At 42.1% G+C, this 72,089-nt stretch overlaps 1 protein-coding gene across 1 annotated transcript; it reads left to right on the forward strand.

Moving 5' to 3' along the window:
* The first annotated feature begins 18,351 nt into the window (after positions 1-18,351).
* Positions 18,352-19,419, forward strand: LOC147420551 (uncharacterized). Its single transcript, XM_086505054.1, has one exon. It carries the CDS (start codon positions 18,588-18,590, stop codon positions 19,326-19,328), a length of 741 nt encoding a protein of 246 aa, XP_086361180.1. The 5' UTR covers positions 18,352-18,587; the 3' UTR covers positions 19,329-19,419.
* The last annotated feature ends 52,670 nt before the right edge of the window (positions 19,420-72,089 follow it).

Raw genomic sequence — 72,089 nt, forward strand, 5'->3', positions numbered from 1 at the left:
TGTTTTTATTGACGACATTTCTTATGAGCTACCTCCTAAACGAGGCAATGACGACCATGCAATTGAACTTCTTCCAAGAAGTTCACCGCCTAATAAACCTCCTTATAGAGTTTCTCAAGCTCAACAAGGTGAGATTATGCGGCAAGTGCATGAGTTAGTTGAGAAGGGCATGGTTAGGCCTAGCTCATCTCCATTTTTTTCACCCATGTTATTAGTGCAAAATAAAGACGGCACATATCGTATGTGTGTCGACTATAGAGCACTAAATAGGATCACTATCAAAAATAGGTTTCCCGTTCCATGGGTAGAAGACCTATTTGATAAGCTACAAGGGTCGACCTACTTCAATAGGATTGACCTAAAAAGTGGCTACCATCAAATAAGGATAGTTGATTAAGACATTGTAAAGACCGCATTTTACACTATGTTTGGTCTTTACAAATACATTGTCATGCCTTTTGGCTTGACCAATGCACTAGCCACATTCAACCGCTTGATGGAGAAGCTATTCAGGCTTCACCTAACCTATATTGGAGTGTTATTTGATGATATAGTCATCTACTCTAATTCACTAGATGAACACAAGAAACACCTCCAGGAAATATTTCAAGTCTTATGAGAGAATAAATTTTATATTAACCGAAAGAAAAGTGAGTTTTTCTTACAAGAGATTCAGTATTTAGGTCACATTATCTCTCAAGATGGCATCCAGATGGAACCATCAAAGCTAGAGGTAATAAAAGGATGGCCTAATCCAAGGAATCTTCATGAACTAAGAAGCTTTATAGGTATGTGTGCATACTATAGACGCTTCATAGAAAAGTTCTCACAAATCGCGGGACCATTACATGACCTAACAAACAAAAACGTTAGGTATACATGGTCTGCCAAGGAGACAAATGCTTTCAAATAAATCTTAAATAAAAGCTTATCTCTCAACCTGTGCTTACACTACCAGATCTCTCAAAGCCATTTGAGGTCCAATGTGATGTTTGTGGTGATTGCCTTGGAGCTGTTTTTCTCCAAGAAGGGCACACCATAGCCTATGAAAGTCGAAGGCTCAACCCTGTTGAGCAAGATCTATGCATATATGAAAAGTAACTCCTTGCAGTTCTACATGCCTTAGACTCATGGAAACGCTATTTATTGGGGACTCCTTTCATTCTGCGGATGAATCACCAAAGCCTTAAGTACTTCATGATGTAGACCAAGCTCTCCGACAAACAAATGAGGTGGCCAAATTTCCTTTCGCAATTTCATTTTCATATCGCTCATATTGCTCACATTGTTGGCAAGCATAATCAAGTAGCCGATGCACTCTCAAGACAGCCAAGTGTGAATGCAGTTTCCATAGCAACTCACAATGATCTATCTTCTATGATAGATGAGTACGCTATTGATCCCGATTTTAGAGATGTGATTTCAACCTTTGCACTAGGGAAGAAAGAGGAACCATTTACTTTACAAGATGGTTATCTTCTCTATGGTAATAGACTATGTGCTACTACCTCACTACCCTAAAAGGGATTGAAACATATTTCTATTGGCATGCCATGAAAGCAAACATACAAGAGTATGTTTCTAAATGTGTGGTACGCTAAAAGATCAATTTTGATAGAGGGGAGCAACCTGGATTTCTTCATCCTTTTCCAATCCCTAATTTGCCATGGGAGAGCATATCCATGGATTTTATATTTGGATTTCCCAAGTCTATCCATGGGAATACGGGAATATGGATGATAGTAGACAGGTTTGGCAAACAAGCTCATTTTATACCTGTCAAAAAGACTATCAAAGCACATCAAATTGCAACCCTCTTCATATCAAAAATCTTCAAGTACCATGAAGTTTGCCGATGTCCATAGTGTCTGATAGAGATCCTAGAATGACCACTAATTTCTAGAAGGGTCTCTTTGAGAATTTAGGGACAAGGCTAAACTTCTCTTCGGCCTATCACACGCAAACGGATGGCCAAAGTGAAATAGCTAAGCTAACAATTATTGATCTACTAAAATCCTACGTAACGGAAGTAGATCAAAGGTCTCAATGGGAGAAGTACTTACCCTTGGTGGAGTATGCCTACAATAATATTGTGCATACCTCCACGGGAAAAGCACATTTTGAGATAATTGAGGGAAGATCAAAAAGTCCCCTGCTACTTAAGGTACACGGGAAGATCTTCGTTGCAGAAGAGTATAGTCGAGACCTACAAGAATCTTTCCAAAAGATTAAGGATGCTATATCTATCTCACAGCAAAGGAAAAAGGCTGCTACTGATAAGCATAGAAGAGTCCAAGACTTTAAAGAAAATGACTGGGTCTTGCTTAAATTTCCCAAGGCTCGATTGAGGCACACGACGGACAAGAATCCTACGGGAGACCAAAAGTACTATGCTAAGTTAACAAAAAGGTACTATGGTCCCTTACAGATTCTTAGGCCAATAAATGACATGGCTTATCAACTCAAGTTGCCCAGTCATTGGCTCATACACAATGCTTTTCATGTGAGCCTACTAAAGCCTTACAAAAGAGAGCCGCCTCAAGAACCAACTATTGAAGACCAACCGGAGATTGAGGACCAAGAAGAGGTGTTGCAGCCCAAGTCCATTCTCCGACATGAAGATAAGGTATTGAGAGGCGATAAGGTTATCCGACGGTATCTTATTAAGTTTAAGAACTATCCTTTTGAAGATGCTATATGGATGCAAGGCATACAATTAAAGGATAACCTATGTAATGGAATTTGCCTATTCAATTTGAGAGTAGCGGAATTTAATGAGAGTACTTTCAAGAAATGATTTTGTGAGCATAGCGGGTAGACATAATTGAAGATAGCAACATAATCATAGCAATTAGTTAACTTGGCATAGACAATACTTTTGCAAGAGACAGAATTTAGAGAACGTGACAACAGTTGAGGACCGGATTTATGTGGTGCCGGTCCCCCCTCCAATAGGCATTTGTATTATGATTTCTCCCATAAAGAGAGACTTGTTACAATACATTCTTTGTGTTCCTTGTGACCTAGGTGAAGCAATGAAGATGGAAAGCTTCATGCATCACCATCATAGCATAACCTAAACTTGAAGAAAGCTTTAACTATACCAAGCCTCAGTCCCAAGACCTCAAACACCTTCGAAGGTGGAGAGAGCTAGCAGGGAATGAGGGTAGGGAAGAGGAAGAAGAAACATTTCATACGAGAAAGAGCTAGTTCCTCACTTATCATAACTCTTGTGCTAGCATACATAATAGCATAGTAATGAAGAAGAAATAGATGGCAAGCTCAAGCATTGAAGCATGGCTCTTGGATGGATTTGCACTCCATAGCCAAGAGTGTTGGTGTAGGCTCTCAACCTCTACTTGCTTGGAGAAGGAGAGGGAGCTCTTGCACTTTGCATAGTACACAATGAGAGTGTTTGTGAGTGTGTGTGGGTGAGTATACCCCCTAAGCACCCCCCTAGCTTGCTTGGGTCGACCCCCCCTTGTAGCTCATGCTTGAAGCTCATTGGACCCCTCCAGGCCTAGCCAATCACAAGCAGGAGCCATGACAAGCAACAGGGGTAGCCTTGGGACAAGTGTCCCCCTTTCCCCTTTGAGAGAGAGGACTTGATAAATGCAAAATCAATTAATTAAATATCCTAAATTATCATTGGACCCCTTGGGTGTCCAACCAATAGGCTTCAAGCACACCATGAGGGCAACATGAGGAGGAACTTGACAAGTGTCATTGCTGCCTCTTCAAGCTGGGGCTTCCCTTGTGTGTGTGTGTGTGTGTGTGTGTGTGTGTGTGTGTGTGTGTGTGTGTGTGTGTGTGTGTGTGTGTGTGTGTGTGTGTGTGTGTTCTCTCTCATCCCCCCCCCCCCCCCCCCTTGTAGGCTCGCCCCCCTCCTTGTAGGGATCTTTTTGACTTTGGATGAGCAAGCCCCTTAGTCATCAAGCATGACTAAGCACTTGAAGTAGGGGGTGTTCCCACAAGCATCTCAGGCAAGCTTCTCAAGGCACCTCAAGCACCTTAATCATGCACCAAGTCAAGCACCTCAAGCTTGGAGCCAGTCAAGCACCTCAAGCATCTTAATCAAGCACCTCAAGCATGACAAGCACCTCAAGCACGACAAGCACCTCGAGCTTGGGCCGGGTTCCCACCTCAAGCTCAGCCCTAGTTTACCTAAGGTCAAAGGACTTTTACACACATTATTGGAGGTCTTCAATGAAGCTAACCCTAAGGTCTTATGCTCCATTGGTTAGCCTTGCTCTTGATAGACCATCTCCCATTTGGGCCCCTTTACTATTGGTCCCGTGTTGAGATAGATCTATAAGCACATATCCATATCTTAACACTTGTTTCCGTTTATTCTCCCACATTAAGTGATCAATTTAATATGAGAAAATCATTTGGGTTGGTTAGATATTAGATTTTATGACATTACCTCTCTCTTGAAATCATAGTCGTCCTCGACTATGAGGTAGAAGAGATAAATCCTTAGTCATTAGTCAATTTTACTTAGCGGGTAGAGGATCCCTTTTTTTTACCCTACGACATCTTTCCAAGATGGATGACTAATCCATTTGGTGCTTGGGAGACATAGCTGCCGCAAGCATGTCTGCTCTTTAGTCCATTTCATTCTCCCAAAGTAGAGTGACAAATTCTACTTGGTGTTTGAGGGACGTCGTCATCACAAACATGATTGTAAGCATGCATACTAGTTAAATTTGTGCACAAGTAAAAAGAGGACTAGTCTTATAAGACAAAAACATGAGTCATTTAAAAGAGAGTTCTACATTTGCTTACTCTAATGTAGCATTGTAAGCATTGACAAGGTTCATACTATCCTTAAGTTGTACTCCTTGCATCCATTTAGCATCTTCAAAAGGATAATTTTTGAACTTAATAAGATACCGTCGGATTATCTTACCATGTCGTAGTACCTTGTCTTCATGCCGAAGGACAGCTTCAGGTTGTAGCACCTCTTCTTGGTCTTCAACTTCGGGAGGGTCTTCAATAATTGGTTCAGTTGGTGGATCTCCTTTGTAGGGCTTAAGTAGGCTTACATGAAAGGCATTGTGTATAAGCCAATGGTTGGGCAACTTGAGTTGATAAGCCGTCTCATTGATGGGCTTCAAGATTTGGAAAGGACCATAGTATCTTTTTGCTAGTTTAGCATAATACTTTTGATGGCCCGTAGGATTTTTGCCCGTCGTTTGCCTTAATCGAGCCTTAGGAAACTTGAGTAAGACCCAATCATTTTCTTTGAACATTAAGGCTCTTCTGTGCTTATCAGCAGCAGCTTTTTGCCTTTGTTGAGAGATGGATATAGCCTCCCTAATCTTTTGAAAAGATTCTTGTAGGTCACGGCTATACTCATCGGCGGCGAAGATCTTCCCATGTACTTTGAGTAGCAAGGGACTTTTAGGTCTTCCCTCTATGATCTCGAAAGGTGCTTTCCCCGCAGAAGTATGTACAGTATTATTGTAGGCATACTCTACTAGAGGTAAATACTTTTCCCATTGTGAGCGTTGATCTACTTCGGTAACATAAGTCTTGAGTAGATCGAGTATCGTAAGATTGGCTATCTCACTTTGGCCATCCATTTGTGGGTGATAGGCAGAAGAGAAATTCAATCTTGTTCCTAGATTTTCAAAGAGACCTTTCCAGAAATTACTGGTCATTCTAGGATCTCTATCTGACACGATGGATGTGGGTAATCCATGGTTCTTGAAAATCTGAGATATGAAGAGAGTTGCCATTTGATGTGCCTTAATAGTCTTTTTGACAGGAATAAAATGTGCTTGCTTGCTAAACCTGTTGACTATTGTCCATATTCATGTATTCCCATGGATAGACTTGGGTAATCCAAAGATGAAATCCATGGATATACTCTCCCATGGTGAATTTGGAATAGGCAATGGCTGGAGTAATCCAGGTTGCTTCCCTCTATCATACTTGGTCTTTTGGCATACTACACATTTTGAAACATACTCTTGTATGTCCACTTTCATGGTAGGCCAATAGAAATACGTCTCTACTCCTCGGAGAGTAGGTTGAATACCTCTATGCCCTGCATATGGAGAAGCATGGGATTCATACATAACCTTCTCACGAAGGGAATGGGTAACACATAGCCTATTGCCGTGGAGAAGATAACCATCCTGCAAGGTGAATGGTTCCTCTTTCTTCCCCAAAGCAAGGGCTGACATTATGTCTCTAAAGTCACGGTCAGTAGCATACTCATCTATCATAGAGGATAGATCATTGTGAGTAGCTATAGACACCGCATTAACTTTTGGTCGTCGTGAAAGTGCATCGGCAACTTGATTGTGCTTACCAGCTATGTGAGAAATATGGAAATTAAATTGCAAAAGAAAATTTGCCCACCTCATTTGTTTGTCAAAAAGTTTGGTTTGCGTCATGAAATACTTGAGACTTTGGTGGTCGGTTTGTAGGATAAATGGAGTCCCCAATAGGTAGTGCTTCCATGTATCTAGGGCATGTAAAATAGCTAAAAGCTCTTTCTCATAAATGCCCAAGACTCGTTCATCACTATTGAGCCTTCGGGTCTCATATGCTATGGCATGCCCTTCTTGAAGCAAAACCGCTCCAAGGCAATCACCACAAGCATCACATTGGACCTCAAATGGCTTTGAGAGATCCGGAAGCACAAGGACTGGTTGGGAAGTAAGCGTCTCTTTGAGTTTTTCAAAAGCATTTTGCTCCTTAGCAGTCCATACAAACTTAACGTTCTTCTTTGTTAAGTCGTGTAGTGGTCCTGCTACTTGAGAGAATTTTGCTATGAAGCGTCTATAGTATGCACACATACCAATAAAGCTTCTTAGCTCATGTAGATTCCTTGGGTTAGGCCATGATTTTATTACCTCTAACTTTGATGGATCCATACGAATACCATCGTGAGAGATAATATGACCTAGATATTGAATCTCTTGAAGGAAGAATTCACTTTTCTTTTGGTTGAGAAAAAGTTTGTTCTCCCTCAAGGCTTGAAAAATCACTTGGAGATGTTGCTTATGTTCCTCCAAAGACTTGGAGTAGATGATGATATCATCAAAGAACACTCCAGTGAATTTACGATATGGTCTAAAAATTTTCTCCATGAGACGATTGAAAGTAGCTGGTGCATTAGTTAAGCCAAAAGGCATGACTAGATATTCATAAAGACCAAATGTTGTGCGAAACGCGGTCTTTAGGATATCTTCATCCACTATCCTTATTTGATGATAGCCACTCTTAAAGTCAATCCTACTGAAGTAGGTAGAGCCTTGTAGCTTATCAAAAAGATCTTCTACCCGAGGCACGGGAAATCTGTTTTTGATAGTGATATGGTTTAGTGCTCGATAGTCAACACACATACGGTATGTACCATCTTTCTTTTGCACTAAAAGGACTGGAGAACAAAAGGGAGAGGAACTAGGCCTCACCATCCCTTTGTCTACCAATTCCTGTACTTGCCTCATAATCTCCTCTTATTGAGCTTGTAAGACTCGATAAGGAGGTTTGTTAGGCGGTGAGCTTCCTGGAAGGATCTCAATACGATGGTCATCATCCCCTCGTTTTGGAGGTAGGTCCATAGGGATATCATCGATGAACACATCTTGGAATCCTTTTAGAAAAGGAGACAAGTCTAACTCTTCTTGATTCCTATCATTTTCATTTGATGAAACATTATTAGGTTTTAGAGACTCTTTGACATAAATCATGTACGCAGAAACTGAGCTCTTCATTGATTTATCAAAAGAAAGAGGATTTACAAGTGGAATAGTGCGACCACGCTCACTAGCATCTATATACATGTTCTTTCCCCTGTAGGTGAAGTAAATTCTCCTTTCAGGGAACTTCATGTTGGCAGCCATGCGATCAAACCATGGTACCCCTACGATAACATCCTGATGTTGGAGAGGAGAGATGAAGAAGTCTTCTTTGTTGACATAGCTTTGGACATGAAGCCTCAACTTCTCAATCAAGGGAGTAACGGAGGCTTGTTGTCCCTTGAAAGCTGCATCAGTTGTTACTATATCTCCCATCTCAAAAGCTTGAATGCCCAACTTGGTGGCCAACTCTATTGATATGAAGTTAAGAGTAGAGCCAGGGTCAAACAAGATGAAGGCATCATGCTCTCTTACTTTTCCCCACGCATAGGAAAGTGATGATCCTTTGCAATGAGCATCCTCTTTTAGAGCTTCGATGGTGGAAGCTCTAGGAGTCTCATTGCGAGTATTCTTCTTGGGGCAAGAACGATAGCCATGTCCTTGCTCCCCACACTTGAAACACTTATGGTCCTTGCGAAAAGCTTCAAGCTCTTCAGGAGAGAGTTTGTTTTTACCTTTGTAAACTCCCTTCTCCTTGGACCGATTGTTGTTGTTGTTGTTGTTGCTGTTGGAAGTGCCTTGGGAATTATTTTGAGCATTGGATTTTCCCTTTGCATCATTTTTATCTTTGTTTTCCATGGGCTTGACATTAAGTCTAGCCCCTTGATGGAAATTGATGCGTGAGGCAACCATGGTGTGGTGGATTACTTCGGTAATAGTACCGGGCCATTGAGAGTTGATGTATTCGGCCATCTCTTCAGGTAATCCCGCACAGAATTGTTGTCTTTGCTCGGCAAAGTCTATCTTCTGAAAGACAGTAGCTTTGAGATGTAAATCCCAAAACTTGTCTACATACTTGTTGATAGACTCATGAGAGAGAAGCTTCAAGCCGCGCCATTCGGTAAGAACTTTATCTTTAGTATCGCTTGGAAGAAATTGCTTCATGATGGAAACTCGTAGAGTTTTCCATGTCTTTGGGGCTTCTCCATTGCCACGAAGGCTAGCCCACCATTGACGAGCTCATTTTTGGAAGTGCATAGCTACATGGCGTAGCTTGGAGGACTCTGTGAAGCCCTCGTCCCCAAAGGCCGCATCAAATTGCTGGATGAAGGCCAACACTTTGCCGGTAGCACCAAAGGTGCCATCATAGGTGAGAAAAGAGATACTCCTTCCTGTCTCCTTGAACTTCTTTAGCTTTTGTGACCTTCGCCATGCAGTAAATGATTTGCGATGTCCTCCCCTCTTGTATTCTCTAGGAGAATAGCCATAACTTTCATCGGAAGAGGAGGAAGGTGAAGAAGAAGGAGAAGAGGGTGACCTCTTCCTAGCCCTTTTCTTCATTTGTTTCCTCTCCTGCCTTTCAGAGTGATGAGGAGAAGGACTATAGGTTGCTCTTTTCCTCTTGGGAGGAGTAGGCGATCGTCTAGACCGCCGTCTTCGTGGAGCCACATCTTTAGAAGAACTTAGACTTTCATTGCTTTCTTTCTCTTTGGATTCCTCCTCTCGAATGGGAGAGAGTCTTCTTTTGGGGGTCTCTTCAAGAGGCCTCCTAAGCTCTCTCTCCTCTGAGAGAGGAAGGGAAATTCCATAAGCACGAATTTGATGAGTAACTTCGGCTTGCAAAGCAGGGTTGCCCATAGCTTGCTGCAACCTAGTGACGAGATAATTCACAAACATGGGAGCATCATCATTAGCACCTTCATGTGCAAAATCAAAGCTATCAATGTTCATTTTACTCTCTTGATTATTGTCAGCCATGTTAACAAAATTTATGTTTATACTTAGTGTATACTTTGGCAATTCAAAACCTTAGTTGCCACTCCTCTTAGCCTTTGAAAATCGGCTCTTAAGTATCTACACCCACGGCTCAAAGTGGTTAATTATAGAGAGTAGAGGAGTAGGTCTAACATAGCAGAGTTGCCAAGGGCTAGCTCCTTTCGGACTTCTTATGGCTCAATAATGGTAAAGCCGTAGGCAAGTCTAAAAAGACTCCATTATTAAGTCCAAAGCTCCCGAGGTGTGCACCATCCCCCACATAGTGGGCTTAACAAAACCGATATTAGATCCCAGTTCCACTTACTCTATTATAATTAACAACATCAACCATTTATAGGCTACTTAAGGACCTCTCTTCTTAAGCAAGAAAAGAGAAACCAAATGCTCTGATACCAATGTAATGGAATTTGCCTATTCAATTTGAGAGTAGCGGAATTTAATGAGAGTACTTTCAAGAAATGATTTTGTGAGCATAGCGGGTAGACATAATTGAAGATAGCAACATAATCATAGCAATTAGTTAACTTGGCATAGACAATACTTTTGCAAGAGACAGAATTTAGAGAACATGACAACAGTTGAGGACCGGATTTATGTGGAGCCGGTCCCCCCTCCAATAGGCATTTGTATTATGATTTCTCCCATAAAGAGAGACTTGTTACAATACATTCTTTGTGTTCCTTGTGACCTAGGTGAAGCAATGAAGATGGAAAGCTTCATGCATCACCATCATAGCATAACCTAAACTTGAAGAAAGCTTTAACTATACCAAGCCTCAGTCCCAAGACCTCAAACACCTTCGAAGGTGGAGAGAGCTAGCAGGGAATGAGGGTAGGGAAGAGGAAGAAGAAACATTTCATACGAAAAAGAGCTAGTTCCTCACTTATCATAACTCTTGTGCTAGCATACATAATAGCATAGTAATGAAGAAGAAATAGATGGAAAGATCAAGCATTGAAGCATGGCTCTTGGATGGATTTGCACTCCATAGCCAAGAGTGTTGGTGTAGGCTCTCAACCTCTACTTGCTTGGAGAAGGAGAGGGAGCTCTTGCACTTTGCATAGTACACAATGAGAGTGTTTGTGAGTGTGTGTGGGTGAGTATACCCCCTAAGCACCCCCCTAGCTTTCTTGGGTCGACCCCCCCTTGTAGCTCATGCTTGAAGCTCATTGGACCCCTCCAGGCCTAGCCAATCACAAGCAGGAGCCATGACAAGCAACAGGGGTAGCCTTGGGACAAGTGTCCCCCTTTCCCCTTTGAGAGAGAGGACTTGATAAATGCAAAATCAATTAATTAAATATCCTAAATTATCATTGGACCCCTTGGGTGGCCAACCAATAGGCTTCAGGCACACCATGAGGGCAACATGAGGAGGAACTTGACAAGTGTCCTTGCTGCTTCTTCAAGCTGGGGCTTCCCTTGTGTGTGTGTGTGTGTGTGTGTGTGTGTGTGTGTGTGTGTGTGTGTGTGTGTGTGTGTGTGTGTGTTCTCTCTCATCCCCCCCCCCCTTGTAGGCTCGCCCCCCTCCTTGTAGGGATCTTTTTGACTTTGGATGAGCAAGCCCCTTAGTCATCAAGCATGACTAAGCACTTGAAGTAGGGGGTGTTCCCACAAGCATCTCAGGCAAGCTTCTCAAGGCACCTCAAGCACCTTAATCATGCACCAAGTCAAGCACCTCAAGCATGGAGCCAGTCAAGCACCTCAAGCATCTTAATCAAGCACCTCAAGCAGGACAAGCACCTCAAGCACGACAAGCACCTCGAGCTTGGGCCAGGTTCCCACCTCAAGCTCAGCCCTAGCTTACTTAAGGTCAAAGGACTTTTACACACATTATTGGAGGTCTTCAATGAAGCTAACCCTAAGGTCTTATGCTCCATTGGTTAGCCTTGCTCTTGATAGACCATCTCCCATTTGGGCCCGTTTACTATTGGTCCCGTGTTGAGATAGATCTATAAGCACATATCTATATCTTAACACTTGTTCCCGTTTATTCTCCCACATTAAGTGATCAATTTAATATGAGAAAATCATTTGGGTTGGTTAGATATTAGATTTTATGACAACCTAAACCTTGTCCATGCTTCCCTAGAGTAAGCAAATGTAAAAATGTTTAAAATGAACAAAGTTTTTTGTCTTAAAAGACTTTATTTTTCTTTATTGTGCCCAAATGTTAAGTAGTATGCATGCTTAGAATCAAGTTCTTGGAGACGACGTCTTCCAAACACCAAGTAGAGCTTGTCACTCTACTATGGAAGATTGATAGGACTAATGCGCAGACATGCTTACGGCGGCAGCTTAGGCTCTCAAGCGCCAAATGGATTAGTCATCCATTCTGGAACGATGTCATAGGGTAACATAGGGATCCTCTACCCGCTAGAAAAATGACTAATCAATAGGATTTATCTTCTCTACCCCATATTCGAGGACGACTATGATTTCAAGAGAGAGGTAATGTCATAATAACTAATATCTAATTCTCCTAAATGATGTTCTCATGTTAAACTGATCATTTAATATGGGAAAGTACCAGGGGAGAAAAAGCTAGAATATTGGTTAAGTTGGCAGACCGGCCACAGTAGGGATCCAAAGGGAGGGCCATCTGCAAGAGCAATGTGCATCAATGGGCTTCAAAGCCCCTAAGGTTCAGCCCATTAAGACTTACAAAATGCTAAGGTTCCAAAATTCAATAAAAAGTCCAATGGTCAAACCTTAAGGAAATTGGATGCCTTTGGAAGACCTAAAAGTGTTTGCAAATCCCTAGATGGGAGGGGGCGAACCCTTTTAGTAGGGGGTGAGAGAGAAACACACACACACACACACACTCTCTCTCTCTCTCTCTCTCAAGCTTCCTTTACACAAAGGGAATAGGGGACACATGTCAGTTCCCTAGCCCAGCTGCCCCCAAGGAGCATTCAAATCCTATTGGATGGCCATAGAGGTAGACCAATGAGAATTAGGCTAGAATAAATTTAGTTTAATTCATTTTAAAACACTTGATAAAAGAACCAATAGGAATTAAGCTCTCTAGAAGACTATTGGACACTCTCCCAAGGGGTCCAATGAGCATTCAACAACCCAATGGCTTGCTTGATTCCTATTGGCCAGAAGACAAAGGGGTCCAATAAGAGTTTATTTGCATCAATTAAATACCTAAAGCTCTCACAAAAGGGGAAAGGGGGACACATGTCAAAAGGCTATCACTTATGCTTCTTAATTATCATTGGCTAAGCTTTGCAGGGTCCAATGGGGTGCCAGCATGAGTAAAATGCAAGAGGGGTCGACCGAGAGAGAGAGAGGGAGCCGATTTTAGGAAGGCATTATCACACACACACTCACACAATTTCATGTGTGAATCAAAGAAGACTCTCTCTCTCTCCTTCTCAAGCTTCAATGGAAAGTTCATCATCTACTCCAAGCTTGTGAGAAGGGAGGCCACAACTCTTGGCTTTGTGATGCAAATCCAACCAAGAGCCAAGCTCCAATGAATGCTCATCTCCTCTACCATGCTAATTACTAAGCTATGCTAAGTTTTTATGAGTGATTATGTGATGAGATATACTTATTTCTTGTAAGACTACTCCTTCTTCCTCTCAATCTACTCTCATACCCCGCTAGATCTCACCACCTTCAAAGGTGTGTGAGGTCTTGGGTATGAGACCGTGAGGGAATTGATGTTGTGTTTTATAAGTGTGTGCATGGTGCTTAAAGCTTCCATCTTCATTGCACCAGCAAGTTATTGAAGGAACACAAAGTATTGTATTGTAAAATGTCTCCCTTGATGGGGGAAACCTATAATACAAAGCCTTTTGGAGGGGGACCGGCTCCATGAAAATCCAGTCCTCAACTGTTGCCAATAGCTTAATTTCTCTCTCTTTTGAAGTATTGTTCATGCCTATCTAACTAGGTGTTATGATTTTTTTGCACTCTCTATCCAAGCATGCTTGTTATGCTCATTAGGAATCTATTCTAATGAAATGCTCACTATGTTTATGTTATTTTCCGCTACACACAAGTTACTAGGCCATTAAATGTTACATACTTGATTTCAAATACATCAAGAAATGAGCACTCTTGAAAAATCCTAACTTATTATCTCCTAAGTTGCTTCCAAAATCTCCAACTTGAAATATGTAACATTTAATGGCCTAGTTACTTGTGTGTAGCGGAAAATAACATGAACATAGTGAGCATTTCATTAGAATAGATTCCTAATGAGCATAGCAAGAGTGCTTGGATGGAGAGAGCAACAAAAATCATAACACGTAGTTAGATAGGCATGAAAAATACTTCAAAAGAGAGAGAAATTAAGCTATTGACAACAGTTGAGGACCGGATTTACATGGAGCCGGTCCCCCCTCCAAAAGGCTTTGTATTATAGGTTTCCCCCATCAAGGGAGACATTTTACAATACAATTCTTTGTGTTCCTTCAATAACTAGCTAGTGCAATGAAGATGGAAGCTTCAAGCACTATGCAAACACTTATAAAACACAACATCAATTCCCTCACGGTCTCATACCCAAAACCTCACACACCTTCGAAGATGGTGAGAGCTACCGGGGTATGAGAGTAAATTAAGAGGAAGAAGGAGTAGTCTTACAAGAAATAAGTATATCTCCTCACATAATCACTCATAAAAGCTTAGCATAGCTTAGTAATTAGCATGGTAGAGGAGATGAGCATGCATTGAAACATGTGTCCCCCTTTCCCCTTTTGTGAGAGCTTTAGGTAATTAAATAATTCAACTAAACTCTCATTGGACCCCTTTGTCTTCTGGCCAATAGGAATCAGGCAAGCCATGGGGCTGTCGAATGCTTATTGGACCCCTTGGGAGACTGGCCAATAGTCTTCTAGAGAGCTTAATTCTTATTGGTTCTTTTATCAAGTGTTTTTAAATGAATTAAATTAGATTTACTCTAGTATAATTCTCATTTGTCCATCTCTATGGCCATCCAATAGTATTTGAGTGCACCTTGTGGGCAATTGGCCTAGGGAGCTGAAATGTGTCTCCTATTCCCTTTGTGTAAAGGGAGCTTGTGAGTGTGTGTGTGTTTATCTCTCATCCCCTACTTACAGGGCTCGCCCCCTCCTATGTAGGAGTCTTGAAGACTTTTTGGCACACTCACAAAGCATCCAATTTTACTAAGCTTGACCATAGGACACAACCTTTGAATTTTGCAACCTTGCATTTTTGAAGTCTTAATGGGCTGAACCTTAGGGTCTTTAAAGCCCATTGTTGCACATTTCTCTTTTGCAGATGGCCCCCCCCTTTGGATCCCTATTTTCCTCCTTTGAATCCCTAATGTGTCCGATCTGCCAGATTAACCAATATTCTAACTTTTTCTCCCCTGGTACTTCCCCATATTAAATGATCAGTTTAACATGATAAAATCATTTAGGAGAATTAGATATTAGTTATTATGAAAAAATCACCTCAAGTTGTAGTGCTCTACCCTTCAAAATCTACACAATACACTGGATGGCTATGAGTTTACAACTACTCTGTTAGTCCAAAGGGGTTTTAAATTGATCAAATAATCGTACTTTTTGCACAAAATCTATGTTGTCTTACAAACCTTTAAATGATATCCAAATTCAATTTTGAGAAGAGCTCTGTACTCCTTATGATTATATCTATCTGTGGTATCACTATGGGTTCATTCTGCTACAAAGAATCGCAATCCATGTTTGAAGAGCTCCAGACTTCAAAATTGACCTACCTATAGATGTAGGTATGCATAGGCTATCCCCAAAATCTTTTTGGATTTGGAAGAGAAAAAATAAAATTTTCACTAATTATTGGTCTACTTAGCACTTTTTTTTACTGAAATTGATCTCTCTTGGTTTTGGGAATTGATTTCTACCCTTTTTACCCTCTAATGATGATATACATATACAACCGAGAAAAAACCATCAAAATTTGCAAAAAAATCTCAAATATGCACCCTACCCAAGAGCAAGGGAGGCCTTGGAATCGTCAACTTGAAGACCCTGCCTGACAAGATGGCTGTTAAACTCATAATTTCTATGCTCCAATCGCCGGATGAGGAGTGGTCAATCCTTCTATTCAGAAACTCGAAGAAATTCAAGCTATCTGACAATAGAATCTGGAGCAACCTCCCCCTACCCACTATCTTTTTCAGCAGGAAGAATGTCACTGCTTTCGGTGCAGATCTCGTCAGATCACTATGCCAAGCATGGAATCGTCACAGGAGCTCTCTCAAACCCAATGACCTTTCTAAACATTTTTTCTCCATCCCCTCTGTTGACTCTATTTAATGGCCCTCTCTTTAGCTCCCCCTTGTTCCTACCCATCAACTGAAGTGTGCGTTGAGCTTACACAAAAAAGGTATCCGTGTTTGGAATCATCTCTGGGATTATAATAATCAGGATTGGTTGTCAGATCTAGACATATCTCTACAGTTCATGACCCGTCCTTGGGAATTGACTCTTCTTAAAGCAATGATGAATATCTTTCCAGAAGATCTGAAATGGGCCCTCCAAGCTTCGCCCTCCTTAAACCGTCATGCGCTTACGTCTGGGATGGTGGCTTCAAAATGGAAAACCCTCAGTGGGATCCCTCGAAACTTAACCCCCCATTGCATGCTACACTAAATAACAGGTTGAAGGTATCTCTATCCAAGAAGCAATGGGAATTCAAGTTTACTAACGTTTGGTCAAAATATATAGAACCCAAGAAGTCTATACTCCTGTGGCTAATATTACACAAGGCCTTGTGGATAGGGAAAAGGATGGTGCAAGATAATCTAGGGGATGGGAGATGTGTTTGATGTCACCAACACATAGAGGATATCTTCCACCTCTTTCTTAATTGTCCCTCTAACCAGCATGTTCTCGCCCCCTTAGTTAAATTTTTGGGCTTCACCCCTTCTTGGAAGCAACTTTTACTTGGGGACTATGATGACCATCTAACTGTTTTTTGGAACAAAGCTAGGGTTGGGTTTCTATGGATCTCTTGGCCACAACGAAATTTCTTGATGTTTGAGGGTCCCTATCAGACACCTAGTTTGAGAACTTTTTTTTGTGACATTAATTTGCAGGAATTTAAGATAGATGAGGATCTAGTCACCCTTTATAGAACTAAGAAATCTATTCTGAAGGATTCTGAGCGCCATTTCAAGAGGATGCTTGCTGGTTAGCTGCCTTCCTCATCTACCTTGGATAAGATACTCACTAGGGACCAGTGGGAGAGAAGCAAAGCCATCGAGCTACGCCATCTCGAGAGTCAAATTTAAGAAGGAAACTTGTTCTTTACTCAACTGCAAAATGAGATCGACTCTCTCCCCCAAGTTGCACAATGAGCTTGACACTGTATTCTACCCTGCTTTTGTTATCCCTAGACGAGGTAGCCGCCTCTTGATTTCAGGAGCTTTGCCTTGCTAGATGATTTATTGTTTTTTGTTATCCCGAGGCTAGTGTCGCTACCTCCTGATGTAATTCTTGATCTTTTTGGCTTTCTAAAAGAAGCCTTAGTGTTGTGTTGAGTTAGGGAGACTTTTATTGTTTTCAATGATGATTGAGACATACATTAAATGTGATTTCAGTTATGAAATAGTAAAATAGTCATTTTTATTATTTCACCTTTCTTTTCACATATGACATGTATTGACTTTTCTTGCATTCTATTGTTTTAGAATGTTAAAGTGAAGCTTCACCTTGCATATTTCTAGTAAATTCCACACACACATTCTTCTCTCTCACACACATACACATTCACACACACACACACTTCTTTTTATTTCACATTTCATTTCATAGCCTCACATGGCTTGACTTTTCTTTTAAATTAATTCCATTAAATATCCAGCAAAGTCCTTTTTATTAAGCGTTGGTCGAGTTTCCTCTTCACAGAGAAGCAAACTGGAAATACTAGCAAAAACTTAAAATTTGCATGATTGTTGAACTATTTTTTCACATATTCCATCGGTTTTCTTTCCTTTACCGTGGTTTGCAACCGACTAATCTTGAATTTCAATTGGCTCAAGGCTATGTTGAAGCATCCCTTTTTTGAACACTAAATCTCCAGTTGAACTCGACTTTCTTATTGTTTTAAAAAGCCACTGTGACTCTTTCACTTGTTTAATATGATTTTCTAGCATTAATTTCCTCACATTTATGGTTTTTTTTTTTGAAAGAAATGAAAAGACGCATAAAACTGAAAAGTCAAAGACTTTTGTGCCCATACAAAAAGTGGTGATGGAGTGCACATGCTTCTCTTTTGTTTGTGGTCTGCAGAAGGCCATAGGAAAGTGGCTAGAGAATTAGTGCGCTTTTTGGACCCTTAATTAAGAATCACGGATTGTTACTTTAACGTTTTCTTCTCCGAAGAAGAGAGTGTTTTTGCACTATGTAAGTCGTGATTATATATTTATTTATTTATTTATTTATTTATTTATTTTTAGGAATACCTTATATTAGTATATCAGGTAAGGTTTGCGTATGGATAGGAAAATGTGTTTTCCATGTTCTGTCTCTCGGGATTGTTCCTGAGGCGATAAAAATCAAAATCTCTTCTTCTTCTTCTCTCCCATGTGTTATCATGTGCGCGCTCTCTCTCTCCCCTCTCTCTCTCTCACACACACACACGGTTGAGGTCCAAGTGGTAACGAAGACAAAAGAGGTGCGTGTCTTGAGAGAAAGCAACCCAATTGCGTCGTGAGGAAATGGTGGAGCAAGATATGGAGGGTGGAGGTAGAAAAGCTTACATCAGAGCCCCAGTCACCACCCCCTTCAAAGAATCTCTCTCTCTCCTCGCTTTAAAAGGCCTATTCTACAGTGTGACGATAAGAAGCTGAGGTTATCCACTAATCAGAGAGAGAGAGAGAGAGAGAGAGAGAGAGAGTGTGTGTGTGTGTGTGTGTGTGTGTGAGAGAGAGAGAGAGAGAGAGAGAGCGAAACCGCATGCACCAATTGCTGACAGAGAAAATCTTGGGTGTGAGTACCTTTTTCCCCAACCATTTTTTCGTTAGCAAGCATGCACTTCCTCCCCTCCCTCCACATCCTGCTCACCTGCTCCTTCGTTCTTGTGCTCGCATACCTTCTCTCTACAATCGCCTCCTTCTTAGCTTCCTCTTTTATTCATGGCCCCTCTGCTAAAGCCAGCAGACAAAGAAGACAAATTTCGCACAACAAAAGGCCCCCAGCCACGACGCTTACCGAGCCCGACCGGTCTGACGTCGATGCGGCATTCATGGATCGATTGCTGGAGGAGGATGAGAAAGATGTCGATGATGCATTCGTAGATGCAGGGATGCCAGCACCGACCGTGTTTCCACACACACCAGGGTCAGACCTTGCAAGTAGCATTTTCGGAGATGGACCAATGGAGATAAAGAGAGATGAGTACTCAATGGATGATGGAATTGCAGAGGAAGACATGCAAGAGAGTGAGAAATTGAAGCAAAAAGGCGGAGCGACGCCTCGCAGCAGGAGGCACGACGATGAAGAGGGCAAGACACGTAATGGAGAGCTTGGTGAAGCAGATGATGGTAAAGGAAGGGATCCACATGGGGATGATGCAGAATACAAGGATAGTGAAAATGAGCAGAGGTGGGATAAGACAGAAGGAGAAACCAGTAAGTTCAGCGATGCACAGGGGATGAGCTCGCCGCAGCAGCGCCTGCCGCCCAGTTGGTCTGACCTAGAAAAATTGGTGAACATGAACTCCAAGAAGAACTTGCTTGCTTCTGCACAGCCCACCTTGAGCGAGGATTAATCCACTAGCAATTTCACAACTTCTTGTAAATATATATTTACTTTGGATTATTACCTCTCTAGAGGTTTTTGAGTTCAAAACCTGTTGGATAGATCAATTTTGTCTTAAGCTCTCTCGTTGTGTGTGTGCTTTTATTTTTCTCCTCTTTTTTTTTTTTGGGGGTGTTTCTTTTGGCGTTAGGGACGACGGCGGGGGCGGAGGTTGTTCTCACTCCACCTAAAAGTGGAGAAATAGTGGCATTTGGGCTATAAGTTGAAATTGAGGACCAAGTTTTAAGTTCACATGTATGCATATCACTTCAGAACATGCTCGCACTTCACAAGCAACAGATTTAGTATCATTGACCACATTCTGATTATAGAGGACCCATACACAAGAAGTTCCCTGTCCCCAATCGTACCGAGCTAAGTATGTGGTGCCTCCCGAGCAGAAACTCATGATGTTATGCAGCAGAAACTCCATTTTCCTGCATGAGGAAATTTCTATATTTTCTTGTAATAGGCTTATGGTCCTCTGTAACATTGTAACAGTTTGTTTTTTTCTAATATAGCTCCAAAGCACTTATGGTCTTTTCTTTTTAAGAAAACATGGCCACACACAAGTCCTACTTATCAAGTCTTTGTGTCACATGGTCTCATCATCTTCCTTGGTTGTTGCCTTGCCTTGCATGTTGTAATATTAACCCAATAAGCTTGTGTGCTACTTGTGCTTTTGTACGACTTGATGCAAGTCATTAATCTGACTTGCATTGCTATAAGAACTAAAATCATGTCAAAATATTTCACTGGTAGTAATAAGGGAATGTCAATGGTTGCAGTAATAAGGGAATGTCAATGGCTTGCACTAAATTCCCATATTTACTTCTATATATGGGAACATTCTTTGCTTCTTATATCCTTTTGCCAGTAGTACTCCTTTTGGTGTAGTTTTCCTACCGTATAGGATACATATGTTCTGACTTCTTATAATGTTCTACATGCATTATGCAACAAGCTTGGATGTCAATGTCAATGTCAATGGCTTGCACTAAATTCCCCTATTCACTTCTATATATGGGAACATTCTTTGCTTCCTATATCCTTTTGCCAGTACTTGTCCTTTTGTTGTAGCTTTCCTACCGTATATGATATATATGTTCTGACTTCTTATAATGTTTTACATGCATTATGCAACAAGCTTGGACACTCTATTGCATCGTGCATGCTCTCTATGGTCTTCAACTTCTTGTCTTTTGCAATCTTCTCTTGTTGCAAGCATTTGTTGAAAACATGTACTCACAGAGACAAAACATAAAGGAAAGCGTTCTTCAAGAGATACCATACATGAGCATACGTCAGACGCAAGCTTCCTTATGAGTGTTTTATTTATGCATTTACACTAGCAGTCTCCAAAGTAAGGGCCCTTTACATAAAAGGTTGTCTATGAAGGCCAACTTCTCCTCACATAGGAAAAAAGGTCTTCTTTTATTAGCCTCCTCTCATCCACTTTGGACAATGTAAGCATATTTGCATTCTTGTCTAACTATAAATAGTTAAAAAGCATAGTACTTTTCGCATACTGCCTAAAAATCAATTAAAAGAACTAGTCACATATAAATATAAGTTTTTGATCATGACGTCCTAATTATCAAGGAAGTATCAAAATCACATGCTTTCTATAAACTACCAAAAGTATACTTGTTTCTAATGCTTTTGTGAACCAATTGCCTTCGTTGATTTCTTATTGCCTTTTATGTCAAAGATTCGACATAAAGGCAATAACACATGAGGGAAGGCACTTTAAAGATCCCCATAATTGATAGCTTTATCTCCTCGTTGAGATTTTACGGCCCTCCTACATTTGCATTACTTACCTCTTACTATCTCACCTCGATTTGAGAGTCTCTTAGATCAAGCTCATAACGTAAGTTAAGAAGCCAAATTGTGCATTGATACCAACACTAGGTTTTGTGCGTGAGGTCACCACTCACATATTCATCAAAGAAATATTGATCCAAGAAAGTTTCTTGGTCAGTGCTTTTTGGGAATCCGTCGAGCATATTCCCCAAAGATGTTATGTCTCCTCTCCTCTCTCTCTCTCTCTCTCACACACACACACACACACACACACATAATTACAAAATCATTAGTACTTAAGAACTCAACTAACTAGAGTGAGAATTCCATGAACTTAAATAGAGGGCCTAAAAGTAAGTGTGAGGGAGAAGCTAGAAAATATGGATTACCTAGATTTGCCAACAACCCCCCCCCCCCCCCCCCCCCCCCCCCCCTTTCCCCATGCTCCCTAAAACCAAAACCTATAACAAAAAAAGAGGAAAAAAAAAAACAGCAAATGTCATGGTTTTGGACTATTTGTGCTTCTCTACCAAATTTGATGAAACATGTTGTAAGAACCAATAGGAATCAGCATAATTATCTATGAAAATTCTTATACATAGCAAATGTCCTCTTGCATATTTTCTATAGCACCATCTACTAAATGATCTACTTGTCACCACGATCTTTGCATCATCATCATCATCGTATCTTTTTTTTTTTCAAAACTCATCATTGTGAGTAAATTATATTAGTACTAGTATGGCCGGCCGCCTTCGGCGGCCTCTCTCTCTCTCTCTCTCTCTCTCTCTCTCTCTCTCTCTCTCTCTCTCTCTCTCCCCTACCTAGCAAGTCCCAACCAATGTAGTGGCAAGCATGATGTTTTTTTTTCAACAACCCTTGACTAACAATATCATTGTGAATTCGTATTAGCAAGTGCAAGTGTACATGATTACATTTGGGCCTTGCTTTCAAGATGCAAGCGTATGTGATTGCATCATAGAAACACCCTCGCTTTGAACACTTGAAAACAGCCGAAAGCTTCTTGGCCCTGTCCAAGTTGGACATATCCCACAATGAGTGCATTCCAATAGACGACACCCATAGATTAAGGTCCTCAAGCACTTTTTGTGCTTCATGAAGTGCACCACATTTGGCATACATGTGGACCAAGGCAGTGCCAGGGTTCAAGATTTTTACACTAAATTTCTCTACATGTTGCAGGTTTTCTTAAGTTCAAATTTAAAATTTAGAGGTAAATACCAAAATTTGTAGGTGGGATTACATTAAACCTGGGTTTTTTTCTAGCTCTGCGAGTCCCACCATCAGTAGAGCTCTGTCTGTATCGATGCAAAATAGCGCATCTAATCTTCTTTTCCCCCCATATTTATTTGTTTGTTGCTTCGTCGATGATGAGTTGTAGGGCGATGCCTCAATTCCTCCTCCTCCTCTTGGCTTTTGAAACTAAGTGTAGGTCGCCCTCGTTCATTAGATTTTTTTCATCAATAGGGGGAAGGGAATCGACAACAGTAGTGGCAGACGCTTGTGTGTGTGTGTGTGTGTGTGTGTGTGTGTGTGTGTGTGTGTGTGTGTGTGTGTGTGTGTGTGTCCCCGCAATGCTGGCTTGTAGAGCTTGCTGGTCACTGCAAGGAGCTTGCGATGTGGGAAGATGGCGGCGGGCCGAGGGATACTATTCCCTTTTGGAGTCAAAAATATTAATAATTGGACCCTAAACCGGATGAAAATCCATGTTTCAACTCTAACAAAAATCCACGTTTCAAAGTACTGCACAAAATTAGAGATAAAACTGAACCTGTCCCAGCTCCGCCCACTGTCAACATCCATGACACCTCATCATACGAGCTCAACGACCATGCCAGTGTTCAACACCCTCTTTTGCACCTGTAAGTAGTCCAAGCACGATCCCCATTTTGGCTCGCAAGTTCCCACACAGTGCTCACCCCCTTATATGACGCTCTCCTCGTTGTGTGACATCTCCAATTGCCCTACGGTGCCTTGTCATCGCCCTGTCTTCCTTCCTCATCTATGAGCATGCCCCCTCCCAGCTCCTTCAAAAGGTGACTGTTTGTCAAAACCTGGAGATCCAACAGACCTACAAAAAACCAAGCTAGCTTTCGGCTCTGAATTGTTCTCTCCCAGCGTGAAATGAGGAGTCCAGTACCATCTGCTCCAAGCATCATCTTCTATGTCAGAAAAATGGTTACGTTTTCCAATGATTTGACGATGTTTTTGTTGATGGCCTCGTAGGGATTGGTCCTCCCTCTTTCAGCGGCCCTTAAAATCTTATACATGCGGGACCCTGGCGACGGCGTCATCACAACGACCATTATGCACAACCACTCTTTGCGGCCATCCTTGGGCATTGACAACCAGCCGGACCATGACACAGAGCAAGAGTTGGACTCATCGACGGCCACGTCTAGTAGACGCTGATTGCAAGAGTCTCCTGTCTTCTCTGACCAATACTTTGCACACATTGGCGATTATCTCGCACAACTAATGGTAGAAGGCAACAGCCGCCACAGGGGGAAATAACATAACCAATCTACCACACTTGGGTGAAAGAAAGGGTTATACCATTTTTCTCTTTTTATTAGCACTGTGACGCCCTCGTTCGGGGCGTCGCGGAAAAGGGGCCGCGCCGGCTCACCTGCGATGCAAACAGGACCTGCAGGCAAGCAAACGTACATACAAGAACGCAACTTGAAAATTGAACGCAAAAGGGACACGAGAGTGAGGGACGCGAACGAATGATCAATATCATAAGAAAGTGCCGAATACAAGGGACGCAAGTAATCACATGAAAACGGGGCTGGCAAGTTGGGGGAAGTGGCACATACTTCCCTTATATACACCCCCGGGTTGAGAGAGCTTGACGCCCACGTCAAGGCGGGGTTTTGAGAGGTGCCGATACGAAAGTTGATGCCGAGGTTTTGGGGCGGATATTTACAAGGGGGGGAGTTAGATGTTTCCCAAAAATGTCTAGCTACTTAGGGTTATTCTAGTTACAAGTGGGATGGAGGACTACTCTATGTGGGTGTCGTTTAGTGGGTTGTCCTCCTCTTCAGTCGGCATGTTGTAGAAGCGCAACACAAGGGGTCTTCCGAGTCGAAGCATGATTTCTTCAGGTACCCAAGTGCATTCCGTCATAGGGCGATTTCGCCATTTGACATAGAATAGTTGGCCCCGTCGCCCAAAACGTGACTTTAGGATGGCCTCCGGCTCATGTGGCGGGCCATCCTTTACATATTCGGGGAGGCTTCTACCATAGGTGTTATCCGGCACAAACCTTTTGAGTAGACTTACATGGAAGGTGTTGTGGATGTTGATGTGTGATGGGAGATCCAGCTTGTAGGTGATGTCGTTGTAGGACTTGAGCACTTTGTATGGCCCATAGTAGCGGTGGTTGAACTTCGGGGAGAGGCCTTGAGGGAGGGTGATATTCTGGGAGCTGACGAGGACTAAGTCACCTTCTTGGAAGAGTTCGGCAGGCCTTCGCTTTTGGTTGGCGTATTTGGCGATGCGTACCTTGCTTTGCTCGAGACTCTTCTTTGCCCTTTGCATGCGGGTTTGCCATTGTTGAAGAAACTCTTCACATTCCAGATCCTGGGCATGCACATCGCCGGTTGCCCGTGCAAGAGGTGTGATGACTTCTTTACCTGTGGAGAGCTCGAAGGGGGTGTAGCCAGTGCTGCTATGGATGGAGTTGTTGTAGTGGAATTCCAGGACGTCCATGTATTCAGACCAGTCCTTCTGATCTTCCTTGACGTAGCTGTGGATGTAGTCTTCAATGCCTTGGTTGACTCTTTCCGTTTGGCCATCGGTTTCTGGGTGGTAGGCGGAGGAGAAGCAGAGCTGGGTTCCTAGCAGCTTGAAGAGCTCGCGCCAGAGGTCGCTGAGGAAGCGGGTGTCGTGATCAGAAACTATGGCTAAGGGGAGGCCGTGGTATTTGAAGACTTTGGCGAAGAAGTGTTTGGCTACTTGGTACGCTGTGACGGGAGGCTTTGCAGGTATGAAGTGAGCTTGCTTGGTGAAGTAGTCGACGACCACCATGATGGTAGTGTGGCCATGGGAGGGGGGGAGGTCGACGATGAAGTCCATACTTACCATGTCCCAAGGCCGGGAGGGTGTTGGCATGGGGTGGAGGAGGCCAGCAGGCTTGACTCGTTGAGCTTTGACCAGTTGACAGGTTGGGCAGGTGCGCACGTAGTCGATTACGTCGTCCTTCATCTTTGGCCACATGTAGTGTTGATGGAGTTTGTCATAAGATCTCTTCTGGCCACCATGTCCAGCTAGCTTGCAGTCATGAGCCTCCCACATGAGGTCTTTCTTTAGCTCTGGATCATTGGGGATGTAGATTTTTCCATGCGCGTAGAAGAGGTTATCTCTGACTTCAAAGAGACCCACTGCCGCTTTCCCAGAGATGTGGTCGTTGAGCATGCGGAGGACAGCAGGATCAGCTTTTTGAGCTTCGAGGATGCGTTGGCGTAGGGTGCTGGTTGCTGTGGAGATAGCCGTGAGGGTGGGCATTCGACTGAGAGCATCTGGCATGACATTTGTAGTACCTGGTTTGTGGATGATGTCGATGTCGTATTCTGCCAGTGTATCTTGCCACCTAGCTTGCTTGGGGGTGATTTTGGGTTGTGTCTGGAAGTACTTGAGGGAGATGTTGTCAGTGTAGACCTTGGTGTGTTTGTCTTGGACATAGTGTCGTCACTTTCGGAGGCAGTGGACGACAGCGAGCATTTCCTTCTCATGGGTGGTCCATCTGGTCTCCACATCTGTGAACTTGTGGGACTCGTAGGCGATGGGTTGATTCTCTTGCATGAGGACACCGCCAATGGCACCATCAGAGGCATCCGTGTGGACTTCAAAGGGTTTGGTGAAGTCGGGTAGTCGGAGGACGGGGGTACTACACATGGCTATCTTCAGGTTTTCGAAGGCTTCTTCTTCTCTGGAGGTCCACTGAAATGGTTTGTGGCCTTTGGTTATCTCTGTAAGTGGGGCCGCAATCTTGCTGAAGTCGCGGATGAAGCGGCGGGTGTACTGACAGAAACCCACAAACTCTCGGACTTCTTTGATGGATGTCGGTGGAGCCCACTTGATGACAGCGTCGACTTTCTTGGGGTCCACCATAATCCCTTCTGACGTGACGATGAAGCCAAGGAACTCGATTTTCTGGACAGCGAACTCACACTTCTCCAGCTTGGCGTAAAGTTGTTGTTCTTAGAGGCGCTGGAGTACTGCGGCGACATGCTTCTTGTGCTCTTCTAAGGTTTTGCTGTAAATGAGCAAATCATCGATGTAAGTGATGAGGTAGTCGTCAATCATGTCGTGGAAACTATCATGGATGATTCTGCAGAAAGTACCCAGACCGCCGGTGAGACCGAACCCCAGGACCATCCATTCCCAGGAGCCGTAGCGTGTGCGGAAGGCCGTCTTCGGGATGTCTTTAGAGGCGATTCGAACTTGGTGATAGCCTGAGCGGAGGTCGATGCACGTGAAGTATTGGGCACCCTGTAGTCTGTCCAGAAGATCTTCCATGAGGGGAACTGGGTACCTGTTCTTGATAGTTATCTTGTTTAGGGCCCGATAATCCACGCATAGTCGCATCGAACCGTCTTTCTTCTTGACGAACAGGACTGGGGCCCCAAAAGAAGAGTTGCTTGGCCGGATGAAACCTTGATCCTCCAATTCCTGGAGTTGCTTCTTGAGCTCTTTTAGCTCGGTGTCGTTCATGCGGTAGGGGGCCTTCGTCGGGGGTGTGCTTCCTGGGATGAGGTCAATTTCATGTTGAATTTGACGGGGAGGGGGTAGGCCGGGGGGAAGTTCTGGAGGCATGACATCCTTGTACTTCTGGAGGATGGGGGTAAGGGAGGGGTCACCCACCTTGGCCTGCTCGATGGTGATGGAGTTGAGCCTTGCTGTGGGCTGTTCCTTTGCCTGCATGATGCAGAGGTGAACCTAAGCTCCTTTCTTGAGGGCCCGCTCTGCTTGCTTCGCACTCATGAGGTTGAGCCTGGGAGAAGATGTCTCTGGGACCTTATTGAGCAGGGTCTTGGCGGTTGATGGGAGGGGAATTGGTGTGAAGATGCGCCTGGCGGGTGAAAGCTTGCTGCGTTGTGAGTCTGGCGCCTTGGACTGTCACTGCTTTGCCTTGATTATTTAGGAGTAATTGGTCCACCTTCATGCCTAGGAGTGCAATGAGGTACTTGTCGTTGAAGGAGAGACCAATGATTGCCTCAAAGTCGTCCATTGGGACCACTATGAAGTCAAGGCGACATGTGAATTCACCCATCTTGATCCGGACTTGACGGGATGCCTTTACATTGCTATCCTTTCCCTGGGCAAACTTGACTGTAGTTTCATTCACGGTGGTGAGGCGTAGGCCCAGGCGAGCGGCGCACTGCGGGGATAGAAAGTTGTGTGTAGCGCCTGAGTCTACCATGATCCACTGTTGCTGGGTCCCAATGGTTGCCTGGACATATAAGTTCTGAATGTCCGTGATGGCTGCTGCCATGCATTGAGGGTGGAGGGATACTGCTCCAATCCGAAGTTGTTGGTCAGCAATAGGGTCATCCGTCTCTTCGCTTCTTCGTTGGGGGGGGGAGGGTGGTTCTTCGATTTGGATGGTGTTGGATCTGCTAGATGATGTTGATGCCGGATTTCTCTTGCGAACACATGCGTAGTTGGGTCCATGGGCGATTCTGCAGTCATTGCACGAGATGCGATCGGGGTGCGACTGGTTATTGTTGCCGTTGTAATTATTGCTGTAAGAATTGCGCGCAAAAAAGGTGCGTGGGACTAAGGCGCCATTTTCGCGGCCTAATCCCGGGTTGCCATTGGGTGGTGGTGGGCGGGGGTCATTGCTTCTGTTATTGGTTATCACTTCTCGGCCTCGCCCCGCGGGTGGGTTAGCCCTGTTGCTGGAGGCCGTGGGGGCAAAATGGTTGGGACGAGGGTTATTGGGAGGAAAACCTGGGGTTGAACTTGTGTCGCGGAGTTTTGCGGCCATATTGCGGCCACTTCCCAGGTGTTGGGATTCTGCTTCTCGACCTCGCGGCGGGCCCAGGGCTTAAGGCCGTACAAGAAGCCATGTAACCTGTCTGCTATGTGCATCAATGGAAGTTGGAGCATGAGTCGCCGGTATTTGACAATGTATTCTGATATGTGGCCGTCCTGGCGTAGATCGCGCCACGAATCTCTGATTTTGTTGCCCTCATTCTCTGGGACAAAGTAGCTGAGCATGTCTCTTTGTAGGTCCTCCCAGTCCTCCCAGAGCTTTGATTGTTGTTCAGTGAGGAACCATACATAGGCGTCGTCGGCCAGAAAGGTTTTGGCCACTTGCACATATCTGCGTCTGCCTATGTTGTTCCACCGCATGTAGTCTTCTACCTCGCTGAACCACTTGTTGAGTTCCAGTGAGGTGCGGTTGTCTTTGTATTTCTCTGGGGGATTGGGTTTGAATTTTCCCAGTCTGTTTCTGTCTTCTAGATGTCTGTCAGGGCTGTAGTAGCGTCTTTCACTTTGATCATCCTGATAATCTTTGTCTTCGGGTCGCGGTCGTCTTTGTGTGTTACGCCGCGTGTTGACATTGCTGGGGCCTGGTCGGTCTTCGTATCGTTGGCCTAGCTGTGTTTGAATCAATTCGCCCAGGTTAGCCGACATCAAGTTGATCTGTTGTTCCACGGAGGCCATGATGCGGGCCTCCAGTCTTCTTTCTATTGTGTCTTGGGCATCTTGTCGTGTTTTCGTTTCCTTCTTCTTCTTCTCCTTCTTATTCAGATCAGGCTCGGTTCTGTATCCGTCATCATATTCTTGATCTCCAGCCATTTCTGTACTTTTGTGGCCGAAGCCAAAAAGAAAAACTCAAAAATATCGAAAACTGAAAAACTGCGAGAAACGGCTTGAAAACGTTGAAAAACTATGAAACAGCGCAAAACGGCTCAAAAACGATGAAAACCGGTCCCAAACGGTGTAACACGGGGCAAAACGAGGTAAAACGTTGAAAAACGATGGGGAACGTGGAGAAACGCGTCAAAACAGGGCAAAACGGGCCAAGAATGCGGAGAACGCGGTGAAAACGGGGCGAAACGCGGGTCAAACGAGGCAAAACGGTGAAAAATTATGGGGAACGTGGAGAAAACGCAAGGAACGGGGCAAAACGGGGCAATCACGCAAGGAACGTGGTGAAACGGGGCAAAACGGGCCGAGAACATGGAGAAAACGTGGAAAAACGAGGCAGACGGGCCGAAAACGTGGTGACAACCACGGGCCATGGGCTGACGTCGGGTCGGCGGGGACTCGAGCCGAAGCTCTGATACCAAGTGTGACGCCCTCGTTCGGGGCGTCGCGGAAAAGGGGCCGCGCCGGCTCACCTGCGATGCTTGCGATGCAAACGGGACCTGTAGGCAAGCAAACGCACATACAAGAACGCAACTTGAAAACTGAACGCAAGAGGGACACGAGAGTGAGGGACGCGAACGAATGATCAATATCATAAGAAAGAGCCGAATACAAGGGACGCAAGTAATCACATGAAAACGGGGCTGGCAAGTTGGGGGAAGTGGCACATACTTCCCTTATAGCACACACACCCGAGAAGAAGAGAGATGGAAAGGTGGAGGCAGCGCTGAAGAGGATGTTGGTGATGAAGCTAGGGATGCTCGGCCTTGGGGTATTTGAAAGTAAGCAGGGCACCACTTAGGGGGCCAACCAAGGTCTTGTGTGTGTGTGTGTGTGTGTGCGCTTGCGCGCGCCTTTAGGAGAGAGAGAGAGGGATGACTAATAGTTGCGGCCTATTCTGAGGAAGACACGTCGAGAATCAAGATGCACACTTATTTTAGTTTGAACATTAAACACTCTCTCTCTCGCGCGCGCGTTGGGCCTTCTAACAGCCTGATAATCCACACAGTTACCGTTGCTTGCAACTCGACGCAAGTCTCACCTCTCTCTAGTCCAATGTTCGAGAAAACTGTGTCTGAGCTTATTATCGTGTCTTTTTCAATTTCTAAAATGCCGGCTAAATTTCTAAAATTTCGTCTTTGCAAATTCAAGGAAAGGAATTTTTTGTGCTTCGAAAAATGATACCGAACACTGCCCGAGTCCCAGCTTCGAGCCGCTGCCTCTTGGACTCTCTGCGCTACTGCCATGCACAGCTTTGTCAACGCCCCTAGCTCGGCTGTTGATCATTGGCACATGAACCTTATAAGCTCCACTGCCAGAAGCCGCGACAACAGAAGGAGAAGTATGAGTAGGCAAAGAGACATAGAGAGAGAGCACGCTTGCTGTTCAAAGGATCAAGGGCCATGAGCAAGGTAGATGTGGTAGACTGCGTAGGAGTTCTACTACGAAAGTTGGGAGGGGAGGGGCTGAGCAGAGCAGATCGGGCTGATTAATGGGGGATTGGGGGCCGCGAGAGGTCGAGGACAGATCAGCTCCATCAGCAGCTTGGTGAGGCTGGCTATGGTTCAGAGACCCACTGCTGTATGATAAGCACAACAAAGTTCGAAATGCTGCTACCGATTGCGGCAAGAGCAAATCTTCTACCACTTTTACTTTTGACCGCTCTAAAAGTTCCTGATCATCTTGGCATGGCATGCACACCCCTGAGTTCGCAATGACAACTTTGTGGAGTCTTTGTGGGAAGAGATGTGCAAGACGGAAAGCTACAAGCCCACCGTAGCTTGTGCGGCCTATGATACTATACGAAGGTACATTCACTATGCGGGATAAAAATGGGTAAGCGGGAACAAGTGAGACCAGGTAGGATTACTAGATCCCTCTTCTTAGGGGAAAGCGATAACTGTCGTACCTGCTTGTCAGGAAAAAGGGGTTATCGCCATGAACCAAGGAAGAACAAGAAAGCAAGAGCATATTCTCAAGTTAAAGATCAAGAGAATCAAGACTAAAGACCACGATTTTGGGTGTGGGTGATTGAAAGATGCCAAGGATTGTTAGCAGCAAGCTAACGGGGAAACCATTTTTCGGAGTTCTCCTTGTAAAAACAATTATTATTTTGATAAATCGGGAATATTGTAACTCCTATTTTCTTGGTAAATCTTGTAATTAATGAGCCAGGGCTACAAGCTTCCAGATTGTATCAGCCAGTCAATTTTCAGTTTTGGTAGAACTCCAGATTATTACTTTTGACCACCCAAAAACCTTGGCTAAGGTATAAAAGCCAATTTTTGTAAGTTTTTTGGATAAGAAATACACAGTGTGAGATAACGGCTCTCACTTCTCTCCTTCTCGCGCTTCCTACTCCCTATCCGGTTGTCACATTGCGAATGCGTTTGTTGCATTGCAACCGCAGGTAAGAGCTCTACGCATTGATGTAAGCCATTAACAGTATTTCGTAGCTTTTGGCATCGTCAACCCGCGGCCTAATTTCATCATAACTAGGAATTTACCCTTTTAAAACAAAAACTAAGCATAGGCGGGGTATAGGGGCATCATTGCTAAGCATTTAGATGCATTCTAGGTCGAAAATGACTACATTAGGAGAAATATGAACCTTGCATGGGCCTTGTAAGGAATCCTAATTTTTAGGGATTAAGGCTAATGGTGTGTAGGGTTAAGGGGACAAGGGCATTCAAGAAGCTAGTTTTGAGTAGGCTTTTCTAGCCTTTTTTTTTAGACACATGTAGGATGTGGACCTAAGAGGTCACCTTCTCTCTCTAGCTTTTTGAAAGTGAAGGGAGTAAAGAGGTGTGGCCACATCATCAAAAACGTGGATCACTAAGAGCCAAAATTTGACTTTTTTTTAAAAAAGTTATTTTTACTTATTTTTGACTTAAAACTCCCCCCCAACATATATCCATATCAAAAAAGTATTTTTTGACATTTTTTTAAACTTACAAGCACTAAAAGTCCAATTTTTCAAAAAAAACTCTCCCAAAAAAAAAAACCTTTCTTCTCTCTTCCTCCTCCCTCCTTTCTCCCTCTCCTCTCCCTCCCTACCCCTTCTCTCCTCCTCCTCCCCTCTCTCCCTCTCTCCCACTATCCCCTTCTCTCCTCCCATGTTCCTCCCTCTCCCTCCCTGCCCCCTTCTCTCCTCCTTCTCCACTCTCTCTCTCTCTCTCCCCCACTACCCCCTTGTCTTCTCCCATGTTCCTCTCTCTCCCTCCCCCCTCTCTCTTTTCATCCTTTGCTTCCTCATGCAACAACTACCATGGTGCTCAAGGACATCACAAATCGTATGCATACATATTTGCTTGTTCGCAACGTTTGCATCGAAGGCCGCACGTGAGGGTGAGCACAGGTCATCCCAGGAACGTCGTAGCATCGGTGAGATGAATGTTGACGATTCTTCAATATCTTGCCAATACCATCACATATTTGAATAAAACACCCCTTTATGCAAGGTAACAATATACTTCTTACTTTTGATTGTGTTCTTCTTAACATAAACTTTGAAGTCTAAGGTGTTGCCTCTACTTGTTTTGTAGTGCTTGGCACAAAGGTTTCTTTTATGCACAAATAGTGAAAGGCTGCAGGTTAGAGAGGCCAAGTGTCACCACTTTTCCTCTAAAACAGTCTTCTTTGTTACATCTTGCAGGTAGGTGCTTCAAATCCATGCTTATTAGGGGTGGTAGTCTCATCCTAATGTATATTTTTATATTGTTTATTCCCAGCTAGATAGAAATACTTGCAAATTTGTACAACATATACTTAACAAGTGTCTTCATTATATAGCTTGCAAATGTTGAATTCATACATGTTTTTGTTACAAGGTGACCTCTTGCTATGCTAGTTGAGTGGCGTTGTTTGCAAGAACGGCTCAAGGAACTGGCATAACATGAAGCTTTTACGGTGGCACAAAGCTCTCCTCAGCGGCAATGTGGCTCCCACTACACCAAAAATCATTATGCTGACATGAAGAGATCCCTAGTAGGACAATGCAAAAACTTTTCATCAACAGCAACACACTCTTTCCTAACATGAGGGCACTCCTACCAAAGATATTTTTATGTGATAGGTCACCCCAGGAGCATACCATGTCATGGAATGGATGTAAGAACTATGACCACACTACTCCTTGTAAAGTGTTCACAGATGTATGTTTATCAAAGTTAATGAGAAGAAATTTGGACTTTTTTGTTTGTTGATGTGTAAGAGCACTCTAGGTCTACCATATTTTAGATTGTTTGATAAGTTAAATAAAAAAAATTTTGTCATTTAAAGTGTAAGTTTGTTTTTGTTTGGTAAGATTGTACATGAGAAGACATAATAAAGTATAAGAGATCTTGACGGAATAAGCCTCGATTAGATTCCTACCATGCACTTGTGACACCAGACCTCTCCTTGAACCTTTTGATTTCTATCATTGTGGAAAGTCTAAGGGTGGTCTATTTTCAAATTTTTAGCAATAACTTTTTTTTAAAAGAAATTTTGGTTATTTTAAAGTTTGTACACAGTTTAGGAGTTCATTCTGATTGTTTTCCTTCAGTTTCAATTTTTGATCGAGGGCACTCCTTGGAAGCCACTTTTGAAGGTGTTAGGGTGAGATTTTGAGAAAGTTTTGTACGTAGGAAATGTAGTCCTTAACATAATAAAAAACATTGGTTCTCTGAGTATTTTCAGATTCCATGGTTTTAATGCCCGTTCGAGCCCGTAGATTAAGAAAAAAGTAAGAAATGTCTGTTTTACATCATTTTTTAAGAAATTGCCAACTTGCACGTTGATTTTTGGAAAATCCGAGTAGCATATGATTTTTTTGCATCACACGATAGTCAAAGAGCGCGACGAAATGAACAAATTTATGTGAGACAAGCCCAGACAGATTCAGAGCCAATTGAACACTAGAAGCTCTTGAAAACAGCCTAAAAGTCCAACACTTAAATTAAAAAAAAAAAAAAAACTTACCACTTGAATTATGACCATGCATAAAAATAAATCCTGTACTTGTCATTTTAGGGCCCCAGGGACCCTCAACATGAGGGGCCACAAGGGCGCGCAAATCAGCCATCCAAAAAATTTTGGATGGCTGATTTGCGCGCCCTTGTGGCCCCTCATGTTGAGGGTCCCTGGGGCCCTAAAATGACAAGTACAGGGTTTTTTTGATGCATAGCCATGAGATAGAATTGGGCAAATTGATGTATTCATAGCAAACTCCCCCCCCTCCCCCCCCCCCCCCCCACAATGGCAAATAGCTAAACATTGTATCATGCCATGCATAAAAATAAATCTTGTACTTGTCATTTTAGGGCCCCAGGGACCCTCAACATGAGGGGCCACAAGGGCGCGCAAATCAGCCATCCAAAATTTTTGGATGGCTGATTTGCGCGCCCTTGTGGCCCCTCATGTTGAGGGTCCCTGGGGCCCTAAAATGACAAGTACAGGCTTTTTTTGATGCATAGCCATGAGATAGAATTGGGCAAATTGATGTATTCATAGCAAACTCCCCCACCCCACAATGGCAAATAGCTAAACATTGTATCATGCCATGCATAAAAATAAATCTTGTACTTGTCATTTTAGGGCCCTATGGACCCTCAACATGAGGGGCCACAAGGGCGCACAAATCAGCCATCCAAAATTTGGCCACAAGGGCGCGCAAATTAGCCATCCAAAAATTTTGATGCATAGCCATGAGATAGACTTGGGCAAATTGATGTATTCATAGCAAACTCCCCCCCCACAATGGCAAATAGCTAAACATTGTATCATGCCATGCATTAAAAAAAGCAACCCCTCCCCCCCCCCCCAAATGGCAGATACCTAAACCTTGTATCATGCTTATCAACCATTTTTTACTTCTTTGTGTCCATCCCCTGTTCTTGGAAATATCTTGGTCCCTATTTGTGCCTGGATGGGCATTCTACGCGCCGTTGTGGTCCCTCTTGTTGAGGGTCTCTGGGGCTTCAAAATGACAAATAGGGGCTTTGTTTTAATGTATGGCCATGAGATAGAGTTGTAGTGTTTGATGTCCGGAGTATTCACTATGTCAAATTTTCCTATAGCATGTCCGTTCACCACAATGGATTGAAAGTAGCCCTTATAGGCCTTACCTACACATGTTTCTGTAACTTTACAAGAATATAAATTCCCTTCTGTTGAACACATGTGCTATGTTACATATACTTTAGTGAACTCGCAAGGTCAAAGGCCTCACAAATTTTGTGCACTCAGAACATTTAGCACTAGAAATCAACCAAACAAGGAGCCAATTTTTACTTCCTTGTGTTCACCTCGTGTTCTTGGAAATGTTTTGGTTAATCCATTTCTTTGGTATTTAAAACCACATGGGACCCCTATTGTTATAGTATCCGACCAAAGGTTTCTTGATTAGCAGTTATATAGGTTCGAGTGATACATATCTTCTATGTTAACAATGCATGTATCTATAATTTATGTTTACACTTTCTCTATCCAAATGAGCTACATAGTAAAAATCAAATCCGCAATTCAACAATTAAGTTCACAAGGTGATAGCTATTGGTATGATTTTTAACAATACCAAATAAATAGCTACCAATAGCGAATGAATAGGGATATTTAAGAAGGTTTGATACCAAAAACTTGTCAACACTACTCAAAAAGGTGGAAACTCAAAGGCTTTATAATATATATGATGAAACAAGAATCAATAATAATTCACCCCTATATATCTACACCTCCATCTCAAGTTGTCATTTCTCTAAGTCAAGCTTGGCATAGGAATAGTATGGAAACAATAACATTTTGGAAAGCAAGAATTTAGCTTTCTCAACTTTTGAAATGTTGCTATTTATATATATTCAACATCCCCAAATGAGGACATCTTGACAAAGGTTATGATCCACTTAATAAGAATAACCATTAGTGATTAAACTGAAATCAAAATATTGCATGAATTTCTTCATGGTGGAATGATTAAGACTTGAAACTTCAAACATCTTACAGACAAATCAGAATATCCAAAAAAATCAACAATATTTCTCAAATCTGTATGAAACTCCAGTAATCTAAATAAAATACTCTCACTCAGTGCGACACCATTTAACAAAAAGAAATATTTATATTGCATTTATAGAGGAATCCAACCTCATAAAAATAATTACAAATGGAGACAATGTTGTTGCTGTTAGGCTTCTCTTACAAGTATTTGTCTTTCTCATCTAGAGATTTATATACACGAGTATTTGTATGTCTATGACACTAGGGAAGATAGTAGTACTATAGGGATGGCTTTTATAAGAGCTCCTAGAGAGTACCTATTGGTTCAAGATTCTACAAAAATCCTACTATTCTTATCAAAATCTTTTAACACGGTAGTGAAAGGTTCCTCACGGAACAAAAATAGGGTGATTTCCATCTCTGCACATGGTTGCTTGCTCATGTCCTCTCAAAACAAGTTGACTCTGTAAATAAACAACAGCTTATGTGAGCACAAAGTTATAAAGTACAAAATGATATCATTCTAATAATCTAATGACAACTACACAAAGAATAAATTATAAGAAAAATCTTTGATGACTCTCCATAGATAACACAACTTACTTACACTGTGAGACTCAATCACATGCTACAAAACTATAGATGGCGCACCAAAGCCATCAACAAAATAGCACCACCCAATGTTATGAGGTGTGAAGCCTAAACATTGAAAGCCATAAAGAGGTTAATTCCCTCCAGCATGATAAACTTAAAGATGGAGATGATCTTCAGCTCTGAATGTAAGCTACAAGGGTAGTTTTCTCACCATTCTATCTTTATGTTGAAGATGAATCCTTGCAATGTCCATGCACTATTCACACCTCCTGTTCTTGTGGTATGCAAGTCATGTGAGTTGATGCTTTTTCCACCTTCGGGAGTAGAGGTTTCCATGTAGTGCGAGTGAATGAAAGTAGAAGGAGGAGAATCTTGTTTCATGCTGTAATGGAGGTGAGAGAAGAGAGAGGAGCTAGCTTAGTGTGGAACTATGTGGTGGGCAAGGGGAAGAAATGGGGAAGAAGCTTGCTTGGTGCTACAATGGAGATGGGAGAAAGCTAGTAGAGAGATAATGTTGGACTATAGGGGGTGCATGTGGTTGTTGCAGCCATGGAGAGCTTGGAAAAGGGTTTGTAGAGAGAGAAAATCACTTTTAGCTATAGAATAGGTTTGGAAAGACTTTGGAGGGTGGAAAATGATGTTTTGAAATTTTTTGAAAAATTTTAATTTTTTAGAATTTTTTAGTGCACGTTTTTGACTTTTGGAGGTCAAAAATACTTTTTTGACCATGAAATAGGTTAGGGGACCTTTTAAGGAGGGAAAACTTGAAATTTGAAATTTTTTGAAATTTTGAAATTTTTAGTGTATTTTTAAATCCGGGCCAAAAAGTGGGGGAAAAAAGGTCAAAGTGGTTCCCCCCCCCCCCCTCCCTTTCCCCTAGCCACCTCCCTTACCTTCTCAGTAGGTAAGAGGCCATTAAGAGGTGTAAAGCTACCTTGTCCCCCTACTTTTTTGAGGGTATAGAGTGTGTCCACCACCCTCTTCCTATTGGCTGGCCTCTAATTAACCTTAATCCCAAAGGGCCCCTAGAGGGTTCATATTTTTCCTAATGAGGTCAAAAATCCACTGCTGTTAATAATCGTGATTTTGGAACTTGATCTAAAGTGGGGTTTGACGCCATAGGCATGTGTGCTTAGGATTTATAAACTTGTCCTAGAAGTTTCGTTATGTTTGAATGTCATTTGATGCTGTAACGGATGTGATTTGCTTGCCGCCCGATGAGCGATTGGCTTTTGGTGATTTCAGTCACTTGAGTGTAGCTTAAGTTAGATGCGAGTTGTTAGTTGTTTTCCAAGAGATTGACAACCTCTTGTAGCCTCTATGCACTAGTCGAGTCAGGTTCGTCCCATGGTTTGACAAATTAATCGTGGTTCTCGCTAATATTGCAATAAGATAGGATGGTGAGGTTAGACATGCGTCCCACATTTGGCACCGTTGCCGGAGATCGAAGAGACCTAAACTAGGAAAAACACGAGCGTCTTGTGTAATGGTCCTTTAACTTCCTCTAGGTTCGCCTAGAGTTCAAAACTCTCGTTTAGAAACCGCATAGCTTAAGATTGTCATCTTTTGCTGTGTAGAGGTAGCTTGGAAGTAATTGTACTTGCTGAGTACCTTTAGGACTATAGGATTGTTTAGATTAGGATTTGGAGAATGATTGGTAGACGAGGCAAGTCTTAAGATCAAGGCTCTCAAAAACATAAAAAAACACAAGAAAACGAGTGTTTGTGGACACTTTCCACAACCCCATTGCATGAGAAACTAAGAGTAGGGTAAGTAGGACCCAAGGTGGATTTCATAGCATTGCTCTTTCTGAAAGAATCAAGTGTGAGTTGTTATATAAGGTTGCAGAATTTTAGGTCTACGGCTAGAAATAGCACGAAAAGACTCGAATTCACTCAATCCAACTGGGGAGTAAGCCTAAGAGTTGTCTGAACCAATGGATAAGCTCAAGGACACTTCGAGGTAAAAATTTCAAGAAGTTGACCAAAACTCAGATTATTTACTTTTTCTTGACTTTTTAGGCCAAACTAAGGTTTGACTTGATTTATAGGCTTAAAAAACATCATAAAAAGATTGTCTTTGAGAAAATTGCAACAAAGTGATCATTTCAAGCCTCAAGTTAATAATCACGATAGTTAACCTTTTGCTCTAAATTCACCAAGACTCATATCATTGACTCATTGCATGTGTACAAACAACTTTTGTAAAGGCCCAAAAGATTTGGATCACTAAACTGGCAAAAAACTGGGTGAAAACTAAAGTTTGTATTGACTTTTTGAATCTTGAGTGTGAATTGAGAAAAATTTATCCAAACTTGTTGAAAATTGATTCATAGGCTTATATTGATGTGATAAACATGTGTATATGCTTAGTTGACCAAAAACTTGCAAAATTTTGGCAAAAGTAAATAATCGCGATTATTTACTTCTGACCTGTTTTTGAACTTTTTTGACCAAGTTGGCATACCACTAGCTTTACCATGTTGTAATAAGCCCACAACGTAAGATTTGGATCACTCAAGTGAAAACTGTGACAAAAATTGCAAAGTTAGTCTGCAGACACATAATTGATGACTATTTGACCAAAAATTATCCAAACTTGATAAAAATTGGCTAGTGACCTTAACATAAGGTGCTTCATAGATCTGTGTCAAAGTTGAGACAAAAATTTGCAAAAAATTATCAGGACTAAATAATCGCAATTATTTACATTTGCTTCAAAACTTGGTGATTTTGCAAATTTGAGTATACCACAAGGTCAAGCACATCAAGTGGACCCCACAAATCAATTTTGGTGAAATTTGGACAACAAAAGTGAGGCTTAAGTCAGATTCTCAAAATCAGAGTGTGCGGACACGGAACAGTGGGTAAACTTGATCAAATTTTGTCCAAACTTGTTGAAACTTGCCCAAGGGCTTTAACAAGTTGTATACTTACCAAACCAATTGAAAAAGTGCAAAAAAGTGACAAAAGTAAATAATCACGATTATTTACTTCTGCCATCCAAAGACTTCAAATTTGACTTTTGGGCTTTTACAGTGTTAGACCAGCATAATATAAGGCCACTGGGAAATTTTGGGTTCAATTGGATCAAAATTGGTACAAATACACTCATTTACAGGTTGCAGATTAGACCTTTGATTTTGCTAACCTGAATCTGAAAGTCAAAATTTTGACTTCCATAGCACGAATTGAACTGAAATACAAAGACCAATCACTAGAGTTCTCAAGAGCTCTATTGACCTTATAGAAAAACAGCTAATTTGATGAATTTTGTACAGGAATTAGGCTGCAGACGAGGAATCAGTGGCTTGACAGAAAGTTGCAATTGAATCAAGTGGAATTTGACGACAAGTCAATCTAAGGTGAGTACTCAAACCAGGGCCTCATAAGTTAATATGAACCTTAGATCCGGTCATTTAATAGGAAATCAAGGCCTATTTGGGGAAAACACCAGTAGAGTATCCACTGAAGAAAGCGTGAATCAAGGCAATTCCTTGCACACAATTCCTGAAGAAGTCTTGGACACTTTTTCAAATTCAACATCCGAAATGTCTTCTTACTCGACTCACTTGAAAACCGGAACGACAATGCGCTATAAGCATATACTCTCTTTTTACAAGACTAATCGTCATGGAGCCCAAGTTTACTAGGACCCTAACAAAGAGTATGCTATTCGCATTGATGACCATGGTATTGAGTTTGAAGAATAAGTTAGGGCCAACAAACAAGGAAAAATGTACATGGATCGAAACGGAACTCAATATGTAAAAGTTGAAAATCCTGATGTGGTAGACAAATGGGGATTAGAAGTAAACACTATAATCCCGGATATGTCAAGAAAAGAAGGACCACCAACTTTGGAATTCGAGTGATTTTGCGCAAAGGGTATTTTTCAATTATATTGTTAAATTCAATATCCATTTGGGAATTGAAGTGGTTCGATCTTCAAACGGGACTAGAGACTACCTTGTTCAAACACTTACGTAGCATGAGAGTTATATATTGAAGCCCAACTTGAACATCGAACACAAGTTCCTAATAGATTTATGACCAATCCACAGCTTTGAGTCAAGGAAAAGATCCAAGAAGGTGATGTTAAAAAAAAATTTGAAAAAAAAAAAAAGAAAATAAAAAAACGCGAGTGAGCGGCCGGCGAAATTTTTCGAAAATAAAAAACGTGACTCTTAAAACGGACGGGTTGGTTTGTATAAAAGGTAGATCGGGATCATTTTCCCAAGCCCAGGCCCAGGCCCAGGCCTCAGTCCTCAGTCTTATGATATATACTAGACTCACTCTTATATATATACCCTACTCCCTCAAGAGAGAATGAGAGCATGTGGGACAAGTCCTCCACTCTCCTCCTTTCTCTTCCCACTTGCACCCTTAGACTTTCTAGTTTGGGCCTAGTTCCCTACTGGAAATTGACAGTTTTAGGGATTCCGAGGGCATAGAGTGACCAAACGGAGGGCTGTAAAGCACGGCACGACCCTCTGACCGATACGCTCGTTTCGAGCCATCACACGGCCCATTCCACGACACGCTCTAAAAATTCTAGCAAAAAAACAAACAAAAAACACGCTAAAAACTAGTCACAAGGCCTCCTAGAGCAGCTTTTTGACACCTTAGGGTATCAAAAGCACATGCACTTACGCTCTGGGCGGGTGCTAGAACACGAGCATATTGAGAGTGCCTCTGTTCATACGGACACCCATTACCCATCCACGATAAGCTCTAGACCCTCAGCGGGGACACAAGGTAGCACCACCCAAGACCCTAAAATAGCCGCTAGTGATTCCTCCTCCAACTCAGAAATCATGGAAGCATACCCTACCCAAAACACTGAGAGAGAAGGCCATGCACCTCCCGAAGCTCCACAGCCTAGTACTAGTATGTTTAGCCGTTTCATGGAAACATTAGGTAGAGCTACTCGCTCGGAACCTGATGCAAATGAAGCACACGAAGGGGGTGGGGAAGTGGAATCTCCTTTCACATCGCACGTGGACCCCACACCCCCAAAGAGTGTCCATGTGGATATCCTACCAACTTCTTACCAAGAAGGCCCTGTTGAGCTGCCTCCTTCAGAAGTTCCCTCTAGAGTACCGTTGGTGGCAAGTAAAACCACGGGGAGCAACATTGCTTCTACCTCACAAGAAACCGTTAACACGTCGACTCTAGAAGGATTGTTCATTAATGATCATTGGACATACGACCTCCACACTGAGGTGTTGACGGATCTACACTCTGGCCAGGCCTACCATGTAGGATGGATAGAGATTGTACAATCCACCTCTAGTGCCACGAGCATCGAAGATCAACAGAAAATGATCTGTAATGTTATCCATGGCATTATTCAATCAGAAAGGCAAAACCGAGGGGTAAATATACTCTCAACTGGCCCCATGAGATTTCTGGATACGAGCAAGGCTCAACAGCCTACTCTATCACAAATGGAGACTCCTCTAATGAGTCCCATGGACCCATCTTACGTCATTTCACCTGGGGTCTCTATGCAATCTGAGCCTCCGAGCGAAAACTGTAGCTTCCCTAACTTGGCTCAACCCTCTATCAAGGAAAACACAGTGCTCACTCCAGGGATAAGCCTGACAGAGAATGTACCGATGACATCTACGGTTAGCGCAGTGCCACTACCTAGTGTCGTAGTACCTAATATGGGGCCTCGACCATATGTGCCTCTAGCCCCTTATGCACACATGGCCCCCACACCTCCAATTGTACCACTTGCTTATGCTCCTCGAGTGCCACTCTCTAGCTCTTATCCGAGTGGACCTATGCCCGGTTATGTTCCATATCCTGCATCATCCACACATATGCCAAGACCGGTACCCGTTCCTCTCCCACATATGATTCCAAGAGTACCTCCACCGGCCCTGCCTCCTCACATAGGTGACTTGGCAGCGTTTGCTCAAACCATAGGTCGATCTATCGCGGAAAATATGCGTCATGCATCTGATAGAGAGCCTAGAAGTAAGGCAGTACAAATTGCCAAACTCACGCAAAAATTCAATGGGGACAAAGATGCTAGGAAACACATTGAAGTGTTTGAACAAGTATGTGATTCCTTAGGGGAACGCAACGAACTACATAAGTGCAATTCCTTAAGCTTGACATTAAGTGGGAAGGCTGGAGATTGGTATAGGACCCTAAGGGTGGATGAGAAAACAATCTACCCTACCCTTCGAAGGTTGTTTCTAAAGGAGTACATACGAGAAGGTGTGCTTTGGGGTGTAGCATCTCAGCTACAGAAGGCCGAACGTAAGGAAGGAGAGTCAGTAAGGGACTTCATTAGTCGTCTAAAGCACTTAAACTCTCGTTGCCCTGTAAATGAGCGCTTCAACAATAACCAACTGCTTGATCGATTCATTCGAGGGTTGAGGAATGAAGGAATCTATAATGGACTAGTGATTAGAGGTATCACAACCTGGGAAGATGTCACTGCCAATGCAATCCAATTAGAGGACAACTTGATGATAGCAGGCATGAGGGTGTCTACTGACACGAGATCCACTAGCTCACAAGCCATTGAGTATGAACCCATGACTGCAAAGCCCATTGCCAATGAGCCAAAGGTATTTGAGACATTCTTGACAGACCTCACCAAGGCAATCCAAGAGTCTCTTAAGGATAATCGACCCCCTCAAAATAGTCACATGTATCCAAGAAGGGAGCAACAATGGTGTTCCATTTGCTTAGGTCCACATAGCACTAGTGAGTGCCCTACGTTTAGAGTAAAATTTAATGGAACTTGCAACGCATGTGGTAGGTATGGTCACCAAGCTAAGGATTGTTTAATGATCAAACGTATGATGGCAAATAGACCACCTGTAGCCTGGACGGATGCGCCTCGAGCTCCTGTATTGATGCCTACTCCACCTGTTGAGCAACTACCGCAACACATGGTCCCTAGATCTCAAAATGTTGTACAAGCTACACCGCTACCACCTCCTGTGCTAGGACCGCAGCCCCCGCATCCAAGAGTCGCCCCTATGAACCAAGTGGGTTGCGAGCCATCAAATGCTTATGCAGATGGTTGTGAGGAGGAAATAGACACTAGTATTGCCTACGGACTTGATACATTGGAAGAGTGTCCTATATACTACATGGAAGATTGTTGGGGACAAGTCAAGCCGGTTTATCAAGCTGCTGCTCTCGCACCCAGAGGTCAAAATATCAACACCCAGGCTAGGAGGCCACCTCTTCAATGCTACGAGTGTGGTGGACCACATCGAGTAGCGGAGTGCCCTATTAGGCTGCAAAAGAATGCTGCACAGATGCAAATGAATCAAGGGAGCACGTCTGCAATGCCAATACTCACATGTAATCGTTGTGGCATAGATCACTTGATTGCCCAATGCCCCTATAACCCAAATGCGCCTAAAATCACACCCCTGAATTTGGTCGAAATTGCTAGTGTGACATCGCCAATACCACCCGTTGCACCCGCTTATGCGATTACACGGTCCATGCTTCAAGGGCCAGGACATATCCTCGAAGAGAGAGATACCGCGTCAGTTATCCAAGCAAAGAAAAAGAAGACACGAAGGAAGAAGTCGCAGAATACGGAAAATTCAAAGCCAAGTTCCAAAACAAACATAGGAACAGGAGATGACCCCGTGTATATGAATGACCTCGAGGATGATTCAGATTCAGTCGAGACAATGGAGACTAGAAACAATACCACAAAGGGAAAGACCGACAAAGAAAACCGTAACATGGAACCAAATGAAAACCGAATAAGAGAAAACCATAAAGAGCCTCTGAAAACACCACAAGTGTTTCCAAATCCAATCCACGACCCCCAAGATAAATCGCAGGGGCAAAAAGGGAAAAATCGTAAAAAGAAGATTGGGACGTATCCAAACCCAGTAGACGAGATTGAGCAGGTGAAACATCTAAGAGGTTTAGTGGAGGAGACTCAAAGGAAACTAGAACCAGAACCCATGCAGGTCAAAATTCATGACACAGTGTTTCCCACGCAAGTTCATCCACCCCACATGAACCATAGACCGTTAGCCATATCTAGTATCATCCAAGAAGGGAGTGAGGACGGGACATCAGAAAGTGAGCATACACCCTTCTTGTTGGAAAGGATGTTTAACGAAGGAATACCTGATCCCATTGAGGAATATGAGATTCCATCCTCACCAGTTCCTAGTCAAGGACCTACACCCTGCAAAACGCCAATGAATGTTGCCAAACTAGTGGACTTCATGTCTTCTGAGGTCCGAACCACGATCATAGCAAAGCTGTATGGAGATCCTGAGTTATTCCTTGCACTTCGAGCATTCCTTAACGGAGAGCTACGAACGGGATTACCGCAGTTTGCGCAACCAAATAGGCCTGACTCGATTATGATTGATGAGGAAAATCATGTGCAATCACTTGACTTAGATGGACACGAGTCTGTGATCGAGGTACCCATTAACGAATTAGGCCAGTATTTTGAAGGCGACGAGTCTAATGCGACCCTACCCATCACTACCAAGGGATTAACTATAAAGGGAATTCTTGATGGTGGTGCGGGAGTTAGCATCGTTACAAAAGATTGTTGGGAATCCATGGGAAAACCCCGCCTCAGTGTTACTAACATTGTGGTAAAGATGGCAAATGGTACCATAGCCAAACCTATGGGGATGCTCAAGGATCTTAAGATCAAAGTTCTAGGACACAAGGTACGACATACGTTCATTGTAATGGATTTCTCTAAACACCTTATGTCATATGAAATGATTTTAGGACGACCATTCATGAGGGAAGCACAAATGGTTCACGATTGGTCTAAAAATCATGTCTATTTGCAATTCCAAGACTCTGTCCTTAGAGTGGATTTGGTGACTGGTAAGGTACACCCCTTATGGAGTAAAACCATTATTGATCATCGCTCTGACACCACAGTTCACTCGGCCCCACTACAATATTGTTACACTTGTAAGAAGGATACAGACATTGGCCAAGATTCTCCTTATATGGATATCCTACCTGGGATGACTGAGTCGGACAATGTGGATTGGGTACACCTAGCTGCAACCATAGATACCTGGGGAAATAGAGGAACCACTTGGGTCACACCAGAGGGGGAAGAGGTACCACAAATTGCACCTCTGAACATGATAAGTGCCATACATGCATCTTCTAAGGGCAAGGCAATTGTGGACCAATCTGACAGTGACACTGATAGCTCAATAGAAGACTTTGACCAACACGACTTGGACACTGACTCCCAGAGTGAAACGGATTCTGAATCTCATGAATTAGAGAGTGGAGCAAGTTCACAGTCAAAACATTCGGAAGGATCGAGCACATCAACCGATGATAGCTCCTCCGAGAGTGAAGAGGACACCAACGAGGACTCCTTTAGTGAGCCAGATCTAAATGCAAATCAAAAGCAGGTCTCAAATAAGAAAAAGAAAAACCTTAAGAGGCGTCGATATCGAGCCAATGTACGTGCTAGGATAAACAAGAAGAGATCCTCAGCAGAATGGCTCAGTTATATAGGAGCATGTGATGCTCATCGAAAATTGGTAGACAATTGGGGTGAATATCTCCAAAATGTTATGTGGTGTAGACCACGACCCCATGACATAGCCCAATTAGAGATCATAGACAAGCCAAAGTTGAGCCGCACTGCAAGGAGGCGTCAAAACCAAGAGTTAGCTCGACAACACAAGAAAGCAGAAATGGAAGCACAAACCAACGCACAACCAGAATCCACAGACTTGCATCCTGCACCAGAACATTTCAAATCTTACACCACAGGGGAAGCAAAGGTTGTGTACACAAAAGCCCAAAGAATACCTATCGATGGGAATAATGGAATCTATGATGGTCCGGCAATAGTTAAAGAAATAGAATTAGCTGACCCCGGTGAAGAATCAAAACCTGTTTTTATTGCCCAAGACCTCACAGAAGTTGAAGAGGCGGTCCTCAAAGAGCTTCTCAAGGAATTCAAGGACGTATTCGCTTGGACATACCATGATATGAAAGGTGTTCCGCCTTCTGTGGTCCAACATACAATCCCTATGATTAGCACTGCGAAGCCCGTACAACAAAGACCCTACCCGATGAATCCTAAGTACGCAAAGATCATTCAAGAAGAACTAGAAAAGCTTATCAAATGTGGGTTCATATATCCTATTGAACACTCTGAATGGGTGTCGCCAATAGTTATCGTGCCAAAAAAGAATGGGAAACTCAGGGTGTGCGTGGACCTCAAAAAAGTTAATGCAGCTACTAGAAGAGACCATTACCCCCTACCATATTCCGAACATGTACTCGAAAGAGTTGCAGGCAAGGAAGCTTATAGCTTTCTAGATGGGTACTCAGGCTACAACCAAATCACGATAGCGCTAGAGGACCAAGCTAAAACTGCCTTCATCACAGAATTTGGCGTGTTTGCATTTCGTGTGATGGCTTTTGGCTTAACAAATGCCCCTGCTACATTCCAACGATTAATAAACACTGCTTTTAAAGAATATTTGAGAGAGTTTTGTGAAGCTTTTTTAGACGACCTTTGTGTTTACTCTTCTTGGAAAGAACATCTATCATGTTTGCGGAAGGTGTTTGAAAAATGTAGGTTATATCGTATCTCATTGAACCCGTTCAAATGCCAATTTTGGGTCAAGCATGGAGTTATTTTAGGGCATATAGTATCCAAGAATGGTATCTCAACCGATGAGAGCAAAATTAAAGTGATTCTAGAGTTACCACCACCAACCAATTACAAGGGAGTTCAAAGGTTCATGGGACACGTGGGTTATTATCGACGGTTTATTTTATTTTTCGCTGAGATAGCACGTCCTTTGTACAAGCTTCTCATTGAATTTAAATGGACTGAAGAGTGTGACCAGGCCTATGAACAATTGAAGAAAACACTAGCAAGTGCTCCAATTTTAAGGACACCTAACTGGGATGTCATTTTCCATGTGCATATTGATGCATCAAACTTTGCTATTGGGTGTGTTCTCACTCAACCAGGAGAACATAAATTGGACTATCCCATTAGCTTTGCAAGCCGTCAATTGAACGATGCTGAAAGGAACTACACCACTACAGAGAGAGAAGGTTTGGCAATGGTTTATGCAGTAAAGAAATTTCGCTACTACCTTCTGGCAAACAAGTTTGTATTTTATGTGGATCATCAAGCGTTGCTGTATCTGGTAAACAAGCCATGCTCCACAGGAAGAATCACACGATGGTTGTTAATTCTTCTTGAGTTTGATTTCACGATTGTAGTGAGACCCGGTAAAAGGCACGTCATGGCTGATCATTTGTCTCGCATACCCAATGGTGAAGCCCCTACAGGAGTTGATGATGAATTACCCGATACTTCCTATTCATAGTTGAGACTATGCCTGAGTGGAGTGAGAACATTGTTAACTTTTTAGTTAATGGTTTTCCACCCAAGGAACTTCGTAAGGATATCGCTCGAAGGCTAGTAAAAGAATGTGAACCCTATTGTTTGATTGCCGGAACCCTGTATAGATTAGGCAAGGACGATATTCTTAGGCGTTGTGCCCGCGAGGATGAATATTTGTATATCTTGCAAGAAGCACATATGGGCATAGCAGGAGGACATTTTTCAGGGGACCTGACTGCTAGAAAGGTGCTGCAATCAGGCTATTGGTGGCCAACTTTATTTAAGGATGCATCACTTTTTACAAAAGGGTGTGATGAGTGCCAACGTTACAAGACCACACAGCGCAAGGACAGAATGCCCTTACATCCTATTAAAGTAACCCAACCATTTGAAAAATGGGGCTTAGACTTTGTAGGTCCAATTAGTCCCGCAGCTCGCAACACTCAATCTCGATATATTCTAGTTGCTACGGACTATGTAACAAAGTGGGCTGAAGCTAAGGCTTCACAAAAAGCTGACGCGAGGACAACAGCTAAGTTTCTTTTTGAGAACATTATCACAAGATTTGGTTGCCCTTTTGAAATTGTTAGTGATAATGGTACCCATTTTATAAATGAGGTAATAAGAGAGCTTACCACGACCTTTATGATATCCCACCATAAGTCTACACCTTATTACCCGCAAGCTAATGGACAAGCCGAGAGCACCAACAAGACTCTAATCTCTATTTTAACCAAGACGGTAGAAGCTCATCGCACTGATTGGGATTTGAAGTTGACATCTGCTCTATGGGCTTATCGTACTGCTTATAAAGTGGCTATTAATTGTACGCCATTCAAAATGGTATACGGCCAAGAAGCGGTTATGCCTTGGGAGTTTGTCATTCCTAGTCTTAGGGTAGCTTCGCAAGAAGGATGGAATGGTAACCCCTTAACCGAGCGTTTGTTTATCTTAGAAAAACTAGACGAAGAGAGACAGTTGGCTGTGCAAAATGCTCTTGTGGAAAAGGATAGGAGAAAGAAGTGGTTTGATCGCCATGTGAAGGACAAGGATATCAAAGTTGGTGATAAAGTCCTTATGTATGGAGTACGTAAAGAGAAGAAAAAGTTGAAATATGCTGGTAAAGGACCATATAGAGTATGTGAAATTACCCCACAAGGTACCCTTAGTGTGGAAACTCTTGATGGAGTTGAAACCATTGGATTCCTCAATGGGAGTAAATTCAAAAGATATTATGATCCTTTAAGCCAAGAAGAACTACGGGCCATTCATCAAAAGAAGGCCGCCAAAGCACAAACCGAGTTAAACAAGATACAAGCTCAAGCTGAGGCTAAGGAGCGACAACAACGTATAAGACAAAAACGAGAGGCTAACCTTGGGGTCACAAATGCATTCCCACGTGGAAATCGAAAGAGGATGGGTTGGAATCTGACACACCTGCTACGATACCCCATTGAGTTAAATAGTGCCTATGGAAATGGTGCTATATAACTCTTCAAGAGACACGGTGCTGAATACATCTGCTATCGTCTATGGGGTGTGGTGTCAGTTGGGAAGCCACCTCTATCTGAGAGTATTATCCAAGTCAAGGGTGTCAACAAGAAAAAAAAACTGCGGTTTTTGGAATCTGGCACACTTCTGTCAGTTATGACAATGTGGTGGTAGCTCAAGACTTTTTGGTCATGCCTACTGGAACTATGGAGGTAATATAAACCTAGGGCCGCACGTGGATGATAGCCACCAAATGCACTATTGATTGGGGACTGGGGTGTTACAACGCAAAAACCAACTCTTAGCCCTACCACTCAAGCCATAGTCCCTGAGATATTGCCCAAGGAAATAAAACCCAAGACATTGCATGTCCAGGAGGTTGAACCATACGTCCCCATAGCCCAACTCTCTAAGCTTCAACTAATGTAGTTGAAAGAAAGCTTGAGACACACAAGACTCATCCTAATGTAACGAAGAAAAACATACAAGTGGGTCCCTAAAGCTTCTTTAGTGACCATAGCTAGTGCTAAAAAACAGAAGCCTTGTAAGAAACGTACCACTCGCTCCAAGAAAAGTAAGAAATGTTGCGATGGATCCCTAAACGACTATTGGAAGCCCAAGGCTACTATCAAGGAAATGATCAAATCTGGGTGCCCAAACGTAAAGTGTACTCTTACCTGTCACCTGACCCAAGTGAGCCCCAATCCCGTATCTCCAAAACAAATCAATGATCGTGGAAAGGAAAAATCACAGAATGCTACAATGCTACACACCCGCTCCCGAGCTAGTTTGGGTACCAAAGAAAGAACGATTTGTTCCACCTAGCTCAAGAAGGGGGGAGTCCCATGAAGATTCTAGCTCATCATGTAATACATCCATAGAGGTAAAAGCTTCTACACAGCCTCCATCTATAGTAGTGGACCTCCATGAAGCTACAAAAAATCCACACCTCCCAGTGTTCAAGAATCACTAATGAACCACTTCAAGTTCGATCCTGGGAGAGTACCTTACCACCCTTGCAGCTTGACAAGGCACCTAGGGTAATAACAAACTACTGGAAAAAATCCTCACCTATTACCAACTGGAACAATTGGTTTCAAAGGGTGACAAGCTCATTTCAAACGGTATGATCTACCCAAGGAAGGGGGGAGTGTTTGCTGACAGTCATCATTCACTAGTTTCCCTCTCAACCTTTTTCCCTGACCTCTCAATTCCAATCTTAGGGAATGTACATATAAAGCTTTATACACACAAAAAAAAAAAAAGAGCAAGAGCAATTAGCAAACGAGTATGCACATTAAAGTCAAAACATTGACTCAGACCTACACATGTCACATCTGGTACAGTGAAACAGAAACCTATGCCATAAACCACCTTTGATCCTCATCACTTGAGTGATGAAGGGTAGGTAAGATTAGTACGATAGGAGTGTTTCTGTTTTAGAGTTGAGTGATTAGCAAAGTTCTCTTTTCCCACTGATGTGCCTCCTAGAGGTATTGTTTTTGTTTCCTAGTGTGTACAGGAGCGTGTTGCTATTGATAGGATTTGGACCTTCATGGAACCTTCAAATCAAGCGCGACCATCAACACAAACAGGTGTTTCTTGTCCATTAGCATTGCCGTTATCTTTTTGCATCTATGTTTGTCTGCTTTGATTGTGATTGGTAGCATAATATTCAGCGCATTGGCTTAGTATCCAACATTTAATTCAATGCAATCTTTTGTCATAATCACTTGTCAAGGTTTAAAAATCAAGCAGTCCGACTAAGCTAGTTTGACCAAGCTAGGTATTAGAAATCTTCTCTTAATACCATGGGGAATGCCTTCCTAATAAGCAATGGTTACTTAGGTTCTTAATCCGATTTAGGCAGCATTGTGTGAAATTTACTAGGGCTTTCTAGTGGGCTTAACCCTAGTGACCTTTAGCTTAAGTATTATAAAGGGAGTTTACTAATGTGATGAGCCTGGGGAGTGTATCAGTGTTATATGACCCCCCAAAGTTACAAAATTAAAATGCTGAAAATGAACAAACAAAAAATCAAAGTGCCACAATGTAAAATTTTAAGCTGGAAGAGAAATCTCAGCTTGATTTGATACTTCACTCACATGTATTGCCTATGGTACTAGAGCCCTAGAGGTTCCCAGCGTGGGCGCTTTTCCTTGAAAAGCAAAAAACCCAAGGCATACAAAATAAGCACCCACTTCATAATTGAATCAATGTGAAAAGACCTTGGGGGGTCAAAGAAAAAGTAATCAGTCAGGCGATGATTTCATGAGAAATTCCTTTTATGGTAGCTTAACTACAAGGTTTTCTAGATATAGCCTCTAGTCAGCCCTTGAACATGAATACTTGGCTCTCGCGATTAAACAACTTAATTGACCACTGAAAATTAAGAAGCTTACCCATGGTATTAATATTCGATCTCTAGTGCTTTTCGACCGTCAAATTAGCGACCCCAGACTTGTTTAATTTTTTGCCTTTACATCTGTTTATGCATTTGATTACATTGCAATTTAATGTTCATTGCTAACAAATTGTTTGAAATTCTTTTACCAATCAATTTGTCTACCTAAAACTGCATATGCTTTTTAAGAGAATGCAATTACTGTGCCAATGTTGTTTGATTTTGCAGTGACTGAAGAAGGCTAAGGACATTCATCTCAAATGCTCTTCCACCTCGACGATCCAGCTTCAACTCAATAGCTTCCGAGGACGGAATCTACATCAGGAAGGGGGGCATGTTAACCCTCACGGCACACGGACACCGATCACCTACGACGGACGTGTATTATGTATTTGGTAGAGTCAGGTACCGGGCTTGTCGGACCAATAGGGAAAGGTAGAGTGATCGCCGATGAGAGGCGCACTTTAACTTGGACATTCAAGGGATTAGTTGGTTAAGCATGGGCGCCCAAGTGTGAATGGGGTGAGCTCCTATAAAAGCCAACTAAACCTAATTTTTACTCATTCTCTCATTTGTGCAATTGAAGAGTGCTCTTGCTCCATCTCCATCTTCTTCTTCTTCACCTCCTTGTGTGTGTGTGTGTGTGTGAGAGAGAGAGAGAGGGAGAGTGTGTGTGCGATCGAGCATTACGAAGGCACGACGGCGGCGAAGCGGTTGAGCGCGGCACGACTGCAGCTTCTTCTTCATCGCGGCGAGGAATCCACCACGAAGGCGAGCGTAGAGCGGTGAGTGACACACCCTTTGTTTTCTTGAGCTTGCTAGTTTAGGCTTGTTGTGTGCTTGGAGCCGTTTGTGGCTCGCATACGGTGTATCGGCAAGTCCTTTGCTTCGACAGTGCGGCAAGGAGCGCACAGATATGTTTTTTACCTTAAAGTTGTGTTCTCTTTTGGACATACCAAGTCAAGAGCTCATACTTAGTGAGAAGGCCCTCATGCTAAACCAAAGATATGGCTTTTGTGAAAAGGTTATAATCAGAGTATAGAAGAAGTCAAATGGTGGCAACCAATTCTATTATGTATCCCAGGAGAGTTTATGGGCCTATTTTCAAATACAATCCTCATAATGTCAGTATTATCTTTGATGACTATGAGAAGTCCGGGTGCATTAGTGACTTTTTCCAAGCACAACCAATGGCACTAAACTCGAGTGGATATTTCTACAAAGATGATGTAAATAAACGGCATTCTCATGTAAACTGCTTCAATGGAATACAACCCACGGATGTATCACGAGGAGAGGAATGGTACGAAAAAAGACGTGAATTTTAGTGCACAAGTATAAGTTCTAAACTTTGAAACTCGAGGATGTGAAAAAATATAGGGGTAGGACCTTTTTTGTAGGAACAAAGAATTCGTTCATAGGACCCTTTCGTATTTATGTATCTTCCTAAAGACACTATGTATCTTTTTGGTTTTCTACGGTTATAAAAATTTGATTTTGATATGACTCATATTGTTTTGAGGTCATAATATTTGAGTTTGAATCTTGGTTTTATCATTCTAACTAACTTGAGTGATGGAGTGTGTGTAGATGACTGACATCTTACCTCAAGGGATATGGGTGGATATACTCTCCCGCCTTATGGTGGAAGAGCATCTTGAAACAGAAGTGGAAGTGCAAAGGCTTGTCACTACCACGCATAATGGGGAAGAGAAGAAAAGGTTATTGTCTATGAATTGTATTGTACCTAATGCATTCCAAGCTTGGTACCATTATGTTGCAGGAAACCCCAAGTTTAGATCACCTGAACATAAACCCTCGCCCGTTAGGAGTATCGAGTGGATACAATCCAAGTTGAGAAAGGAGATTCTTAATACTAACCAAGTGTTGTACATAAATGCTTATGAACTTACCTTGAGACCGACAAAGGAAACATGGATAGCTAGGAACATACTACCCTTAGTAATGGATATGGGATGTTTCAACATTGTTATGTTCAATGTATGGGGCCGCCAATGCCAAACCAACGACCAACATTCATTTAGCCCGGTACCTTGGAAGTTGTTCTTTGACTTATTTGGAAAGTAACTAATTCACAATCCTTGCCATGTAAAAGTTTTATACAATGCCTATAATAGACCCCAGCTCCTTGCAAATTGTGCGAATATACACAGCTCAGATGGGTGGGACACACCGGATGTGTTTCCAAAAGAATCTGCTTACTTTGATGAATACTTCGGGTATGAGAAGGCAATAGTTCATAGCAAAATGGGAGTACCTGTAACGAACCGATCCCTTACTAAACAATGGTATGACTCACATGCTTATGAGGAGAAGTTTTAACCAAAGATCAAAAAGGATTATTGGGATCACCCGTCCGATATACTCAAGAAATGGGATAGCTATGCTCCATTGGTGGAAGAATGTGAGAATGGCTATTACCGGGTACATTATGTCAGAGCCATTAGGATTTATTAGAACTTTCCACTTTGTGGACTTTTTAGAACCCCAAAGTTTTCTGATATAGAAATTGAGTTAATTTATTCGTTGTCCTTTCTCCTATTTTCTCTCCAATCTTATCTTCAACTGTCTATTCTATATGGCTTAAAGGACTTTGAGCGGATTAGAATTTTGTACTAAGTGTGACCTTGGGTGATATGGTGCACTCAGTTACCATGCCTCCTAGAGGAAATGAGGTTGCTACTAATGCAAATGCGCTTGTTTTTTCCTCCACACACCATAATTGATAGAGACATCGATGCTATGCTTTGCATGTCTCAACCTAGAATTTTAGTGAGGAGGGCAAAGATATAGGCAAAGTTCTTGAAGATTGAATTGAGCGCATGGATGAATAATTTGATTTGGCTCATTCGTCTGCAGTAAACAAAGCTACCATTGCTAAGTTCAAACTAGAGAAAACAGCCAAGCGTTGGTAGAGAGACCATTGCACAAAAAACAATGTTGATCCTAATGCTGCAACTTGGGATTAGTTTATGACCCAGGTCAAGAAGAATTATCAGAACAAAGTTTATCATTCAAAACAGTATGAATGAGTTTCTTGACTGTACTCAAGGAATTAGAGATCTGGAATCATACTATCAACATTTCTTAACCCTTGTCAAGTATGCTCCAGCAAGCATGACTCAAGAGGTCAAGGTAGCTCGATTTGTGTCAGGGTTACATAATCATATGAAGACTAGACTACAAAGTCTGCATCTTACCAATTCTACAGATGTCCTTGATGTAGACAAACCCATTGAAATAGAGTTATTCACTACCGGAAAGAGGAAACTAGAAACCTCCTCCCGTTGGTGAAATCAAAAGGCCTCGTTCCGAGGAGGAACAAAGGTCTAAAAATCCAAAGCAAAGAAGAGAGAACTTATTACGTATAAAGGCCAAACAGGATCTTTTGTGCTACACTTGTCTTGATCTTGGTCATCAGCCTAGGGATTGTCCATTTAACAATTCAAGCTTCATAGTATTGGTGGACAATTATGAACGTAGAAACTTCAATCCGAATCGGAATTTTAAAAATTTTAGACCTAGACCATCGACAATTCAGAGGATTTTCAATCAACAGAACTTTAACCAAAGTCAGAGACAATCTCAAAACCAAGGGACCTCTAGACCAGTCAATCCACCTTTTGTCTAGAATGGACCACATTCCAACAATAACAACAATGGAAATGTTAACCGTCAACCTCGTCCAGGAGGAGGAGGAAATCAAAGTCTAGCCAAGGTTCCATTAGTTGCCCGAGTACTATTCAATTGGCCAATTTTATTGTAAAAATTGGATGGTAAGTGGGAGAGTTGACCACTAAAAGCAAAGGCATGCTTTTAGAAAAGTTCACAACAAAAAGCTGCAGCTATTCCTAGCCCAAAAACTAGCGCTACTTTTCTGGCTCGGGCTTCACTCTGGCTTGTTGCAATACCTATAAATTGACAGTTAGTGCTCAGTTTTCAGTGCCGTATGTTGCGTTTACTATGTCAAGGCTATACGTATCTATTATATGGAGTGGTGCAAGCTCTTCATGACCATTTCCATAAGCTCTTTTCTCTCGTACACGATGTGTTTGTGATCACGTGCTTGCATAAAAAGCGCTTTTTGTTTCACGTCATAGAAGCGGTAGGAACACTGTTTTGGTCATAACTCACAAACCGTTATGAATCAGTCCGAACCCTGTTCACCAGAGATGGAACACGTCATTTAGAACATTTTCTCTCTTTGGTGTCATGTGAAAATCACGCACGAGCTAAGAGATATGGTCAAAAAAACAGCTTGCTACCCACTACACAATCAAATTTTATAACCGCAGACTCCTTGGAGAACCAATATATAGATTCACCGAATGGGAAAATTCACTTAACCAATTGAAAATCTTGATAAAACTTGATGATAAATGTATTTAGGTCTCCGTTATCACCTCGGATATGCGAGTCATTAATCATTCCATAACTGGTTTTACCTACGCGTGTAGGGGTGCTACCAAGGGGGAGTACCATATGACGTCGTGAGTTAATCGAGCCGCTCGTGTATGATTTATGGTTTGTTTTGGTGAGTTGATTTCAGTATTAGATGCCCATAAATGTATGTGAGGGTATATGGTTAGACAACCCGAACCGCATGGGCAGATATGATTAAAGTGGTTTTCTTTTTGGGTTACCGTTTGTTGTGTAAGATCATATGGAGAAAGTGATGTGATAAATTGCTAGTGAATATTATGGAGATGAACTTGATGCATTGGTTTTAGGTCAAATAATTTCATTTGCATTTATGCATGCTCCTGAAAATGTCAAAAACATGTTTTTTGCATATGTGTGAAGTTATGGTTTATGGTTAACCTAAAGGTCAGAGTTGTTTTTCATCATGTTTATGGTGATGGAATGTTATCATATGATGGATGGAACCTTATGGCTTGATGTGGATTCCTTATGTGCATGGGTATGATTACTTTCCACCTTTCTAGGTCTAAACTAGCTCTATGTGCTAGAGAGGTGAAGTGCAAATGTGATGCATCAACTTGCATGATTGGATGTTGTCAAAAATTGGATTCTTATATCGTTTTTAGTTATTGTTAAAACTTATTTTATGCATGAAAATCTTATGTCTTAAAAGTCATATGTGTGTGGGCTCCGATTAACTCCAGGAGATATGTCAAATTCCAAGTGTGGAAGTTCGTTCATTGTGAATATGATTTGTGGTTAAGTACTAAGATCCCTCATGGATTACGGTTGTGATTTTATGGTGGAAGCCGGTGTGTCTCTTGGTTTTTTTTTAAATATGGTTATGTTGCCAAATCTTTTACGGCCATGTTATGTTCTAAAGTGGTTTTGCAGGATGGGTTCTGCCTCAACCGAGTTGGCTGGAGTGCTCACACCTGTGATGTGATTGGATTATGGTTTATGGTTTTAGAGTAGATCATGAAGTGATCTGGATGGTTTATGGTTGACATGTAAGGGTAGAGACCCTGTACAGTCTAATTGCTGGGAAAAGATTGTTTGTGCATATGGAAAGTGCTATTGTGATTGGACTTATGTGTTATGTTTCTCATGGTGGCAGCGCCACTATAAGACTAGGATCACCTACATTGCTTAGCCTTAGACAGCAGGGTCGTTGACTTGGGGCTTTACTGGATCGGGGGTGTTGCGTAAGTCTTCTTCTTTTTGTTAGGCTCATCTACATGGCTAACGCGTCAGGGATTTTGCCTTGGCTTTGCCTAAACACCCGGTGTTGGGCATCAAAGAGGCGTGGCGCCTAAATTGGACCGGTTGGTGTTGATACCCTACCATCTACTTGTACTTGCAATCCTTTCAGAGCTCGTGTTCATGGTGCGAGGCGAAGCGGCCTTAGCTTATGTCTAGCTCAGGTAGGTTGGAGGTACTCACGAAATAGTTGATAACTTGGACAAATTTTGTTCAAACTGAATGAAACTTGTCTAGAGACCATAACAAATTGAATACTTGGCAAAACAAGCCTAAAAAGTACAAAAATTTGAGAAAAGTAAATAATAACGATTATTTACTTCTGAGACTTAGAGACATAGTTTTAGACTTTTGAGCTTATACAGTGTTAGAACAACGTAATACAAGGTCACCGGTCAATTTTGGGTTCAATCAAATCCAAATTAGTACATGTTCGCTCAGTTTCCAGGTTGCAGATTAGTCCTTTGACTTTTTGCAAAAGTAAAATTTAAAAGTCTCAATTACTGACTCACTTAGCTCAAATTGAAGTGATATACATAGACCAGTCACAATAGTTAGCCAAAAAAAAAATAGTACAGTCTTTGTGGAAGAATAGCTAACTTGATTAAAACTGATACAGGAATCAGGTTGCAGAAAAGGAATTGAAATCTTCACAGGAGTTGCACTCGAGTCAAGTGGAAGAAACTGATAACAAGTCAATCCGATGGTAAGTACTCTATCCATGGCATCACAAGTCTATATGAACCTTAGATCTGGTCGTATACTAGAAAACCAAGGCATATTTTGAGAGACTGCTAGTAGAGTATCCACCGAAAAGAGTGTAAATCAAGACGATAAGTCTCAGACACTTTTTCAGAATCAACATCTAAAATGTCTTCCTATTCAATTCATTCAAAAACCGAAACAACAGTGCAATATAAGCACATAATTACATTTTAAAAGATGAATGACCATGGAGCTCAGGTTTACCTGGATCCTAATGAAGAGTATGCTATTCCCATTGATGACCATGACATAGAGTTTGAAGAGAAAATAAGGGTAAATAACCAAGGAAAAGTGTATATGTATAGAAACGGGACTCAGTATTTAAAAGTTGGAAACCCTAATGTGATAGACAAAAATGGGGATTAGAGGTGAATATACTCCTTTCGAATATATGGCAGCAAAAGAAGGACCACCGACTTTAGAATTCGAGGAATACAATCAAGTTGATTTGAAGCCTTTGAAATGGATTAGCACGGATAATCCTAGGATCGAAGTCTATTGTTGGGAGGATAGAAACGTCAAAGATCTTCTATGGACTTCTCATGCCAAATTAGGACAGTTAACACCCATGAAGATCATCTATATCTTCAAAACCAAAGACAAGGGTTCAGAAAATCTACCAACCTACCTATTTAGGGATTCTTATAACAATAACTTTCTTATGATGAGTCTTGAGAAGGCGGAACAAACCAAATACCAAGGGTACTCCATAAGAGATGGGATATTGGGCCAAGGATCAGAAACAAGACCAAGAGAGGAACTATGTGAGAGATCTTTTGAGAGCAATGTTAAAAAACCCGAACCTACCTCATCACAAAGAAAACCGCGTGACACTAAACCAAGTCCAGGGCTACATGAGTCACTATTTCCAACAGACTGGTTTGAAGGACTCGAGACAAGACTAACTGCCAGGAGACTTGGAGTTGAACCAAATAGACGTATCAGTTCAACTGATTTTCAAAAATGGGTCAGAAAATACATTGGATCTAGGGATCCATATGACCACTTAGCAAGCTTTAATCAAGTGCTAAGAGCAGAATGCATATTTTATTTCCATACTCAATTTGAAGGATTTGGAATGACATTAGAAGGAAAACCACTGACATGGTTCCAAAACATTCCACCGAAGTCAATCATGGATTTAAATACATTAACTCAAGGATTTGTAGTTGCATGTTCCAAAATGGGGAAGAATGAAGCAATACATTGCAAGATGCCCAGAACTAGAAATGCCTGCAGAAGAAAGATTAGTATCATTATTTCTAGAGGGACTGCTAAACAAAGAACTTCATGCTATATTGTATAGCAAGAAATATATGACCCTAGAAGAGTGTGTATCGGATGCCATTGACTTGGGAGACAATTGTGATATTTTCAATGAAGAAGATGTCCCTAAGGATAATCAAAGTGAGAACGGCATCCGCCAAACCAATACAAGTGGGAAAGGTTGTTGTAGCACCGCTTACATCCATAGAAGACATGCTCAAAACGATGAATGAAAATGATGAATAAATGAGGCCTCTCTCCGATTTGGGAAGAAGAAGAGGGTCCATACGAAGGTCTCAAAAATCTACTTCTTGATGACACATCTCCTTCCCAAAAGAGAACTCAAGAGCCCCCACCAAAATAACGAGAAAGAAGTGAGTCTCTTGCCACCTCGACGGAGATGGCTCCACGAAGACAGTGGGAAAAACGCTCTCCATCACCTCCTAAACTGAGAAGACCATCACACACTTCTCCACACCATGATTCAAAGAGAGGTGACAGAAAACAAGAGAAGAAAAAGGTGAGAAAGAGGTCACCCTCTTCTCCATCTTCTTCATCCTCTTCCTCTTATGAAGAAAGTGATGGTGTAGACAAGGAGTAACAAGGCAAGAAAAAGGCGAGAAAGAGGTCATCTTCTTCTCCATCTTCCTCAAATTCTTCATCTTCTAAATAAAGCGATGGAGCAACTTTTGAACCACCAAAACGAAGAGGCCATAGGAAATCCTATGCCGTGTGGAAGAGGTCGTCCAAGCTCACGAAGTTCAAAGAGGGAATAAAGAACATCTCTTTCCTTACCTACAATGGCACCTTTGGTGCTACAGACAAAATCTTGGCCTTCATCCAACAATTTGATGTGGCATTTGGAGATGAGGGCTTCATAGATTCCTCTAACCTACGCCATGTACCTATGCATTTTCAAAAGTCCGCCAGGCAATGGTGGTCTAGCCTACAGGCAAACGGTGAATCCCCACGAACATGGAAAGCTTTAAGAGCTTCCATCATGAAGCAGGTTTTGGCTACCGATGCCAAAGACAAAGTACTCACCGAATGGCAAAGCTTGAAGCTCTCTCCTTACGAATCTATTCACAAATATGTAGACAAGTTTTGAGACTTCCATCTAAAAGCCACTGTCTTCAAAAGGATGGATTTTGGAAAGAAAAAACAACAATTTTGTGCGGGCTTCACTGAAGATATGGCGGAGTATATCAACTCCCAAAGGCCACGCACCATATCTGTGGTCATACACCATACCATGGTGGCTTCATGAATCAATTTCCAAACAGGGGCTAAGAGAAATCTTAAACCCATGGAGAACAAGTACTGTAACAATGAGCCTAAGGGGAAGGACAATGTCCAAAAGTCTCCTAAAGTCAACGCCAACAACAACAAAGCTAAGGAGAAGGGAGTTTATTAAGGAAAAAATAAACTCTCTCCTGAAGAGCTTCAGAGTTATCGTAAAGATAACCGATGTTTCAAGTGCGAGGAGCAAGGGCATGCTTATCGTGCTTTCCCCCACAAGAACATGCAAAACGAGCCTCCTAGAGCTACCTTGGTCGAAATACAAGAAGAGGAAGCTCACCACAAAGGATCTCCTCTATGCCATGCTTGGGGAAAGGTAAGAGAACATGATGATTTTATTCTCTTTGACCCTGGTTCTACTCATAATTTTATATCCACAGAGTTGGCCACCAAGCTAGGCATCCAAGCCTATGAGATGGGAGTTGTCCTACCCGCCGATGGTGCTTTCAAGGGGCAAGAAGCTTCAGTCACTCCCTTAATTGGGAAATTGAGGATCCATGTCCAAAGCTATGTGGACAAAGAGGACTTCTTTATCTCTCCTCTCAAGCACGAGGATTTAATCCTGGGGGAACCATGGTTTGATCGCATGGCTACCAATGTTAAATTCCTTGAAAGGAAAATCTACTTTAGGTACAGGGAAAAAAAATGTACATAGATGCTAAGGAGTTGGGTAACACCATACCCATTGTCAATAAGTCAATGAAGAGCTCTATTTCCGTGTACATGATTTTTGTTAAAGATTCTGAAAATGAACCTAGCTTTAGCAAAAAAAATAATAATAATAATCACAAGGAACTAGAGTTATCCAAATTTCTCAAGGGACATCAAGATGTTTTTATTGACGACATTTCTTATGAGCTACCTCCTAAACAAGGCAATGATGACCATGCAATTGAACTTCTTCCAAGAAGTTCACCGCCTAATAAACCTCCTTATAGAGTTTCTCAAGCTCAACAAGGTGAGATTATGCGGCAAGTGCATGAGTTAGTTGAGAAGGGCATGGTTAGGCCTAGCTCATCTCCATTTTTTTCACCCATGTTATTAGTGCAAAATAAAGACGGCACATATCGTATGTGTGTCGACTATAGAGCACTAAATAGGATCACTATCAAAAATAGGTTTCCCGTTCCATGGGTAGAAGACCTATTTGATAAGCTACAAGGGTCGACCTACTTCAATAGGATTGACCTAAAAAATGGCTACCATCAAATAAGGATAGTTGATTAAGACATTGTAAAGACCGCATTTTACACTACGTTTGGTCTTTACAAATACATTGTCATGCCTTTTGGCTTGACCAATGCACTAGCCACATTCAACCGCTTGATGGAGAAGCTATTCAGGCTTCACCTAACCTATATTGGAGTGTTATTTGATGATATAGTCATCTACTCTAATTCACTAGATGAACACAAGAAACACCTCCAGGAAATATTTCAAGTCTTATGAGAGAATAAATTTTATATTAACCGAAAGAAAAGTGAGTTTTTCTTACAAGAGATTCAGTATTTAGGTCACATTATCTCTCAAGATGGCATCCAGATGGAACCATCAAAGCTAGAGGTAATAAAAGGATGGCCTAATCCAAGGAATCTTCATGAACTAAGAAGCTTTATAGGTATGTGTGCATACTATAGACGCTTCATAGAAAAGTTCTCACAAATCGCGGGACCATTACATGACCTAACAAACAAAAACGTTAGGTATACATGGTCTGCCAAGGAGAAAAATGCTTTCAAATAAATCTTAAATAAAAGCTTATCTCTCAACCTGTGCTTACACTGCCAGATCTCTCAAAGCCATTTGAGGTCCAATGTGATGTTTGTGGTGATTGCCTTGGAGCTGTTTTTCTCCAAGAAGGGCACACCATAGCCTATGAAAGTTGAAGGCTCAACCCTGTTGAGCAAGATCTATGCATATATGAAAAGTAACTCCTTGAAGTTCTACATGCCTTAGACTCATGGAAACACTATTTATTGGGGACTCCTTTCATTCTGCGGATGAATCACCAAAGCCTTAAGTATTTCATGATGTAGACCAAGCTCTCCGACAAACAAATGAGGTGGCCAAATTTCCTTTCGCAATTTCATTTTCATATCGCTCATATTGCTCACATTGTTGGCAAGCATAATCAAGTAGCCGATGCACTCTCAAGACAGCCAAGTGTGAATGCAGTTTCCATAGCAACTCACAATGATCTATCTTCTATGATAGATGAGTACGCTATTGATCCCGATTTTTAGAGATGTGATTTCAACCCTTGCACTAGGGAAGAAAGAGGAACCATTTACTTTACAAGATGGTTATCTTCTCTATGGTAATAGACTATGTGCTACTACCTCACTACCCTAAAAGGGATTGAAACATATTTCTATTGGCATGCCATGAAAGCAAACATACAAGAGTATGTTTCTAAATGTGTGGTACGCTAAAAGATCAATTTTGATAGAGGGGAGCAACCTGGATTTCTTCATCCTTTTTCAATCCCTAATTTTCCATGGGAGAGCATATCCATGGATTTTATATTTGGATTTCCCAAGTCTATCCATGGGAATACGGGAATATGGATGATAGTAGACAGGTTTGGCAAACAAGCTCATTTTATACCTGTCAAAAAGACTATCAAAGCACATCAAATTGCAACCCTCTTCATATCAAAAATCTTCAAGTACCATGAAGTTTGCCGATGTCCATAGTGTCGGATAGAGATCCTAGAATGACCACTAATTTCTAGAAGGGTCTCTTTGAGAATTTAGGGACAAGGCTAAACTTCTCTTCGGCCTATCACACGCAAACGGATGGCCACAGTGAAATAGCTAAGCTAACAATTATTGATCTACTAAAATCCTACGTAACGGAAGTAGATCAAAGGTCCCAATGGGAGAAGTACTTACCCTTGGTGGAGTATGCCTACAATAATATTGTGCATACCTCCACGGGAAAAGCACATTTTGAGATAATTGAGGGAAGATCAAAAAGTCCCCTGCTACTTAAGGTACACGGGAAGATCTTCGTTGCAGAAGAGTATAGTCGAGACCTACAAGAATCTTTCCAAAAGATTAAGGATGCTATATCTATCTCACAGCAAAGGCAAAAGGCTGCTACTGATAAGCATAGAAGAGTCCAAGACTTTAAAGAAAATGACTGGGTCTTGCTTAAATTTCCCAAGGCTCGATTGAGGCACACGACGGACAAGAATCCTACGGGAGACCAAAAGTACTATGCTAAGTTAGCAAAAAGGTACTATGGTCCCTTACAGATTCTTAGGCCAATAAATGACATGGCTTATCAACTCAAGTTGCCCAATCATTGGCTCATACGCAATGCTTTTCATGTGAGCCTACTAAAGCCTTACAAAAGAGAGCCGCCTCAAGAACCAACTATTGAAGACCAACCGGAGATTGAGGACCAAGAAGAGGTGTTGCAGCCCAAGTCCATTCTCCGACATGAAGATAAGGTATTGAGAGGCGATAAGATTATCCGACGGTATCTTATTAAGTTTAAGAACTATCCTTTTGAAGATGCTATATGGATGCAAGGCATACAATTAAAGGATAACCTATGTAATGGAATTTGCCTATTCAATTTGAGAGTAGCGGAATTTAATGAGAGTACTTTCAAGAAATGATTTTGTGAGCATAGCGGGTAGACATAATTGAAGATAGCAACATAATCATAGCAATTAGTTAACTTGGCATAGACAATACTTTTGCAAGAGAGAGAATTTAGAGAACATGACAACAGTTGAGGATCGGATTTATGTGGAGCCGGTCCCCCCTCCAATAGGCATTTGTATTATGATTTCTCCCATAAAGAGAGACTTGTTACAATACATTCTTTGTGTTCCTTGTGACCTAGGTGAAGCAATGAAGATGGAAATCTTCATGCATCACCATCATAGCATAACCTAAACTTGAAGAAAGCTTTAACTATACCAAGCCTCAGTCCCAAGACCTCAAACACCTTCGAAGGTGGAGAGAGCTAGCAGGGAATGAGGGTAGGGAAGAGGAAGAAGAAACATTTCATACGAGAAAGAGCTAGTTCCTCACTTATCATAACTCTTGTGCTAGCATACATAATAGCATAGTAATGAAGAAGAAATAGATGGCAAGCTCAAGCATTGAAGCACGGCTCTTGGATGGATTTGCACTCCATAGCCAAGAGTGTTGGTGTAGGCTCTCAACCTCTACTTGCTTGGAGAAGGAGAGGGAGCTCTTGCACTTTGCATAGTACACAATGAGAGTGTTTGTGAGTGTGTGTGGGTGAGTATACCCCCTAAGCACCCCCCTAGCTTGCTTGGGTCGACCCCCCCTTGTAGCTCATGCTTGAAGCTCATTGGACCCCTCCAGGCCTAGCCAATCACAAGCAGGAGCCATGACAAGCAACAGGGGTAGCCTTGGGACAAGTGTCCCCCTTTCCCCTTTGAGAGAGAGGACTTGATAAATGCAAAATCAATTAATTAAATATCCTAAATTATCATTGGACCCCTTGGGTGGCCAACCAATAGGCTTCAGGCACACCATGAGGGCAACATAAGGAGGAACTTGACAAGTGTCCTTGCTGCCTCTTCAAGCTGGGGCTTCCCTTGTGTGTGTGTGTGTGTGTGTGTGTGTGTGTGTGTGTGTGTGTGTTTTCTCTCTCATCCCCCCCCCCCCCTTGTAGGCTCGCCCCCCTCCTTGTAGGGATATTTTTGACTTTGGATGAGCAAGCCCCTTAGTCATCAAGCATGACTAAGCACTTGAAGTAGGGGGTGTTCCCACAAGCATCTCAGGCAAGCTTCTCAAGGCACCTCAAGCACCTTAATCATGCACCAAGTCAAGCACCTCAAGCATGGAGCCAATCAAGCACCTCAAGCATCTTAATCAAGCACCTCAAGCATGACAAGCACCTCAAGCACGACAAGCACCTCGAGCTTGGGCCGGGTTCCCACCTCAAGCTCAGCCCTAGCTTACCTAAGGTCAAAGGACTTTTACACACATTATTGGAGGTCTTCAATGAAGCTAACCCTAAGGTCTCATGCTCCATTGGTTAGCCTTGCTCTTGATAGACCATCTCCCATTTGGGCCCCTTTACTATTGGTCCCGTGTTGAGATAGATCTATAAGCACATATCTATATCTTAACACTTGTTCCCGTTTATTCTCCCACATTAAGTGATCAATTTAATATGAGAAAATCATTTGGGTTGGTTAGATATTAGATTTTATGACATTACCTCTCTCTTGAAATCATAGTCGTCCTCGACTATGAGGTAGAAGAGATAAATCCTTAGTCATTAGTCAATTTTACTTAGCGGGTAGAGGATCCCTTTTTTTTACCCTACGACATCTTTCCAAGATGGATGACTAATCCATTTGGTGCTTGGGAGACATAGCTGCCGCAAGCATGTCTGCTCTTTAGTCCATTTCATTCTCCCAAAGTAGAGTGACAAATTCTACTTGGTGTTTGAGGGACGTCGTCATCACAAACATGATTGTAAGCATGCATACTAGTTAAATTTGTGCACAAGTAAAAAGAGGACTAGTCTTATAAGACAAAAACATGAGTCATTTAAAAGAGAGTTCTACATTTGCTTACTCTAATGTAGCATTGTAAGCATTGACAAGGTTCATACTAACCTTAAGTTGTACTCCTTGCATCCATTTAGCATCTTCAAAAGGATAATTTTTGAACTTAATAAGATACCGTCGGATTATCTTACCATGTCGTAGTACCTTGTCTTCACGCCGAAGGACAGCTTCGGGTTGTAGCACCTCTTCTTGGTCTTCAACTTCGGGAGGTTCTTCAATAATTGGTTCAGTTGGTGGATCTCCTTTGTAGGGCTTAAGTAGGCTTACATGAAAGGCATTGTGTATAAGCCAATGGTTGGGCAACTTGAGTTGATAAGCCGTCTCATTGATGGGCTTCAAGATTTGGAAAGGACCATAGTATCTTTTTGCTAGTTTAGCATAATACTTTTGATGGCCCGTAGGATTTTTGCCCGTCGTTTGCCTTAATCGAGCCTTAGGAAACTTGAGTAAGACCCAATCATTTTCTTTGAACATTAAGGCTCTTCTGTGCTTATCAGCAGCAGCTTTTTGCCTTTGTTGAGAGATGGATATAGCCTCCCTAATCTTTTGAAAAGATTCTTGTAGGTCACGGCTATACTCATCGGCGGCGAAGATCTTCCCATGTACTTTGAGTAGCAAGGGACTTTTAGGTCTTCCCTCTATGATCTCGAAAGGTGCTTTCCCCGCAGAAGTATGTACAGTATTATTGTAGGCATACTCTACTAGAGGTAAATACTTTTCCCATTGTGAGCGTTGATCTACTTCGGTAACATAAGTCTTGAGTAGATCGAGTATCGTAAGATTGGCTATCTCACTTTGGCCATCCATTTGTGGGTGATAGGCAGAAGAGAAATTCAATCTTGTTCCTAGATTTTCAAAGAGACCTTTCCAAAAATTACTGGTCATTCTAGGATCTCTATCTGACACGATGGATGTGGGTAATCCATGGTTCTTGAAAATATGAGATATGAAGAGAGTTGCCATTTGATGTGCCTTAATAGTCTTTTTGACAGGAATAAAATGTGCTTGCTTGCTAAACCTGTTGACTATTGTCCATATTCATGTATTCCCATGGATAGACTTGGGTAATCCAAAGATGAAATCCATGGATATACTCTCCCATGGTGAATTTGGAATAGGCAATGGCTGGAGTAATCCAGGTTGCTTCCCTCTATCATACTTGGTCTTTTGGCATACTACACATTTTGAAACATACTCTTGTATGTCCACTTTCATGGTAGGCCAATAGAAATACGTCTCTACTCCTCGGAGAGTAGGTTGAATACCTCTATGCCCTGCATATGGAGAAGCATGGGATTCATACATAACCTTCTCACGAAGGGAATGGGTAACACATAGCCTATTGCCGTGGAGAAGATAACCATCCTGCAAGGTGAATGGTTCCTCTTTCTTCCCCAAAGCAAGGGATGACATTATGTCTCTAAAGTCAGGATCAGTAGCATACTCATCTATCATAGAGGATAGATCATTGTGAGTAGCTATAGACACCGCATTAACTTTTGGTCGTCGTGAAAGTGCATCGGCAACTTGATTGTGCTTACCAGCTATGTGAGAAATATGGAAATTAAATTGCAAAAGAAAATTTGCCCACCTCATTTGTTTGTCAGAAAGTTTGGTTTGCGTCATGAAATACTTGAGACTTTGGTGGTCGGTTCGTAGGATAAATGGAGTCCCCAATAGGTAGTGCTTCCATGTATCTAGGGCATGTAGAATAGCTAAAAGCTCTTTCTCATAAATGCCCAAGACTCGTTCATCACTATTGAGCCTTCGGCTCTCATATGCTATGGCATGCCCTTCTTGAAGCAAAACCGCTCCAAGGCAATCACCACAAGCATCACATTGGACCTCAAATGGCTTTGAGAGATCCGGAAGCACAAGGACTGGTTGGGAAGTAAGCGTCTCTTTGAGTTTTTCAAAAGCATTTTGCTCCTTAGCAGTCCATACAAACTTAACGTTCTTCTTTGTTAAGTCATGTAGTGGTCCTGCTACTTGAGAGAATTTTGCTATGAAGCGTCTATAGTATGCACACATACCAATAAAGCTTCTTAGCTCATGTAGATTCCTTGGGTTAGGCCATGATTTTATTACCTCTAACTTTGATGGATCCATACGAATACCATCGTGAGAGATAATATGACCTAGATATTGAATCTCTTGAAGGAAGAATTCACTTTTCTTTTGGTTGAGAAAAAGTTTGTTCTCCCTCAAGGCTTGAAAAATCACTTGGAGATGTTGCTTATGTTCCTCCAAAGACTTGGAGTAGATGATGATATCATCAAAGAACACTCCAGTGAATTTACGATATGGTCTAAAAATTTTCTCCATGAGACGATTGAAAGTAGCTGGTGCATTAGTTAAGCCAAAAGGCATGACTAGATATTCATAAAGACCAAATGTTGTGCGAAACGCGGTCTTTAGGATATCTTCATCCACTATCCTTATTTGATGATAGCCACTCTTAAAGTCAATCCTACTGAAGTAGGTAGAGCCTTGTAGCTTATCAAACAGATCTTCTACCCGAGGCACGGGAAATCTGTTTTTGATAGTGATATGGTTTAGTGCTCGATAGTCAACACACATACGGTATGTACCATCTTTCTTTTGCACTAAAAGGACTGGAGAACAAAAGGGAGAGGAACTAGGCCTCACCATCCCTTTGTCTACCAATTCCTGTACTTGCCTCATAATCTCCTCTTGTTGAGCTTGTAAGACTCGATAAGGAGGTTTGTTAGGCGGTGAGCTTCCTGGAAGGAGCTCAATACGATGGTCATCATCCCCTCGTTTTGGAGGTAGGTCCATAGGGATATCATCGATGAACACATCTTGGAATCCTTTTAGAAAAGTAGACAAGTCTAACTCTTCTTGATTCCTATCATTTTCATTTGATGAAACATTATTAGGTTTTAGAGACTCTTTGACATAAATCATGTACGCAGAAACTGAGCTCTTCATTGATTTATCAAAAGAAAGAGGATTTACAAGTGGAATAGTGCGACCACGCTCACTAGCATCTATATACATGTTCTTTCCCCTGTAGGTGAAGTAAATTCTCCTTTCAGGGAACTTCATGTTGGCAGCCATGCGATCAAACCATGGTGCCCCTAGGATAACATCCTGATGTTGGAGAGGAGAGATGAAGAAGTCTTCTTTGTTGACATAGCTTTGGACATGAAGCCTCAACTTCTCAATCAAGGGAGTAACGGAGGCTTGTTGTCCCTTGAAAGCTGCATCATTTGTTACTATATCTCCCATCTCAAAAGCTTGAATGCCCAACTTGGTGGCCAACTCTATTGATATGAAGTTAAGAGTAGAGCCAGGGTCAAACAAGATGAAGGCATCATGCTCTCTTACTTTTCCCCACGCATAGGAAAGTGATGATCCTTTGCAATGAGCATCCTCTTTTAGAGCTTCAATGGTGGAAGCTCTAGGAGTCTCATTGCGAGTATTCTTCTTGGGGCAAGAACGATAGCCATGTCCTTGCTCCCCACACTTGAAACACTTATGGTCCTTGCGAAAAGCTTCAAGCTCTTCAGGAGAGAGTTTGTTTTTACCTTTGTAAACTCCCTTCTCCTTGGACCGATTGTTGTTGTTGTTGTTGTTGTTGCTGTTGGAAGTGCCTTGGGAATTATTTTGAGCATTGGATTTTCCCTTTGCATCATTTTTATCTTTGTTTTCCATGGGCTTGACATTAAGTCTAGCCCCTTGATGGAAATTGATGCGTGAGGCAACCATGGTGTGGTGGATTACTTCGGTAATAGTACCGGGCCATTGAGAGTTGATGTATTCGGCCATCTCTTCAGGTAATCCCGCACAGAATTGTTGTCTTTGCTCGGCAAAGTCTATCTTCTGAAAGACAGTAGCTTTGAGATGTAAATCCCAAAACTTGTCTACATACTTGTTGATAGACTCATGAGAGAGAAGCTTCAAGCCGCGCCATTCGGTAAGAACTTTATCTTTAGTATCGCTTGGAAGAAATTGCTTCATGATGGAAACTCGTAGAGTTTTCCATGTCTTTGGGGCTTCTCCATTGCCACGAAGGCTAGCCCACCATTGACGAGCTCATTTTTGGAAGTGCATAGCTACATGGCGTAGCTTGGAGGACTCTGTGAAGCCCTCGTCCCCAAAGGCCGCATCAAATTGCTGGATGAAGGCCAACACTTTGTCGGTAGCACCAAAGGTGCCATCATAGGTGAGAAAAGAGATACTCCTTTCTGCCTCCTTGAACTTCTTTAGCTTTTGTGACCTTCGCCATGCAGGAAATGATTTGCGATGTCCTCCCCTCTTGTATTCTCTAGGAGAATAGCCATAACTTTCATCGGAAGAGGTGGAAGGTGAAGAAGAAGGAGAAGAGGGTGACCTCTTCCTAGCCCTTTTCTTCATTTGTTTCCTCTCCTGCCTTTCAGAGTGATGAGGAGAAGGACTATAGGTTGCTCTTTTCCTCTTGGGAGGAGTAGGCGATCGTTTAGACCGCCGTCTTCGTGGAGCCCTCCCCCCCCCCCAAATGGCAGATACCTAAACCTTGTATCATGCTTATCAACCATTTTTTACTTCCTTGTGTCCATCCCTTGTTCTTGGAAATATCTTGGTCCCTATTTGTGCTTGAATGGGCATTCTACGCGCCGTTGTGGTCCCTCTTGTTGAGGGTCTCTGGGGCTTCAAAATGACAAATAGGGGCTTTGTTTTAATGTATGGCCATGAGATAGAGTTGTAGTGTTTGATGTCCGGAGTATTCACTATGTCAAATTTTCCTATAGCATGTCCGTTCACCACAATGGATTGAAAGTAGCCCTTATAGGCCTTACCTACACATGTTTCTGTAACTTTACAAGAATATAAATTCCCTTCTGTTGAACACATGTGCTATGTTACATATACTTTAGTGAACTCGCAAGGTCAAAGGCCTCACAAATTTTGTGCACTCAGAACATTTAGCACTAGAAATCAACCAAACAAGGAGCCAATTTTTACTTCCTTGTGTTCACCTCGTGTTCTTGGAAATGTTTTGGTTAAGCCATTTCTTTGGTATTTAAAACCACATGGGACCCCTATTGTTATAGTATCCGACCAAAGGTTTCTTGATTAGCAGTTATATAGGTTCGAGTGATACATATCTTCTATGTTAACAATGCATGTATCTATAATTTATGTTTACACTTTCTCTATCCAAATGAGCTACATAGTAAAAATCAAATCCGCAATTCAACAATTAAGTTCACAAGGTGATAGCTATTGGTATGATCTTTAACAATACCAAATAAATAGCTACCAATAGCGAATGAATAGGGATATTTAAGAAGGTGTGATACCAAAAACTTGTCAACACTACTCAAAAAGGTGAAAACTCAAAGGCTTTATAATATATATGATGAAACAAGAATCAATAATAATTCACCCCTATATATCTACACCTCCATCTCAAGTTGTCATTTCTCTAAGTCAAGCTTGGCATAGGAATAGTATGGAAACAATAACATTTTGGAAAGCAAGAATTTAGCTTTCTCAACTTTTGAAATGTTGCTATTTATATATATTCAACATCCCCAAATGAGGACATCTTGACAAAGGTTATGATCCACTTA

Source organism: Adiantum capillus-veneris, chromosome 28 (genome assembly GCF_014529385.1).
Source record: "Adiantum capillus-veneris isolate H3 chromosome 28, ASM1452938v2, whole genome shotgun sequence".
Taxonomy (NCBI): domain Eukaryota; kingdom Viridiplantae; phylum Streptophyta; class Polypodiopsida; order Polypodiales; family Pteridaceae; genus Adiantum; species Adiantum capillus-veneris.

What these genes read in the sequence shown, in the direction of transcription:
- LOC147420551 (XM_086505054.1), top strand. Translation starts at nt 18,588, where the DNA reads ATGCACTTCCTCCCCTCCCTCCACATCCTGCTCACCTGCTCCTTCGTT.